Source organism: Protomyctophum bolini (assembly GCF_963924005.1).
Source record: "Protomyctophum bolini genome assembly, chromosome: 19".
Taxonomy (NCBI): Eukaryota; Metazoa; Chordata; class Actinopteri; order Myctophiformes; family Myctophidae; genus Protomyctophum; species Protomyctophum bolini.
Window position 1 is genome coordinate 6,481,878 of NC_137880.1, and position 72,089 is coordinate 6,553,966.

The following is a 72,089-nucleotide window of genomic DNA, read 5'->3' on the forward strand; positions in this document are numbered from 1 at the left end:
ATCTGTTATTTTTCAATAGATAAAGTATAGCATAATCAGGGCTGCACATAAGTGGTGCGCCAGCGCGCATGCGTCGTCAAAATTCAGAATGCGCTGTCAATCAAGCGCCGGGAAGCGCTTCTGCGTACCAACAGCCGGGGCCGCCTATAGAATGATTATTATGGCCAGAAAGTCAATTCTGTGGCGAGAGCATTTTCCACCGACTGCCACTCAAAGTGGCTACTGGCCAATCCAGCACGTCTTGCACAAGCGCACTGGCCATTGTGGCCAATCACAGCGCGTCCTTACTCAAAAGGGGTAGGATTCCATGCTGCTTTCTGCTGCGCCTGGGAGGAGGGCAGGTTGGAGGACAGGAGTTTTCTAGAGAAAACCTGACACAAATAGTTTCGTCTTCTCCGTTTCAGATAGCAAACTACCGTAGTCCCCGGTGTAAAAGGGCATGCTTTGGATGCTTTGCACTTCTTCCCATTCGCCGCTTTGCTTGTGTTTGTTTTCCGGGTGCCGGAGCAGCATGGTTGCTCGTGTGCGATGCCGTCTCTCACAGCCTAGGCACCGGCCACCGACTTTTTACGGGTACTAAGGTTTTAGTTCCGACATAGTGGAGTGGGAAGAGTTTAAAGCATTGCGGACTGGCACTGCTGCTGCCCAACATGAACACCGTGTCTCGACATATACTGTCCCTTATTATCGTAAAGTCGGGTATTGTACAGTGCACCGAGGAGCCATGTACGTGTGTCTGACTACGTCGCCTCAGCTAAAAAGTAAACAAAAGGGAAGCCTCAAGCCTGATGAATGCTTCGCTGTACGATGTGTCGCATGTTAAAAAAAATAGCTGATCTGCAAGCTCACAACGTGTCGCAACACGTTGTGAGCTAGTAGATCGGTTATTTAAATACAAAATAATTAAAAAAAATCCAAATATTGCTTTGATGCTCATATTATGGAAGTATTAAGTTGTTTTTATTAGAATATGCATTCCATAGGGCTGGACCACACATGGACCTAGATTTTAGCAATTTTTTATTTTTTTTAATAATGGGATGAATCTACAACAAGAGCCATTCTAGGGCTAAATCTAGAGTTGCAATACCCTCCATTGACTTCCCCACTCATCCAATAAATAACGTTTTGCTATAAGTTATTCATCCCTCTTTTATCCATCCGGCGAGACGGGTCACCGCATTTTAAGAAACTCCTCCAGGTGCTCCTCTGAGTACTAGACCAAAGAAGTTGTGTGCAGCCCCCTGAGCATAATGCTTGAAACACCAAAAGGGGTTAACCGTCACATTGATACCATGACATTAACCTTAGCTTTTTTGTCCGCAAAGGGCTTGAGCGGCGGCTCGGTGCAAGTCACATTTCTCGTGGAGTCGGAAGCGTTCTATTGCCTTTTTCCAGTTGGAAAATTCGTCACGTGTAAACGCTTTCAATGTCCGTTGATCGCGTGCAGAGGTGCATGGGAGTGGAGCGCGCATTTCTTCAGCTCGAAAGCAAAGGGTACAAAACACAACGTCTTTACTAGAATCGTACATCACACATGGGAAAGTCCCTTTCCAGGAAGCCTGGTAGTTTCGATTGTGTGAACGTTTCACAGCGCTGCTTGGTTTAGCCAGGGGAGGGCGGTGTAGGACAGTGTCTTGACTGTCTTCAGAGTCAATACAGGCCTGGCTGCTGATTACTGCTGCTGCAAGGAATCATTATTGGTTTTTATTTATTTTTTGGTCATTATTGGTTTTTACCCAGGGTAACTTTCTTCACATGGGGTAAATTCGGTGATAAACTTGAAATGGATGTAGATCGTCTCTGTCGGATTGAAACCTCAAAACCGCCAAAGCCGTCACTTTTCACGATTTAAATTCGAAAATAGCAAAAGTAGATCTACACGCTCAACACGCGTCGCTTCGCGCCACGTTTTCGAGCTTGCCGATCTCCTACTTTTGATGCTTTTGTGTTACGTGTAGTGTGATCAAGAAGGGCCTAAAAAAAACTAAAAGTTTGAATACAGAGTTGAGAAATGTCTGCTTGACAGCGATGAAATGTACGGTAGGTTTGGTGCTACCTCCAAATGTGTCTCCCTGAAACAGTGTTCCATTTTCAGGAAGCGTCGCAGCTCAGAGCACGGTGAGGGTCAAACTCAAAGTGATTGTTAAAGGTCAAACCTTCGACTGTCACCACACTCTGTTGCAACGCGTGAGGCAGCTGGGGGGACTTCACGTAGACGAGACCGACAGCGACCCGGAGGTCGTCATCGTCTTCTGCCCGGTGAAGGAGCACCACATAAGAGACATTAAGGCAGCAATGAAAGACGTCGTCCCAGGTAATAGCATAATACGCTTTTCAGTTTTGTTTTATTTTTAAAAAATCCGTCCAATTAGTTTTACGGAATTATTTAATTTCACTCGCCGTCTAGTTACTTAGTTTCTCATGGTTTCTCTCTCTTTCTCTCTCTTTCGTCTTCTCAGGAGGGGCGGCCGTCATGCTGGTAGTGATGCATCACACGCACGACGTCGATTACCCGGACACCGTGCGGTCGCTGGGCGCCGACGGCTGCTGGGACTTTGTCAACGTGCTCTACCACGAGGCCGCGGCCGGCCTGCTGCCGTGCGCGCTTAACGAGCAGGCGGTGGCACAGCTGCACGGCGCGTTGCTGACGCGCAGAAGTGGTGTTGTGAGCCCCGTTGCTGCTGCTGCTAGCTCTGGTAAAACCAAAGGCGGCAGTTGGTGGGGTTTTTTAAACTTTCTATTTTGTGTGTGTGTGTCTTTGGATGTATAACATTACTCTAATAGACGCCCGTGTGTGCGGTTAAAATATTATATTTCTTCCCGGAATATTTTTGGTTTCTTCCTGGAAGCTGAAAGCCTTTGAGTCAAAAGGCCCAATCGAAAATACACCACTTTAGTGACATACTAAAATCCTCGCCTCCCCTAACCCCATCTCCATTATTAAACGGTGCATTTGGTAAACGGTAAACATTTTATATAGTGCCTTTATCCAAGGCGCTTTACATAGATTGTGCATTACATTCTCACGCACACACACACACACTCACACACACACACACACACACACACACACACACACACACACACACAAATGACAGGGGAAAGAAACTATGCACATCGGGAGCAATTAGGGGTTCGGTGTCTTGCTCAAGGACACTTTGACACTAACTCTGGGGGAGTGGCCACCACCGCCAAATAGCTCTGATCTAAAAACGTCACTTAGATAGTATCAGGCCTAAAAAAAAAATTGTTTGGTTTCCGATTGGCTGTTATATTTGGGCTGAGAATTTGTTTAGTTTTTTCCCCTACGGCAATGATGGATAGGCTTATTATTTAATTACTTCAATATTTGTCTGAGTTACTATTTTTTAAATAATTATATATATATATATATATATATATATATATATATATGATACCATGTCATACAACAACGAATGTTACTGAATAACACTATGTAAATATGAGTGCATATCTGGCCACTTATATGAAGCTTAGATGTTTGTAATTAGTTTGTTTGTGCCTGAGCAAACAGGAGACCATCTTACCCTCAGTATGGAGTTCCTCTGTACTGAGGATTACTCACAATGCAACACAACATCTTCAACATAAAATGTAGGGTTAAACGTGAACAAACAAATTAACAGACAGTTGGAAATGATGAACTGTCGTCACTTTACTTTAGGGCACATAATAGCAGGATTTATAGATATTTTAGGATATCTGCTGTCTGATGAAATGTACGGTAGGTTTGGTACTACCTCCAAATGTGTCTCCCTGAAACAGTGTTCCATTTTCAGAAAGCGTCGCAGCTCAGAGCACGGTGAGGGTCAAAGTGATTGTTCAAATTCAAACCTTCGGCTGTCACCACAGTCTGTTGGACCGCGTGAGGCGGCTGGGTGGACTTTGCGTAGACGAGACCGACAGCGGCCCGGAGGTCGTCATCGTCTTCTGCACGGTGAAGGTGCGCCACATGACAGACCTTGAGGCAGCAATGAAAGACGTCGTCCCAGGTAATAGCATATATAGGCTATACACGCTTTGTTTTCAGTTTTGTTTTATTTATTTTAAATCCGTCCAATTAGTTTTACGGAATTATTGAATTTCACTCGCCATCTGTCTGTTGCATTCTCCTCCTGCACAGCGAGATTCAGAGTTAATTCAACATATCTCGTTATCACATAAGCATACATGTGTATGAATTCATGCGAGTCAAGAAACTCAACCCATTGGCTTCATGGATGCAAAATTATGGATTCCACCAAGGTTATAAGAAGATCCACCCTACCTGATTGGCTTCCTGGCAGGCAAAGTTTTACTCAGGTTAAGGTTAGGTAGTTTTACTGAGGTTATGGTTAAAGGGCAAGACCACTTTTTGAGAGCTTTGGGTTGTTTTCTTACCTTATTATGGGCAAACTATTCCATTCCATGAGTTATTTCGCTCCGTTGTGTTGTTTATTAGCAATTTAAGAAATAAAAATAGTCGCTCATTGACTTCCATTGTCACTTTTTCAGCACATAAACCAACGCAACAAAAGCTGATTCTGACAGTTTATGACAGCAGGAAAACTCATGCGGTTTTATTTTCGTCTTTTAAGATAGATTTATAAAGTTAGTCGGAGATAGACTAAAGCAGTACTACGGCGTTCCCAACTCTCGCGGGCCGTCTTGCGAGGTTTCGTTTGTAAACAGAAGTCTCCACACTGTTTGAGATGCACCCTCGCATATAAGCAATCCCAGACACAGACACTTTACACACTTCTTCTAAAGTGTCTTCTAAAGTGTCTCCCTCAAACACGTCCATTGTGTATGTTTTTAGTAGTCTCTCAAGACAGACTGTTGCCTCGCGTCAACTAGTCTGTCGGCAAGCAGTAGAAAGAAACGTATCACTGGCCTACAAGTATGGACGCTGTAGTTCAGGAAGTCAGCCGCGCAATCACCCAATCACATTTAGTGGGCGGGATTTACATGTGTGTGCAGCGAGGAAATTTCGTCCCACTGGAAGCAAACCTACACGCTTCCATTATTATTGAACATGGCTTCCTCTGGTCAACAAACAACACCAAAGAAACCTATTACGAATGTATGTAGAGTTTGTGGAGATTATTTAAAGTATGGAGTAAAAGGACAAGTATTTAATTTATTCACAAATCAGGGATTGGAGACTAGTTTGGAAGCTATAACCGAAGAACCTGTTGTTGCAGACGATCCACTGAAATCGATTTGCTTAAGCTGCAAACAATTGTTGATGAAATATTCGCGCACCAAAGAAATTTTGGAAAAGGTTGGCGATTCGGTCAAAGAACTGTATGACCGAAACAATGCTAGACATAAGCGTTGTGCAACTGCATCTCCATCTCACCTCAAAAAAACGGGGAAGTGCTATCTAATGTTGTCCTATGTTGAACAAATAAGTGTAAACTCCGTCAAACTAAATGTAATGTAAACTGTGTACAGTACAAAGTATGAATAAAAGCGTTGGTTATGATTAAGTGTAACTTCAATCAAACGCGTTAATTGTGTTGTGTGCTAATATTTACGTTTCCCAACAAATGACCCCTTTATTTAAGCAACTTCAGAACAGTCTGTGACGTACAAATATAACGGACGTAAAACAAATGTATTTTGCAGTACAAATTAAAGTTATAAAAGCTTTGGTTTAGTGTTCAATCTGAAAGTGAATTGATTTGGAAACCGCGGGGGCTCCTTTTCACACTGTTTCACAAATCACATTAGGATACAAAGCCTTTCAGACGTGGTATTATCTATATTTTTGCTTTAAACTTTGAGAAGGGGTCCATTACGTTTTACAGGTCAACAAGGACCCATTATCTAGTGTAATCAATGAATATAAATCCTCTTACATTAGCTACATTTATTGTCTAAATTTCAAATTGTGTTGCATATTTATAATAAACTTGATTTAATGGATGGTTGGGTCCATATGATCGTTTGACAGTACTAAAAGTACATTCAGTGTATTTTATTTTAGACACTAATCCCTTAAATACTCAGCACTTGATCAAAATGGGTGATCTATAAGGTCACAATACTAGCACTGAGATGCATTGTGAATCGTGAGTTTACAGCTGGCTGTTTTTCTGCATGCCATGATGCAACATGCATAAGTAGTAGTACACATGGTTAAATTGTATTTTCTAGCATTATTATGATTAAATGTTAATAAACGGCATGTTTTCAGAGTCTGTAGATGCATTCTGCCCAGCATATGCTGCAGAAATGCCTCGCTCCGTCAACATTTTCACTTGCTCTTCCATTATAGAAATGAGTGGGCATATAACTAAAACGATAGCGTCCTTTAGCCATCTCTCTGGAAAGGCTTCGGAAAGTAGGGAACACAGGTCCGTTGGCCAAGCTTGATATACGAGGCTTTTTCCAAAACCAGTAGGTAAACATAATAAAACATCTCGTCGATCGATTAAATATTTCAAACAAATGTGCTGAAGCGGTTTGATATGTTCAACATTGTGTAGAACAGCAACTCTCCTTAGCACACTAGCAAAAATGTCCTACTCCGTTACATCCATGTTTTGTTCCGCAAAGGAATGGTTGAAAGTAGGAATGAAAACAGTGCGACACAGCGGTAGTAGTGGAACTCGGCGGAAAAGCAAGGGCCTTTTCCGGTTGATAGAAATTCTAAACAGACGTTGCCCCCAGAGTCTAATTTCGAGGAACAACAGCGGAGGCGCTGTTTTCCCGAATATTTGACGATGGGATTCTCAGATTGTGTTTTTAGTGACAAGCGGACGAGATCAAGGAAGTGGTGTACAGTTTTGGTCCAATCAGATCGTTTCTTTTTAGCAGTGATTCGGTCGGCGTAGGCATACCTACCGGATCTTCTTTTTACACAAATTAGTGAAAACAAGACAAAGTTGACATGTTTTATTAAAAATAAAACCGCGTGAGTTTTCCTGACATACACTGTCAGAATCAGCTTTTGTTGCGTTCGTTTATGTGCTAAAAGAGTGACTTTGAGAGCTGTTTCCCCGCTACAATGGAAGTCAATGGACCCTATTTTTTATTTCTTAAATTGCTAATAAACAATACAACGGAGCGAAATAACTCATGGAATGTAATAGTTTGCCCATAATAAGGTAAGAAAACAAACCAAACCTCTAAAAAAAAAGCCCTTTAAGGTTAGGTGGAGGCATACAGTAGTTACTGAGGTTAGGGTTGTAAAAGAATAAGTAGGCTACTTGCATTGACTCTGTATCTGTAATTATTTGTGCATATTCCACATAACTTAAAAAATTAAAAAAAAAGATACAGAAAGGTTAGTGTTTTGTTCCATCCATACAATAAATGCATTCCTAGAGAGCGAGTGGAATATAATTACGGACATCACAGAAAAACCCGGCATAACCTAAAGCCCAAACCACACCAGTGGGTAGTTTTTCTTTGACTGCGCTGTGCTGCTCAGGGGGGCAGTCAGACAGATATTTTGTGAAGCCACTAAGGAAATCGGGACATCCTGAAAGTTCATATAATCGCCTGTTGTGACGCTGTCATTGGGCCCAAAAAAACCCATAGATGTATTTGGGCCGAACTTCACCTAGACTGTATTACCTTAATAAACATGGTCATGAATACTTTCTGCTTCCAGTCACTAGTTTAAAGTCTCATTTCTCATGTCATAATATTCTTTTTGGAAAATGATGGTCCCATTTATTTAAAAAGTCGCGTATGTTCTGAGGGGCGTGGCTACCGTTACAGTCTATGATCGGGAGCCACCCATAGAGTATTAAAAGGATAGAGACTGAACTGGCGCTAAGCTCCGCCCCCTCCGCTATTCATGTCAGAGGAAGTTGCTCAGTGGCGTTTTGAAACACCCGGAAGGCTGCCGGAAGGACCATCTATTTCCGCATTTTTTCGCCGATTCAGCATTTGGGCACCAAATGTTGGTGCCCAAATGCGGAAGTGCAGCTGGGCTTTAACGTTGAGCGCTCGGTTGCACGGGGTTTCCTCGTCATGAATCCACAGGTCCGCCTGCAGTCCTTCCTCCTACCACTAGGGCCCAGCGCTTCAACATTGGAGTGCCTAGCTGGCCCCTTGGAGCCACCCCCCGTTCGAGTCAAAATAAAAACCAACGAAGAAGAAGGGGGGAAGTCCCGCCTCGTTGTCTGGGCCAGCCAATGGCCAGCTGGGCCCAAACGGATCTAGAAAGATGGCGATTTACAATTCAAGGACTGACTGGCTTCATCTTACGTCCATATCAGACCCGGCCAACGCTTTGTTCATATTTTTTTTACAGTCTATGGTGCTGCTTCATTGTGACAGCCCTATGTACTCAAAGTTTACTATAGTTACTTAGTTTATCTGGGTCATGGTTTCTCTCTCTCTCTCTCTCTCTTTCGTCTTCTCAGGAGGGGCGGCCGTCATCCTGGTAGTGATGCATCACACGCACAATGTCAATTACCCGAACATCGTGCGGACGCTGGGCAGCGACTGCGGCTGGGACTTTGTCAACGTGCTCTACCATGAGGCCGTGCCCGGCCAGCTGCTGACGTGCGCATCTAACGAGCAGGCGGTGGCACAGCTGCACGGCGCGTTGCTGAAGCACAGCAGTAAACTGACCCTGTTGTAAACAAGTGTAATGCTTAATTGGGTCGTCCACTCACAGTTAACAGTCTCTGTATTGAGTTTGTGCTTGAAATGTACTGTAATTCTGCAAACTGTTAATAAATATTTCAATCAATCAATCAATCAAAACATAATGTTTTGCCAATGAATTTATTAACAGGTTAGGGGTGCATCGTGCACCCCTATGGGCCGGCTTACCTGTTGTTGCTCGAAACGGGGCAGTCCCGATAAAGGCTCGCTTCTCCCCCGTCCCTTTCAGGTTGAATCGGCCCATCAAGCTGTTGCTCATGAGCCTGTAGAAAAACAAAATGACATCCATTAAAAACTCATCCAGTGGTGGATACCAGTTTTGGCCCTCGTTGCCACCGACGCCCATTATAAATTAAATGAATAATTTGTAATTCTATATTGTGCATGTATGGATGAAATATTTTCAGCATGTCAAATTAGGGTAGAAGTGCAATTTTTTGTGCTTTTAGAACTCCCATTTTCTATTAACATAACATGTCAATTCATCAAGTTTACAGCAAATAGTTTTTGAGAAGTTGTTTTTGGAAAGAGCTAAAATAAACATTACATTTTCATTGAAATCATCACTGAAAAATGAATGTTTGAAAATGGAGTCTTAGCCCTTCACTGTGTTCATGTTCAACTGGCGCAGCTTGCAGCAGCTATAAGATTAGGCTGCTCACAGCAGTAATGCTCAACTGCTCAACTGTGTCGCACCGCAACGCGTTTTGAGGTTGTAGATCCGCTATTTTTTTGCTATATTTGAAATTAAATCCTCAATTTCTTTGCTATTTTTGAATATAATTTTTTGTATAATGTCAACTTTCTGAACTAAATACAAATACAGTGTAGTTGTAAAAAAGACAATAACATTTTTAATACTAGTCATTAAACTGCTAATTGCGGCCTGAAGGTCGCAGTTAACTATGGAATCGTGCATTTCCTGTCATTCAGTGTATCACTTAAAACGCCCATACATGGGAAAGCCTCTGGGGTGCCCAGGTGTTGTGACATCACGCGAGTCGTGACATCATCAGTGATGAGGATCCCTGATGTCATTGTAAATGCGACTTGCTGTCGCAATTAAGCCCATATATGGAGAGATCCCTGATGTCGTCAATATTTAAACGTTCTCAACAGGCCCGAACATTAAGGGCCGATTCATACTCCTATTTTAGAGCCGAAGAAAAGTCGGTTCGGCTCTGTGGAGCCTACGATGTGACGTCATTTGAGGTTTCGGAGGGGGGGGGGGGGGGGTACCGTCCTAAAGTCATCTCAACTCAACTCAACTCAACTTTATTTATAAAGCACATTTTAAACAACCATAGCTGCCACAAAGTGCTGTACAGTACATAGGTAAAACAGTAAGTAAACGCATAGACTAAAAACACAGAATACAAAGACAACACACAAAACAAGGGAAGGAGGGTGGGGGAGGCTAGTTCAGGAACAGAGGTCTCATGCTGTGTTAAAAGCCAAAGAATAAAAGTGCGTTTTAAGCGAGGTTTTAAAAATGGCCAGAGAGTGGGCCTGCCTAATTTGCAGGGGAAGGTCGTTCCAGAGCTTGGGGGCAGCGATTGAAAAGGCTCTGTCCCCTCTAAGCTTCCGCTTCGCCCTCGGGACCTCTAGCAGCATCAGGTCAGTGCTACTGAAAATTTCTGACAAGCCGAAATCATTTCGGCACTACAGCGCCGAAACAGCGGTAAAATAGGAGTATGAATCGGCCCTACCTGGGCGGGCCCTCATCAAACCCTGTACACTAAAGACACTGCCCCCCCCCCCCCCGCTGCCACCCGTAGATCTCCATATATGGAGCTGACCAGTTCTGACTTTCCATAATGTTGATCTGACCTCATCAAACCCTGTACACTCAAGACATGCTCCATATGTGGCCAGTACAAAATTCATTCCATACTGTTCATTCCATTCTCCTAGGAGTTTTTCGTGCTAAACTAATGCTTGGAGTGGATTCAGAATCATGAAAACCCCCTATGTCACATGCTACTTAAAGCATAATGATTTTGCCTGATATAGGATGTTAATGGTATGGTCACATATAGCTGGCGATTACTGGTATTAAGCTACTGAATTGGAAGAATCATCATAACAAAATGTAAATTATGTAGGGATACAGAAATATATTTTTTTCATGGTCACCCTTTAGACAAATTCTGTCTAAAGCGTGACTGCTGGTACTGTTGTTTTATTTGATTTATTTGATATATTCATGAATCATGATACAATTCACATATAGGAGAGCAGTACAGAATTATCAGGATTGCACAAAAAGTCTGAGGACTTATTTCCATTGTGATCCGAATAAATAAATAAATAGTTACATCATATGATAAGAAGAACATGTGTACTAACATTACAATAATGACATTTACAACCGGCCATCATAGATCAATAAACAAAAGACAATAGATATATATAAATAGATAAATACAGCACTATACTAACTTCAGCCACTTTTTCAACATAATTATTGAAATGGACACTTGGTGTCTTTGGGTGCCTTGTAGTTTCACTGAGAACTACAACTCCCATGAGTTATCATTCAAATTGAAATGTTTCGACATAGGTGTGATCAATCATCCAATCAAGTGATGAACATATATATTCTGTCATATGTCACTTTTTGATTATGCCTGAAGAAGGTCAGTAGACCGAAAGCTTGCTAAATAAATACATTGATTGTGCGCCGATCTGAGTGTGCGGAGCTTCCCTTTATTATTTCTCAAAGACTGGGCACATTTAATTTCCCTTGGGATTGTTACAATACAAGCCAACTAATTATTGCATTGTTGGCGATGATGCTGATGAGGATGATGAGGATGATGGGCATGGCAAAGCAGACAAGAACGCACCAGTAATAATCACTTCATGAGATTATTTAGGTAGCGGAGAGGAGACGTGTGACAGAATGGCGTGGTGATGGTGGGGGGTGGCAGAGTGGTTGACAGACTGTGTGTGTGTGTGTGTGTGTGTGTGTGTGTGTGTGTGTGTGTGTTGGGGGGGGGGGGGGGGGGGGGGGTTACTTAGGCATGGAGAAGTGCTTGGTGGGCCTAATCCACTGACTAGACGAGTGTGTGTGCGTGCGTGCCTGTGTGCCTGCGTGTATGTGTGTGTGTGTATATGCGGGTGCCTGCGAGCGTACATGTGAGTGTTTTCACACTGTCGTCGTCCCCGTGCCAAATGGTCGGTCGTCGGTGTGTCAAAGCCCTCAAAGACTCTACACTACAGCACGTTCCTGCCCTCCATCACCATGGCCTCCAAACTCACTATACCTCCAGCTCAGGTAGGAACCATAGAGAGAGAGAGAAGGGGGGACGGCGGACATGTTTTCTTGTAGTCCCTTGTGTGTATGCAGGAACTATGGATAACTGGACACTCTTTTTTTGTGGGTGATTATTTTATATGGTGAACTGCTGCACACGCTCAATATAGTTTTGTCACAATTATCTCACTGTAATTAGTATGTCTGTTGTATTTGTGAAGAGTAATGCAACTTAGGTAGACTACATATATATTGCGACTGAATTGAGTTCAAAATGAAATGGTTCCAACCTCCAGGGAATAATAATAATAATAATAATAATGAATTTTATTTATATTGCACTTTTCATTCACAAGGAATCCCAGAGTGCTAAGGATATAATTATTTGGCTGTAAAATGATGTATGCTGAGTTTCTGACCACTTAATGTTACTGGAGGATTCAGCAAAGACATGGAATGATGGATCTTTCTTTTGGCTTAATTCAGTCCGAGCAGTGCCCGTTACATGCACCGGGGGGCGCTAAAAGCCCATAACATGTGAAACTCACGTATCAGTTCTCACAGTCTCTCATCTGTTCAGTTGTTGATCCTCCAACATGTTTTATGACAACTTTGACAGGTAAAGGGACTCATCTTGATGAAGAGTGACTTGAGGACAGCCTAAATGTCTACTAGTCCCATCTGAACATATTTTGTGTCAGGAACGACCCCCAGAAAATGTCCGTGGTGTTATTAACAATATTGTATTAATACCGGTACTTTTCAAAATTATTCCAGCTTTGTACACATTTTTCGAATGTCCAGACGACTACAACAGAGTGTAAAATAGGGTTTAAAAAGTGGACCACTGTCACACTGTGTGTTTCTCACACAAGCGCACGCACACGCACGCACACACACACACACACACACACACACACACACACACACACACACACACACACACACACACACACACACACACACACACACACACACACACACACACACATCCAATCCCCGGGCTATTCTTTTATTCTGTCCGCGGCTCCGCCTTCTGCCTCGCCCCCCTCCGCCCCTCGTCTTCCTAAAATCCTGGGACAGTTCACAGTAGAGAGAGAGGGAAGAGAAGTCGAAAAGAAAAGGGGAGAGAGAGGGCTCCGTCTTTTTAGCAAATCTAGACCTTCCTGTGTGAGAGCTAGCAAATCTAAGACATTCGGTTGCTTTCAGAATAAAATCGAAGTTCATTAAATAATTATCACATTACATTATTAGTATTATTATTACATTACAGTTATTGTAAAGACACACATTATGTTTATTTGTAAAAATAAGTAATTGAATAACGTAAAAAAGGTTATCTAAATGGATAAATGGGGCAGAGAGGGGAGTTGCACCACTCAGTTCACACAGGTGTGATTTTTTGTACAACTCTGCTGCTTGGAGGAGGGTGTGGTGTTGTAGAGGAGGTCTCCCCGGAAATGTGCGTATGTCACACTAGTCGATACATAGCAGGGACTTTTGTCCAGCATCCACTTTATAAAGTCCATGCACTCCAGTGAATAGCATTTATCCATTTAGATAACGTTTTAATTACTTATCTTTACACAGAAACATTACTTATTACTTATTTTTACATAATGTGTGTCTTATAGCATCGTTTAAATGCTTAATTTATAGTTTAAATGTGCAAATTCATATTTTTTTCAATACTCTAGAGGTTACTCTTATTTTGAAGAGATCGTCCATCGGAAGTAAATATTTGCTAGCTTAGATTTGCCAAAAAACAGTGCCGTTCATGGCTAAGGCTATAGCGTAGCGTGGTCACAACTCACAACTGAACCGATTTGTATAATGATACATTATTTACTCTAGCATCTCGGTGGAAAAACGTCTCATAAAGGAGACAACTAAAAACGTGTCAAATGGAGTGTGTATAGCCAGGGTTGAAGATAAATGAACACATGACGTCGGTGGGAGAGGAGTGTTTTTAGGCGCTTTATTTCAAGAGTGTTTGTGTTAGCGCCTCATTTGCTGCCGCGACGTTCATCACTCTTCTATACAGAGATGGAGACTCTACACAACATCAAAGTACACACTGCAGGTAGGCCTTTGGGTGACCAGATGTCCCCCTTTGCGTGGGACAGTCCCTCATTGCCAGGACTTTTCAGGCGTCCCACAAATTGAGACCGCATGTCCCACATTGTGACTGGCAGGCCTCACTGCTGAAATGCCTTAATAGTTAGTCCCCTAATAGTTGGCTCTCTTGCCTCTTTCCTGCTAGATGTGTTATTATTATGTGACGTCTGTTAAAATATAGTGGCTCAGTGCAGGGTGGGTGACCGGTTTGAACTGCATGGCCAAATTGTGTCTCTTTATAGAGCTTGAAACAGAACCTGTAATTCCCAGTTGAGATTCTGGTTGGTACATTACTTGTCAAGTCAGTGGTCTGCAGGCTGCATTCAGGTGTTAAAATACCAACATAAGTCAGAAGTCCATGAGCCAGAGCTCCAAATGTGGGCTATGATTACCTAATCTGGTTTCCCAGGAGTTTTCGAGACGAGATTACCAAATGCAGTATAGGCAAAGAATACATGTTTTTTTAGATTAAACTGTTTCAAGTAAAGTACCGTATGATGACCCTTCCACAGGAGTTTCTTTTTAAATATGTTATTTTCACCTGAATTGGATTACACATTTTAAGAAAATTTCTGAATTTGAATAATTATTACATTACATTATTAGTATTATTATTACATTAGTTATTGTAAAGACACACATTATGTTTCTGTGTAAAAATAAGTAATTAAATCTATATCTAAATGGATAAATGCTATTCACTGAAGTGCACGGACTTTATAAAGTGGACGCTGGACAAAAAATACCTTCTATGTATCGACTAGTGTGACATATGCACAATTTGCACATGTCCGGGGAGACCTCCTCTACAACACCACAGACCCACGACTGCTGGGCGAGCACTGACGCTTTGGCATGGGTGGTCAGATCAACATTGAATTAATTCTTCACTGGCCATATAAGGAGCATGTCTTTTTTTTGAGTGACCTATACCTATGTGTCCGCCTATGTGTTGGTTAATGAGCACGTGTATGACTATTAGTACCAGTAGGGGCGCTGCTGTGCCAGAAACAAAGAGAGAGAGAGTGCTGCACTGTTGCCTGCTAATGAGAGAGAGGGGGGGGGGGGGGGGGTTGCACCACTCGGTTCACACAGTGTGATCTTTTTGTTTTTTTTCTTGGCTTTCGCCTTTATTTTATATATTTTGTTATGGAGGGACAGACAGGAAGGAGGCTGACAGGAAATGGGGAGAGAGATGGGGGAAGACATGCAGTGAAGGCCGTCGCGATCGGGAGTTGAACCCGCGGCACACTGCCAGACTGGTTTACCAGCCAAGGTGCCTGGACCACTGAGCCACTGCCCAGAAGGAGCATGTCTTAGTTAGTGTACATGGTTTGATGAGGTCAGATCAACATAATGGAATGTCAGAGCAGGTGCAGCTCCATACAGTATATGGAGATCTAAGGGTGGTAGCGGGGGACATTCTCTTGAGTGTCCTGCAGGGTTTGATGAGGGCCCAGGTATAGGGCCGGGCCTGAATTTGCGGTAAAAACAATAATCCACGGACACGATCATTTTTGCATGGCTGCATCCGACCACATCTTACGTTTATAATAAACAATAACATCCACGTAGGAATCGTTGTAGAACCACTATGTTTGTAATAATAACAACACTGTCTGACGGGCGCCGTCATCTTGCTCAGAGACGAGAGCTGAGCGGTGACATGCTTTTGATTGATTGATTGAAATATTTATTAACGGTTTGTAGAATTACTGTACATTTCAAGCACAAACTCAATACAAAGACTGTTAACTGTGAGTGGACGACCCAATTAAGCATTACACTTGTTTACAACAGGGTCCACATTGTTCAATTCATCAAAACATTTAGAGACATACAAATAGACACTTCTATGTAGTTAAGGAATAGAACAGGAATTCATCATATAGGAAGCAAAAAGGGAAAAGATACATATACAGTGAGGGGAAAAGGGGGGGGGGGGGCGGTGGGGGGGATTCAGATTTTACAGAGGCCAGTTTCGAATTGCAGCCATCCGTAGGTGCCCTTTGAGAGTGGTTTTGAAGGAGTCAAGGGATTCACATGTCTTAATGACTGTTGGTAGGGCGTTCCACATTTTGGTGGCATGGGAGCGAAAATAATTTAGTCCCTTGTTTGTGCCGAATCTGGGTTGTACATGGTTTGTTGCACTCCCTCTGGTGTTGTGGGTGTGGACTTCGTTTACATTAAGGAAGTATTTAGACCGGTACATGCAGGTATCTTGGTGACCAGACCCATTGCAAGATGCTGTACTCTGTCGTCGACCCTAAGCCATCCCAGCCTGTCAAAGTGGGCAGGGGTTCGGTGGGTTCGGGGGGTTAGGCCATGTAGGAGCCTGACCAGTTTGTTTTGGGAGGTCTGGAGCCTTGTTTTAAGGGCCTTTGAGGTGCTGTGGTACCAAGAGGTGGATGCATAGTCAAAGAAACCTTGTACGAGGGCTCGCAGTGAGCGGAGCGCAGCCTCGAGACCAGAGCCGTTTAGAGAGAGAGAGTGACGACAACATATACCGTTCAGTGACTCATGCAGCTCCATGAATAAACGGTGAACGGAGTTGTCGCAACTCTCATCTAAATGGCGCTGCCTCCGACAGAAAGATTTAGGTTTAGGGGAACATGTTGTATGTTTCTGTTGCGTGCGTTGTGGTGAATGAATGTGGTGAGTCAATGAAGTACAATACTTAGAAGAACAAGTGCTACAGAGAGTTTTTTTCTTTAATCAGTTTTTAATCCAAATCATGGATTGAACAATGGAGTCCCAAATGCACTGTCTACAGACTATTTATTTTTGACAATGAGTCACTTTAATTGAGCTGTGCTGCAGTGCATTATACATGCACCATACTTAATTTAGTGTGTAATATACCACAAAGTAATTCACTTATATTTTACTTTATTTTGGTGCTATTATATTAAATTATTATATATACAATTTCACTGTTATGTTTGCATACTTTGCACAATACCAAATCTCAGATTTGGTATTGTGGTTCTACATGAATATAACCACATTCTAACCATTTAAAAATGAAATGGGAGTTGAATGCTGCAATTTGTAAAAATGACAAAGTATGACTCTTAAGGCTCATTCATAGTCTGGATTTTCGGTGGCCCGGGACTCATTAGATTGATCTCAGGTCAGAATGGGTTAATCAGACCCATTATGTGTCCAGTGGAAACCTCGTATGAATCTGATCTCAGGTCAGAATGGGTTAACTGCGACGGCAGGTCGCATTTACTATGACATCAGGGTCTCCACATCTCCATCCCTGATGATGTCACATGATGTCACGAGACCTGGGTGGTGACGGGAAATGCTCGATTCCATAGTTAAGGGTTATCATTATTTCCGTATAGCCAGCAAGTGTTGCACTTTTGATCTTCTGTTTTAGAGTTACCTGTAGGCCAAAATGTAAAGTCGGCTGTTATAGCACCACCATGAGGCAACTTGTGTAATGCACCACCATGATAGCCTGGTTAATAAACCAGACCGAATCAGCCGTTGGCAAAAAAAAAATTGCCGGCGGATTACGGTCTGGAGAGGTTCAATTGTACGCCCATTTCCTACACCAGAGAAATGGGGCGGCCAATCGGGACACGGTATGCAATATGGGCGGGCTTTGGTACAGTGACTTTCAATGCTTGAGACCTTTGACTGACAGTAGCTCTGACCAATTGCGTCAAAGAGAAAATGTTTCAACCCGCCGCCCTGGAAATGAAATCCAAGCTGAGCCTCCCCAGACTAATATCCCGCGGTCCGTGCGATATTAGTCTGGTTTATTAACCAGGCTACCACCATGAGGCAACTTGTGTAATTATTTTGTGTTTCGCGACGTTCTCTATTCTCGTAGGCCATACGGATTACGAGAGAAAAGTAGGCCTACCTGAAATGAAGTTTTAGATTTTCCTATTCAAGTCACAATGGGACAAATGTATTCACCAATAAATGTATATAGGCCTAAATGTAACTATTTTGTCGCAATTACATGCTGTAGTACAGGGGTGCCCACACTTTTTTTCAGATCTGCTATTTTTCAATAGCTAAAGAAAAACTAATGATGCTGCACGCTATGCATGATCTATGTTAAATAATATATTTGACATTTTGCATGCATATTACTGTCACGTCTTAATAAAATGTTGCTATTGTTTTAACAAGTAAAATAAGAAAAATTAAAGGATTTAAACTATGGTTGGTTTGCGGAGTGGTGGAGTCAGTGGTGTCACACTGCTTTGTGGCACTGCTGCTCTATCTCGCATATTTCATTTCACACATTGCAATGACTAGTGAATCTGGCAGCTTACAGACACTGGTCTGTTTGGGGGGGGGAAAGAGGCGTAGACTATACTTACTTTGATGGAAATGGAGAAACCACATCCAATGTAAACTGGATTTAAGGCGAGCTGGTCAGTTAGTAGTGTGCTTTGAAGTCAGGCCAGCTAGCAGTTAATTGAGTTGACCTACTTTTGCATAGTGCACTGCAGTGGCATGATGTAATTAATCATTTGGGACCACCTGTGTAAAATTCCAATAGTAGTCTTTAAACATTTTAAATGGCTTTCATATACTTTTGTTTTTCCAAGTGAGGTTTGGCCTCATAGATCCAAATGTGCTCAGTATTGGCTATACGTTCTGTCTGTTAATTTAAATAAATACATTAATCAAGAACACTCATTAACAAGATGCAACAATTGGGTGGTTTTTTTTTGTTTTGTTTTTAGAGAGAGAGATGGGTAATCTCCATGTTAAAAATGTTCATTGAAAATAGCTGATCTGATATTGTTTCATAGATATACAGTAAAAGCACAAACCTAAACCAAATCTATTCAGATTTGACTGACTGAGTTGTGGCTTAATTAAATGAAGAGTGCTCGGCTGTTATGCATCCATGGTATTGTTTGATAGAGGCGTCGAGACTTGAGACAATAAAATCCATCCTAGGTGTGCCCTAGCCTCGGTCCCAGGCTTACTTATCTGCGAAAAGAAAAGCCTGGTCACAACGTAAGGCAGAGAAGCTATCGGCGGATGTATCCTCCGGAAGATCCGTCAGATGTATTTCGCCCGGATACGATATTTTCCCGACCAATCAATCACAACACTTGTTTCATTCGCGGAGAATGTAAACTGATTTGTAAAGCATCAAACGTCATTTCCTTGGGCAATACTTCCGCTAAAATCCTGCAACCTCCGCTGATAGTCTTTTCAGCGTAGGTCATGGGTGGGTGTGCCCTGTCATATGAGCCGGGCGGTGCTTAGACGCCCGCACGGCATGCGTTTGTAAAGCAATGAAGCGCTCCCCTTCCCCAGTTCAGCTACAAGGCTGCAGTTTGATACAAAGTGATTGAAGGAGTGGGTTATCGGTGAAATTTACACCGGTCACGTGACGGTAACCAGCCAATCAGAATGAAGTATTGGGACTACCCGTTTTAGAACCGCTATTTTCAAATGACCGAAATGCATATAGGGCTGTAGTGAATTAGCAGCTCGTACATATTTGGGTTTTTTAAAGATTTATTTTTAAGTTATTTATTTTTAAGTTAAGTTTTTTTTTTAAGTTAAGTTTTTGTAAGTTAAGGTGTGTGTGTGTGTGTGTGTGTGTGTGTGTGTGTGTGTGTGTGTGTGTGTGTGTGTGTGTGTGTGTGTGTGTGTGTGTGTGTGTGTGTGTGTGTGTGTGTGTGTGTGTGTGTGTGTGTGTGTTTTTTGTGTGTGATACAGCTGCGCCCTCTGGTGGCGGGCAGGTGGTGTAACAGCGGGACAGACACACACACAGACAGACAGACAGACAGACATGATCTGCTAGGTCTCATAGTTAGTGCTCACTGCGTTCGCAACTAGCACAGCATGTCAGAACATGCCAGCTCCATATACGGAGATCTACAGTATAGGGGTCAGCAGTGCCCATTGGGCCTGATCAATAAAGTGTCTGAGTGTTATGTCAACTGCGTTTTGTTACAGTACAGTAGACGGTAACGGACTCAGTACAGTAACAAATCAATCAATCAATAGTGATCAATATATAGCACTATAAAAATTAAAATAATCTTTAGCAGTATGATGGTAAGTATGACGTTTGCAACGATGATGCGATGCAAAGACGAGTAGATGCATAAATAATGAGACAACGCGTCATGGTCTGCCCGTCTCAATCCACACAATTGTTCTTACCCGATGGAGGAAGGAAGACGAGCACCTCGTCGAATGCATCTCCCAGAGAAAAAAGTGCTACAAACGTATGGATACGCGTCTCGCACCGGACGGTTATAGCGGTCGCTGTGTTAAGACCTTATTCATGTCACGTAACCCTTGGACTACTAATCCCATTTTTTTGTTTTGGTAACAAATTGGCATATTTTTAATTCATCATTTTAACATTAATAGAAAGATCTGATGGTTTGAACAGATCGTTTATATGCATATGGCATACATAGTGTCTTCTCTCGAATTGCCACCAGATGGCGGGAATGCACCATTATGCTGATTTTGACAAAAATAGACGAATCTATGTAAGTCACTTCCGGTTCAACGATCGACAACATCCGGTAGTATCTTGACCTTAGTCAATAGCTTGGCTCTCGGGAATGCTAAGCTAATGCTATATTTTTCATAACTAAGTCAAATTAACCTCAAATCAACCCCAAAACATCGCAAAATATCACATTTTTTACAGCAACGCACATAGAGACGGAGCACGTGCACGATAGCGCACGATCATGCAGATTTCGGCCGTTTTTTGGTCAATTACATCCAACATTAGCGATATTAACGATTGATTGACATTCCGTTAATTCCGTTAACGGGAGGTTTGTATTTTTAGCAATCCGTTTTTTCCGCAAAAGAAAAGGCCAGGGGTTAAGAGTCCTTATTCTATTCCTTCATTGCAGACCAGTGTGCAGAGTCCAGCCTGAAGGTGAAGAGGTTTTGGAGTGTTAAACAGGAACCTGAAAAACTGGACATCGGTACGTCTCTCTCTCTCTCTCTCTCTCTCTCTCTCTCTCTCTCTCTCGCGCGCTTTGTCTCTTTTTCTTTTTCTCTGCAATTGTAAGGCTATCCTCTTATATATATATATATATGCTCCGAGCATGTTTTGATAAATTAGAATGTTTGCAGAAAATTATGAATGAGAATAGACTTACAGTTTGGTAATGGAAAATGTATTTACAGCTAATGTTTTTCTCTCATTGTATTATATCCTCCCCAGACTTCCTTCCCACCCCTGTGTGTAAAGAGGAGGTTTCCCCTGAACATGAGGAGATGAGCTCCAGTCTGGTCCAGGAGGTACCACAACCTCCACACATTAAAGATGAACCAGAGGAGCTACTTCAAAGACCAGAGGAGGCGATGGCATTGCTAGCAGTGAAAAGTGAAGATGACGAAAACAGAGAGACAGAGGCTGTAGCCAGCACCTCAACTCAACACATGAAAACACAAGCTGATGTAGAGGACTGTGGAACATCACAACCAACTAGAGATGAATCTGATGTAACTGAAGACAGTGATGACTGGGAGGAGACCAGGGAAGGTCAGTCGGTTGTAAACGCACTGACTTTACGCAAGGCACAAAATGTGAAAGAACACAGCCACAAGCTCACAAAACAAACTCACTCCATGAAGAAGCACACAGGGAAGAAACTTTTTAGTTGTACAGAGTGTGGCAAAATGTTTAATCATAAGGGACATCTGAAGACGCACACAGTTGTTCATACAGGGGAAAAGTCCTTTGCTTGCAAAGTTTGTGGTAAAGGCTTTGGTTTAAAGAGCAATCTGAAAACACACATGAGGAGACATACAGGGGAAAAGCCCTTTAGTTGCAATGTTTGTGGTAAAGGCTGTGTTCACAGCGGTGATCTGAAAATACACATGAGGACTCATACAGGGGAAAAGCCATTTAGTTGCAATGTGTGTGGTAAAGGCTGTAGTCAAATGACTCATCTGAAAACGCACATGAGGACTCATACAGGGGAAAGGCCCTTTGATTGCACAGGTTGTGGTAAAGCCTTAGGTCAAATGGGTAATCTGAAATCACACATGAGGATTCATACAGGGGAGAACTGGGAGGAGACCAGGGAAGGTCAGTCGGTTGTAAACGCACTGACTTTACGCAAGGCACAACATGTGGAAGAACAAACGTTGTCTTTAAGCCACAAGCTCACAAAACAAACTCACTCCATGAAGAAGCACACAGGGAAGAAACGTTTTAGTTGTACAGAGTGTGGCAAAATGTTTAATCAAAAGGGAAATCTCAAGACACACACAGCAGTTCATACAGGGGAAAAGTCCTTTGCTTGCAAAGTTTGTGGTAAAGGCTTTGGTCTAAAGAGTACTCTGACATCACACATGAGGACTCATACAGGGGAAAAGCCCTTTAGTTGCAATGTTTGTGGTAAAGGCTGTGTTACATTGACTCATCTGAAAACGCACATGAGGACTCATACAGGGGAAAGGCCCTTTAGTTGCAATGTTTGTGGTAAAGGCTGTAGTGAAATGACTGATCTAAAAAAACACATGAGGACTCATACAGGGGAAAAGCCCTTTATTTGCAATGTGTGCGGTAAAGGCTTTGGTCGAAGTAGTTCTCTGACACCACACATGAGGACACATACAGGGGAAAAGCCCTTTATTTGCAATGTGTGCGGTAAAGGCTTTGGTGTAAGTAGTTCTCTGACACCACACATGAGGACACATACAGGGGAAAAGCCCTTTATTTGCAAAGTTTGTGGTAAAGGATGTAGTAGAATGAGTCTTCTGAAATTACACATGAGGACTCATACAGGGGAAAAGCCTTTTAGCTGTTTATATTGTGGTAAAAAATATAGTCACATGTGTAATCTGAAAGCACACATGAGGACTCATTCAGGGGAAAAGCCCTTTACTTGCAAAGTTTGTGGTAAATGCTTTAGACTCAGTGGTACTTTAAAAACACACATGGTGACTCATTCAGGGGAAAAGCCCTTTACTTGCAAAGTTTGTGGTAAATGCTTTAGTCTCAGTGGTACTTTAAAAACACACATGAGGACACACAGGGGAAAAGCCCTTTAATTGCAAAGTTTGTGATAAAGGCTTTAGTCAAAGTGCTCCCCTGAAATCACACATGAGGACACATACAGGGGAAAAGCCCTTTACGTGCAAAGTTTGTTGCAAAGGCTATGGTAAAATGAGTCATCTGACATCACACATGAGGACTCATACCGGGTGAAAGCCCTTTAGTCACTGATGTAAATACGTTTTCAATATAATTGGTCCCAGGACCCAAGGGTGGCCTTATAGATGGGTCCCAGGGACATTGTATGAGTCCAACGTCAACGACATTACAAGTTGTTGCAAAGTTTGTGGTAAAGATTTTAGTCATAGTGTTGAGCTAATATCACATGAGGACTCATACAGGAGAAATGCCCTGTTTGAGGTAAAGGCTTTAGTCGGCTTTAGCCTCAGTTCCTGCCTGCACTGAGGCACACCAACACAAACACCTTGCTAGTAAGCTTTCAGCTTCAGCCTGAAAGCCTTTGATCACCTCCAACTATGTTATTGTAACCTTGTGTTGACAAATAAGTTGTATTGTTACTGTGAAGATTATGAAACGACTAAACTAACTAAACACTACATGAGCTTCACACTACAACATCAACGCATGTGCGGGAGTGACATCATGGAGAATCGCGATATGGCTTTTGTTTTTGGTATACTGTATCGAACGTCTATCGGTACATTTTTGCTACTTATCGAGTATCGTGACAGTCTTAGTAATACTCCTTTACTTCAAGATCATATTTGGTTGACATCACTTCATTTACTTGTTTAAGTTCTACTTTTTTATTTAAGTTTTGAAGTGTTGTTTGTAAAGGCAAAGCTTTGCCGTTAGCTTTTTTTAATAAAGGCTTATGATCTGCTACAGGTATTTTTATTTATTTATATATCATTACAGAAATGTTATCAAACATGGTGTGGTTCACATCTAATTATTAATTGTAATTGTGTACTGAGGCCTACCCCATAATAACTAATGTGAACTAAGGTTGGGCGATATGCCAAAATGGTCCTATCGTCCATTGTCTGCCCCAAAATCGCCAATCGTATTATTCGTGCAATGTGAGAGCAGCTCACAGCAGGTTATGGGTCGGGGAAAAAAGGCAGATCTACAAGCTATCAACGTGCCTCGGACGTGACACGTTGAGAGCTTGTAGATCTGCCCGTTTGTGAAGCGCCAGTGTCGGACGCCTCAGAGTAAACTGGCGGAGATGACAGGCTAACGGGCTCTAAAAGGTGGTGTTGTTAGCTTAGCTTGTTGCTAACTGCTGTCACCCCTTGTCTTCTGCTTTTTCTTTTATTTATTTTTTAAAGCTTCCAGCGACTTCACGGTTCGTGCATTGAAGCACGTCAGTTGTGATGAGACATCAGTGTGCATTCTGGTGTGACTGTATATTATTAAACTGAGTCCGGAGTGACGGAAGTAATGAACATAACTATACAGTAACTTCCGCTCCCCAATGCTGCGGCGCGAGGCTGCCCTGCTGCCCGGGGCAATGGGACGTCCATTACAAGGGGAGGAGGGGTTTCCACCGGCGGCTGGTATGAGTTTTGCTGGCCCAAATTGAATCGCATTTTGCTCACACTTTATTTCGCTGTACAGGTAAGGTTAATTGGGATACATTTGAAGAGTTTGATTTTTGATAAGGTTGAGTATAGAGCACCGAAGTCCTAAACAAGCTGTCTCTGCGTTATTGTTAGGGAGGTGTCTCTGTATCGTTTGCAACAGTCAGTCACTCATATATTATACAGTCTGCTTCTAGCGAAAATGTAACTAATTCAGCAGCAGTAACATTAGCGTTTTCTCTCAGTCAGTTGATTCTTCATATCCATAATGAGTGCAACGGCCGGGGTGACATGTTTATTTTTCAAACACAGTTCTTATATGAGGCGATCTAAAAATCGCCCTATGGGCATTTCAATGCAACTAAACAAATACATGAACCTGTGTGTACTACTACTGGCGCCCTCTACCGAAAGTGACGTCAGACTTCGGTGCTCTATTATATTTCAAAATAAAAAATAATTGCCTAATAAAAATAATCGGCGATGGACTCATACAATCCACGGTTGGCAATGTCACACCGCCAAACCTTACTGTGAACAATACAACCACAATCACTGCTTCATTTTACAGCCTGTATAAACCATGTTTCCACCAGATTTGCACCATCATACTTATTTGCCTATCATACTACTGTCATTCAAACACCATTACCAATGTGCACACAGTGTTACAAAACACGACATCAAAGAGCACATTCCACACTCAAATAAACAGCATTTGAATAGTAAACACAGAACTTACATTTTGCATGAACACACACACACACACACACACAATGAAGATAAACATTAGCACTGCAACAATAACTTGATGTGAACTGGACCAAACACACTTCTCTCCTGACTGAGGCTGAGGCAAGAGAAGAAACAGAGTCTAGTTCACTAATTACCTGCAGGTTTGTTCATTGCCATTGATTACACTCAGGTGCATGCATGCATGCACCCAATGACCCACACTAACAAGCACACTGGACCTAGTTCACAGTCAGGCTTTGGTACACCAAGCATGTTTCGATAAATTAGAATGTTTGCATCAAATGACTTCTTTAATGAATGAGAATAGACTTACGGTTTGGAAATGGCATGGGAAATGTATTTACAGCTGAAGTTCTTCCAACTTCGAAAGCCATAATACAGAGGAAACACTGCATGTTAAGTTCAAACCGTTAATGGTTTTCTCTTATTTTATCCCCCCCCAGACTTACTTCCCGCCCCTGTGTGTAAAGAGGAGGTTTTCGCTGAACACGAGGAGAGGAGGAGCCCCAGTCTGATCAAGGAGGAACCACAACCTTCACACATTAAAAAGGACCAAGAGGACCTACCTCCAAGACCAGAGGAGGCGATGGCATTGCTGTCAGTGAAAAGTGAAGATGACGAAAACAGAGAGACAGAGCCTGTAGCCGGCACCTCAACTCAACACATTGAAACACAAGCTGATGTAGAGGACTGTGGAACGACACAACCGACTAGAGATGAGCAGCTCCTGTCTTCACACTGTTCTGAATCTGACGTCACTGAAGACAGCGATGACTGGGAGGAGACCAGGGAAGGTCAGTCGGTTGTAAACGCACTGACTTTACGCAAGACACAAAATGTGGAAGAACAAACGTTGTCTTTAAGCCACAAGCTCACAAAACAAACTCACTCCATGAAGAAGCACACAGGGAAACGTTTTAGTTGTACACAGTGTGGCAAAATGTTTAATCAAAAGGCACATCTGAAGACGCACACAGTTGTTCATACAGGGGAAAAGTCCTTTGCTTGCAAAGTTTGTGGTAAAGGCTTTGGTTTAAAGAGCAATCTGAAAACACACATGAGGACACATACAGGGGAAAAGCCCTTTAGTTGCAATGTTTGTGGTAAAGGCTGTGTTCACAGCGGTGATCTGAAAATACACGTGAGGACCCATACAGGGGAAAAGCCATTTAGTTGCAATGTGTGTGGTAAAAGCTGTAGTCAAATGACTCATCTGAAAACGCACATGAGGACTCATACAGGGGAAAGGCCCTTTAGTTGCAATGTTTGTGGTAAAAGCTTTAGTCAAATGACTCATCTGAAAACGCACATGAGGAGTCATACAGGGGAAAGGCCCTTTAGATGCAAAGTTTGTGCTCAAGGCTTTAGACACAGCAGTGCTCTAAAATCACACATGAGGACTCATACAGGGGAAAAGCCCTTTGATTGCACAGGTTGTGGTAAAGCCTTTAGTCGAATGGGTAATCTGAAATCACACATGAGGATTCATACAGGGGAGAAGCCCTTTACTTGCAAAGTTTGCAGTAAAGTCTTTAGTAACTGTGCAGACCTAAACAAACACATGAGGACTCATACAGGGGAAAAGCCCTTTGCTTGCACAGTTTGTGGTAAAGCCGTTCGTACAATGAATCAACTGAAAATGCACATGAGGACTCATACAGGGGAGAAGCCCTTTAATTGCAAAGTTTGTGGTAGATGCTTTAGTCTCAGTGGTGATCTGAAAAAGCACACGAGGACACATACAGGGGAAAAGCCCTTTATTTGCAAAGTGTGTGGTAAAGGCTTTAGTCAAAGTAGTCCTCTGACACCACACATGAGGACACATACAGGGGAAAAGCCCTTTATTTGCAAAGTTTGTGGTAAAGGATGTAGTATAATGAGTCTTCTGAAATTACACATGAGGACTCGTACAGGGGAAAAGCCCTTTAGCTGTTCATATTGTGGTAAGAAATGTAGTCAAATGGGTCATCTGAAATCACACATGAGGACTCATACAGGGGACAAGCCCTTTAGTTGCAAGGTTTGTGGTAAATGCTTTAGACACAGCAGTGCTTTAAAAACACACATGGTGACTCATTCAGCGGAAAAGCCCTTTAATTGCAAAGTTTGTGATAAAGGCTTTAGTCAAAGTGGTCCTCTGATATCACACATGAGGACACATACGGGGGAAAAGCCCTTTACGTGCAAAGTTTGTGGCAAGGGCTATGGTAAAATGAGTCATCTGACATCACACATGAGGACTCATACCGGGTGAAATGTTCCGGGCTGTTACCCGTTCAATTAAGCGTCCACATTGCGGTTATGTTAATTATGCACGTTAGTCCAGACGAGAGCGGTAGAGCTCCGGACACCCAGAGAAAGCTGCGTGTAGTGTAGGCTATATTGTATGCACGGCCTGTAAAATGCATATTATACTGTATGTGGCATTGTGGCATAATCATTCAGTAGGCATGGGCATAATCAACTGTAGCTGATGTTTTCTTTCTTTTCATTACAAATCATTACAATTTTAATGATTTTACATAGTATAGGCCTACTAATATTCTCATTCTTCTGCCAGAAGTAGGCTACAAAGTAATGTACATACATAAGCATGAGATTTAAAGATCTTAAAGCGGCGGCATGATGCATTGTGAACTTGAATATGACTTTGACTTTGGAATCTGAATGTCAGATAATTGCTCGTTAACCCTGTTATTAACATTAGCATAGCATCTATTGCTATCTATTGTTGAGTCCTATTGATGAATGAAATGTCTTCTTGCTCGCTGGTTTGAGGGCATAGCTGTTAACTAAGTATTTGTAGGATCAAGGCCTTCTCATCTAGAGAGGCTTTAGCTTTGTAACTCCCTCCGCGCACAAACAGACACGAGTGGTTTCCTTGAAACTGATTTATTTGTAGGCTTGTGGATCCTCCAAATTCACCGTGAAAACTAAACATAAACAATAAAACAAGGACGTTACAATCAACGCAAAGTGACATGCACAGCATGTAGATGCAAACATTTCACGTAGTAAAATACAGACAAAACAAACAACAAATACCTCGTTGGCAGTGTGCATAATAAGGAAGGGAATCTCTTCAGTCTTAGGTCCTTTTCTTTCAACAGTCTCTTGTAACTTTAAAGTCCCTTTGTGACCAGTGCAAACCGGAGCTGCTGCACCTTGCTGCTTCTGTTGCTTGTGGCTTGATTTGCACATACAAAAGTTCTGTGTACCAATTGACATGAGATGATGAGAGCAGACCAAACAAGACACAGAATGTGGCTTTGACCCTTCAAAATTAAAGCATTACAACTTGACAAGAAAAATACATGAAATAAGGTTTTAACATGAATATGACTTAAACTATGAGCTTCTTGGCTATGCACTACTTTTATAAATATAATAAACAATCATGAAGTTATTTTAGACTTCTTATGAACTTTGTCTTTAGAGAATTGAACTAATTATATTACTCATAGTGGCAACAGTTACACGCTTAATTAAAGTGTCTGCTTTGCATGCAGGAGATGCGGGGTAGAGTCCTGCAAGTCTTATCAGGGGCTTGGAGATTTTCACCCCATTTAGGGCTTTGAGGGCCTGTGGCCTAGTGCTAGCCTAAGTCCCTAGCTGGCGAGGAGAGCTAACGCAGCTGGGGTGAGGGGCAGGAGAAGAAGGGTATAGCACAAGTTGAGGCGGATAGGAAAAGTGTGGGTGTTAAATGTGAGGAACGCAGAGGAGGTCATGATGCTATAGGCAAACAAGGCCATAATTGTAAGAGAGGGGTTGAATTGTAGGACAAGAATTATTCAACCCCAGATGGGCAATTGATGAATAGGCCAGGATTTTGCGCAGTTGGGTTTCAGTGTTTGTTTACTTTATATTTGGAATATATTTCTTATTACTTATTACCTTAATGTATCAAGTAATATATTGTATTACATATTACTGTCTGAGCAAGAGTAATATATTAATATTACTATTACATATTACTTTCTTTTTTTTTATGCTCAAATCGAACTGTCACGGGGCAACCCGTGCCCTATACACATACATTGAGGGAGAACAATGCACACACCTAAACTACACAGTTGCATCCAATTAACTAACGTTGCCGGCTGGCTTGGAAGACTGTGTTAATGGACATGAGTGCTTATTTTTTTTATTATTGTAGCTCACAGTGAATTGTGAAAGAGAACAAGTACTTTGCAAATATTGTCACAGCATATATATGTTTGGTGTCATTTGGGTTTAATTATGATTGTTTGGCACCTGGCTCTCCTGCAGTATACTGGTGATCCTCTTGACTGAGTGGAGGAAGGTACCAAGTGCTATAGAGCAGGAGGGGTGTCTGTCTGTCTGTGTTACAAGAGCTCTTGTGTTATGTCTTCTAGTTATCTTGATGTTGGGTAATGTATCTGAAAGGTATTTTAATAGGTTTAGTAAAACCGTATATAATTGTGTAAATCAACTCATATGGGCCATGGTTTGCCTTATTTGAGTTAAGTGGTTACCAATTCAGTTCTGTGTCTTGGTATGGTCTCACCCAGTATAAAAGGGAGGCTGCAGGATGCCGAGGATCAGTAGTGGCTTGGGCAACAAGCAGGTAACACCCAGGGAGAGCTGCTACAGGGGTCCCTTTTTTTGGAAGGGTTTATACTAGCCTAATACAGTTTCTTACGTTCTGGGTTTTTGTTTCCTAATTTGCTTTCAAGCTAAGTTTCATCTGTCTTTTTGTGAGTTTAGTCTTCAGTGTTTTGTTGTTTTTTTAGGCCTTCCACTGTAATTACTGCTGCATCGTGGAGAAATAAAACCCTCTAAATGGTATTGCTCGATGCTGTCACTTTTTGGAGCCTTGGCCACTCGGCAACAATTCAATATTTAGTATAATTATAAATTATACATTGCATAGACCAGTGGCGTATCTACAATAAGGCGAGGCCAAACGGCCGCCTATAGCCAAATCCATTTGAAAACACGACTGAGAAAAAAAAGAGAACAAACACCAGACCTGAGAACTATTAGTGGGGAGCGGAAATACGTAATTCTTTAACTTCTGCATAATGTCACAAGACAGAGCCACAGGCAACGAGACAGACAGACAGACAGACAGAAAGTAATACGGAAAGTAATGCAGTATAAATACAGAAAGACTTTTAGAATATATTACATATTACTTAATTTTTGTATTATATTACAAGTTACCATATTCCGGCACCCGAAAAATCTGGAGGACTGGGGTGGTTGAGTTAAGTTGGGTAATTAAAGCAAAGCGGGCGAGTTTTTGTCAGGTCGAGAGGATTAGTCCTGTTGTGATGTCTGGGCCTTGAAGTACTTCGGGGGGGTTAGAAGTGGGTTAGAAGTGAGCCCTACTTTGAGTGCTACGGCTATTGTTATAGCTGTGGCGGGCAGGGGGTGGGATAGTTGTAGAATGTTTAATTCTCCTGTAATTCAGGCATTAGTGGTGCTGGCAAACAAGATTATGGCGGCAGCTGTTGCTTGTGTGAGGAGGTGGTGTTGGGCCATTAGCAGGATGATGGCGAGAGTATTCATTTCGAGGCCTATTCAAGCTAGGAGTCAGTGTGAGCTGGCAAATGTAATTGGATCAATACGATGAAGGATCGCAATGCTAGGATCACAAGATGGTACCTGGATTTGCAACCCTTCAATTTCAGGATCCGACACAGAGCTGGCAAGACGAATCTGTTGGCAGACTACCTGTCCAGATTAACCCCCACGGCTGCGCCTGGAGAGGGGGGGGGTAATGTGGCAGTTCACCCTGCCACTAACAGCACATCACAATGATCACACTTATAACACTATACAATACACCATGACACAATAGCCAGGGCCCTGTTCATTAGTTTGGTGAGTGCACACACGCAAACTGGTTTAACATTGTTCCTGTGCTGTTTGCCACATGTATTGTTTATTTTCTTTATTATTCACTATTGTGTGTATCAAGGGTATGACTTTTGTTTCTTTGTTTTACCACAGTATTCCCTGACTTCTGGGCAGAGGCAAAGCACCAAGGAGTGACTCAGGCGGCCTTATATGGAGGGGGCCTTATATGATTGGTCCATGAGTGGACCATACCAACTGTGGGGTTTTGTTAAAGAGAAGATTATTGTTATTATCTAAATACTTGTTTGAGTAATATGGTCAATATTGTTATTGTTAGACTACATGGCATTTGTACCATTTTGGGAGTTATAGATTGTCTTTGGACATGGGCTAGACTGGGATGTAACTTAAGTTTCAGACAGGGATGGATTGGTCTAGTAGTGGGAGGGGCCTGGCCTTTATAAGCAGGAAACCTGCCACTGCCCAGGAGTCATTGAAGGGCTGATCCTGGAGAGAGAAGACCTGTAGCCCACCTGGCTAGTTTAGGTGTATTTTGTTTTTCGGAAACTACCGCCATTCTTTCTCACTGGACACTATTGAGGTGAATAAAAGCAATTTGATTGCACCACTGACTTTGTCAAATACTTTTGAATATATTCCAACTAAGTGGAAAACGTTTTCAGTATTTTTGGAGGTTTTTTTAGTATTTTTGAGTATTTTTGAGTATTTTTTAGTATTTTGAGTATTTCTTTGGAGTATTTTTGAGTACCTGGGGATTTTTTCTGTGACTTTTTGAGGACTAATTCCAGTACCTATGGCATATTCTACCCGCACTCAGTACAGAGTGTGACAGGTACCAAGCCCTAAGCTTAATGAAAGAATAGATAAGATGTAGGGGTTCATTAGGGTCATTAGTAATGGCAGGGTTTTCACCTGCATGGTTGGGGTATGGGCCCCAAAAGCTTGTTTAGCTGACTTTACTAGGAAGTAGTGTATAGCGGAGGCACGGAGAGTTTTGATCTCTCAAGGAGGGGTTCGAGCCCCCTCTTTCGAAGGATTCGGGGGGGATTTTTAACCTCCATGATTCGCTCTATCAAAGTGACCCTATAGTGTTCAGGCACAAATCCTTTTAAATCTGAGGTGGGATGTCGGACCCCCCTCCACCTAGACGTGTCAGACCCCCCATCCACCTAGACGTGCTACGGGTGTTCAGTATTATTCTTAGTAAAATATCTCCTGGGGTGCAATTCCCCAGGTGGCGTAGTTGGCTACCTTAATCGATACCACCCCACACTGGGATAAAGCCATGAGTTTCACTCACCAGTTAGAAACAAACCCATTTTAGGCAGGTGTAAAACTGTATTGTATGTTTGCAGTCCTGCTGAAACTCTAATAGAGTCACTACAACAATCTGAATTTTCAACTTTATTGTCACATCACAGTTTTACAAGTAAGGAGATCAAGGAAGGAAAGAAGAAAGTTTGAGCGCTTTTACCACAAAAGGTAAAGGGTTTCAGATCATTTAGAAGCTTGTTTCACAAACTTCTGAGAGTGAGGGAGACGATAGGTTGCAACATAGGCTATATTGTACAATTCTGTATGTGGTGTTTTATTACATTTTTTGTCATTGCTCCTATTATTGCAGTGGTTTGGCCACTTGCAAATAGTAATTTAGTACAGTCAGCATCAGCCATTTCTGTTACAGAACCACAGTAAAACTTTGTATCCATCCATGCTGGCAGTGTCACAGCAATATGTTAATCATGCTCCCTCATAATATGTATGTCAACATAATGTTTTGCCAATGAATGTATTAACGGGTTAGGGGTGCATCGTGCACCCCTATGGGCCGGCTTACCTGTTGTTGCTCGAAACGGGGCAGTCCCGATAAAGGCTCGCTTCTCCCCCGTCCCTTTCAGGTTGAATCGGCCCATCAAGCTGTTGCTCATGAGCCTGTAGAAAAACAAAATTACATCCATTAAAAACTCATCCAGACCAGTGGTGGATACCAGTTTTGGCCCTCGTTGCCACCGAAACCCATTATAAATGAAATGAATAATTTGTAATTCTATTGTGCATGTGATGTGCATATCATCATATCACCAGATTGTAGGGATTTTCGAAATCTGGATGAAATATTTTCAGCATGTCAAATTAGGGTAGAAGTGCAATTTTCGGGGGTGCTTTTAGAACTCCCATTTTCTATTAACATAACATGTCAATTCATCAAGTTTACAGCAAATAGTTTTTGAGAAGTTGTTTTTGGAAAGAGCTAAAATAAAACATTACATTTTCATTGAAATCATCACTGAAAAATGAATGTTTGAAAATGGAGTCTTATAGTCCTTCACTGTGTTCATGTTCAACTGGCGCAGCTTGCAGCAGCTATAAGATTAGGCTGCTCACAGCAGTAATGCTCAACTGCTCAACTGTGTCGCACCGCAACGCGTTTTGAGGTTGTAGATCAGCTATTTTTTGCTATATTTGAAATTAAATCCTCAATTTCTTTGCTATTTTTGATCTGGAATCCAGAAAAGTAAACTGTTTCATTTAAATTGCATTTAGTTGTATAATGTCAACTTTCTGAACTAAATACAAATACAGTGTAGTTGTAAAAAAGACAATAACATTTTTAATACTAGTCATTAAACTGCTAATTGCGGCCTGAAGGTCGCAGTTAACTATGGAATCGTGCATTTCCGGTCATTCAGTGTATCACTTAAAACGCCCATACATGGGAAAGCCTCTGGGGTGCCCAGGTGTTGTGACATCACGCGAGTCGTGACATCATCAGTGATGAGGATCCCTGATGTCATTGTAAATGCGACTTGCTGTCGCAATTAAAAGCCCATATATGGAGAGATCCCTGATGTCGTCAATATTTAAACGTTCTCAACAGGCCCGAACATTAAGGGCCGATTCATACTCCTATTTTAGAGCCGAAGAAAAGTCGGTTTGGCTCTGTGGAGCCTACAATGTGACGTCATTTGAGGTTTCGGAGGGGGGGGTACTAACCTGACGCTGCCAGATGAGGGCGGTATTGGGGAAACATATTCCCCAACACAACACTCATCTGGGATCTCTGACGGAGTTGAGCCCTGAGTCAGATCTGCTTCGTACCGAACCAATCAGCGTGAGCTAAAGGCGGGATATGTGCAAAAGCAGATGTGACGGTATATAGACACGTCGATATGATTGGTTGTGTTTGCACGCCCACACGGTGGTAGACAGACGGTCCCATCCAATCATCTACCAAGTATCTTGAAAAAAAGGAACAGCCCCGTCATCGAATTTGCTTCCGCGATCCCAGATCCCAATAAGCTGTGAAACAAATTTGTGTAGCAAGCTTTTTGGATCTGGCAGCATCAGGTTAGGGGGGTACCGTCCTAAAGTCATCTCTTCGGTGCTACTGAAAATTTCTGACAAGCCGAAATCATTTCGGCACTACAGCGCCGAAACAGCGGTAAAATAGGAGTATGAATCGGCCCTACCTGGGCGGGCCCTCATCAAACCCTGTACACTAAAGACACTGCCCCCCCCCCCTGCTGTCACCCGTAGATCTCCATATATGGAGCTGACCAGTTCTGACTTCCCATAATGTTGATCTGACCTCATCAAACCCTGTACACTCAAGACATGCAGCTCCATATGTGGCCAGTACAAAATTCATTCCATACTGTTCATTCCATTCTCCTAGGAGGCCAAAGAGTGTTTTTCGTGCTAAACTAATGCTTGGAGTGGATTCAGAATCATGAAAACCCCCTAGTTTGACATGTCACATGCTACTTAAAGCATAATGATTTTGCCTGATATAAAGTAGGATGTTAATGGTATGGTCACATATAGCTGGCGATTACTGGCATTAAGCTACTGAATTGGAAGAATCATCATAACAAAATGTAAATTATGTAGGGATACAGAAATTTTTCATGGTCACCCTTTAGACAAATTCTGTCTAAAGCGTGACTGCTGGTACTGTTGTTTTATTTGATTTATTTGATATATTCATGAATCATGATACAATTCATATATAGGAGAGCAGTACAGAATTATCAGGATTGCACAAAAAGTCTGAGGACTTATTTCCATTGTGATCCGAATAAATAAATAAATAGTTACATCATATGATAAGAAGAACATGTGTACTAACATTACAATAATGACATTTACAACCGGCCATCATAGATCAATAAACATATATAAATAGATAAATACAGCACTATACTAACTTCAGCCACTTTTTCAACATAATTATTGAAATGGACACTTGGTGTCTTTGGGTGCCTTGTAGTTTCACTGAGAACTACAACTCCCATGAGTTATCATTCAAATTGAAATGTTTCGACATAGGTGTGATCAATCATCCAATCAAGTGATGAACATATATATTCTGTCATATGTCACTTTTTGATTATGCCTGAAGAAGGTCAGTAGACCGAAAGCTTGCTAAATAAATGCATTGATTGTGCGCCGATCTGAGTGTGCGGAGCTTCCCTTTATTATTTCTCAAAGACTGGGCACATTTAATTTCCCTTGGGATTGTTACAATACAAGCCAACTAATTATTGCATTGTTGGCGATGATGCTGATGAGGATGATGAGGATGATGGGCATGGCAAAGCAGACAAGAACGCACCAGTAATAATCACTTCATGAGATTATTTAGGTAGCGGAGAGGAGACGTGTGACAGAATGGCGTGGTGATGGTGGGGGGTGGCAGAGTGGTTGACAGACTGTGTGTGTGTGTGTGTGTGTGTGTGTGTGTGTGTGTGTGTGTGTGTGTGTGTGTGTGTGTGTGTGTGTGTGTTGGGGGGGGGGGGGTTACTTAGGCATGGAGAAGTGCTTGGTGGGCCTAATCCACTGACTAGACGAGTGTGTGTGCGTGCGTGCCTGTGTGCCTGCGTGTATGTGTGTGTGTGTATATGCGTGTGCCTGCGAGCGTACATGTGAGTGTTTTCACACTGTCGTCGTCCCCGTGCCAAATGGTCGGTCGTCGGTGTGTCAAAGCCCTCAAAGACTCTACACTACAGCACGTTCCTGCCCTCCATCACCATGGCCTCCAAACTCACTATACCTACAGCTCAGGTAGGAACCATAGAGAGAGAGAGAAGGGGGGACGGCGGACATGTTTTCTTGTAGTCCCTTGTGTGTATGCAGGAACTATGGATAACTGGACACTCTTTTTTTGTGGGTGATTATTTTATATGGTGAACTGCTGCACACGCTCAATATAGTTTTGTCACAATTATCTCACTGTAATTAGTATGTCTGTTGTATTTGTGAAAAGTAATGCAACTTAGGTAGACTACATATATATTGCGACTGAATTGAGTTCAAAATGAAATGGTTCCAACCTACAGGGAATAATAATAATAATAATAATGAATTTTATTTAAATTGCACTTTTCATTCACAAGGAATCCCAGAGTGCTAAGGATATAATTATTTGGCTGTAAAATGATGTATTCTGAGTTTCTGACCACTTAATGTTACTGGAGGATTCAGCAAAGACATGGAATGATGGATCTTTCTTTTGGCTTAATTCAGTCCGAGCAGTGCCCGTTACATGCACCGGGGGGCGCTAAAAGCCCAGAACATGTGAAACTCACGTATCATCACAACTCAGTCTCTCATCTGTTCAGTTGTTGATCCTCCAACATGTTTTATGACAACTTTGACAGGTAAAGGGACTCATCTTGATGAAGAGTGACTTGAGGACAGCCTAAATGTCTACTAGTCCCATCTGAACATATTTTGTGTCAGGAACGACCCCCAGAACATGTCCGTGGTGTTATTAACAATATTGTATTAATACCGGTACTTTTCAAAATTATTCCAGCTTTGTACACATTTTTCGAATGTCCAGACGACTACAACAGAGTGTAAAATAGGGTTTAAAAAGTGGACCACTGTCACACTGTGTGTTTCTCACACAAGCGCACGCACACACACGCACACACACACACACACACACACACACACACACACACACACACACACACACACACACACACACACACACACACACACTCATCCAATCCCCGGGCTATTCTTTTATTCTGTCCGCGGCTCCGCCTTCTGCCTCGCCCGAGTCGCCCCCCTCCGCCCCTCGTCTTCCTAAAATCCTGGGACAGTTCACAGTAGAGAGAGAGGGAAGAGAAGTCGAAAAGAAAAGGGGAGAGAGAGGGCTCCGTCTTTTTAGCAAATCTAGAGCTTCCTGTGTGAGAGCTAGAAAATCTAAGACATTCGGTTGCTTTCAGAATAAAATCTAGGTTCATTAAATAATTATCACATTACAGTATTAGTATTATTATTACATTACAGTTATTGTAAAGACACACATTATGTTTCTGTGTAAAAATAAGTAATTAAATAACGTAAAAAAGTTATCTAAATGGATAAATGGGGCAGAGAGGGGAGTTGCACCACTCAGTTCACACAGGTGTGATTTTTTGTACACCTCTGCTGCTTGGAAGAGGGTGTGGTGTTGTAGAGGAGGTCTCCCCGGAAATGTGCGTATGTCACACTAGTCGATACATAGCAGGGACTTTTGTCCAGCATCCACTTTATAAAGTCCATGCACTCCAGTGAATAGCATTTATCCATTTAGATAACGTTTTAATTACTTATCTTTACACAGAAACATTACTTATTACTTATTTTTACATTTTTACATAATGTGTGTCTTATAGCATCGTTTAAATGCTTAATTTATAGTTTTAATGTGCAAATTAATATTTTTTTCAATACTCTAGAGGTTACTCTTATTTTGAAGAGATCGTCCATCGGAAGTCTTATATTTGCTAGCTTAGATTTGCCAAAAAACAGTGCCGTTCATGGCTACAGCGTGGTCACAGCTTACAACTGAACCGATTTGTATAATGATACATTATTTACTCTAGCATCTCGGTGGAAAAACGTCTCATAAAGGAGACAACTAAAAACGTGTCAAATGGAGTGTGTATAGCCAGGGTTGAAGATAAATGAACACATGACGTCGGTGGGAGAGGAGTGTTTTTAGGCGCTTTATTTCAAGAGTGTTTGTGTTAGCGCCTCATTTGCTGCCGCGACGTTCATCACTCTTCTATACAGAGATGGAGACTCTACACAACATCAAAGTACACACTGCAGGTAGGCCTTTGGGTGACCAGATGTCCCCCTTTGCGTGGGACAGTCCCTCATTGCCAGGACTTTTCAGGCGTCCCACAAATTGAGACCGCATGTCCCACATTGTGACTGGCAGGCCTCACTGCTGAAATGCCTTAATAGTTAGTCCCCTAATAGTTGGCTCTCTTGCCTCTTTCCTGCTAGATGTGTTATTATTATGTGACGTCTGTTAAAATATAGTGGCTCAGTGCAGGGTGGGTGACCGGTTTGAACTGCATGGCCAAATTGTGTCTCTTTATAGAGCTTGAAACAGAACCTGTAATTCCCAGTTGAGATTCTGGTTGGTACATTACTTGTCAAGTCAGTGGTCTGCAGGCTGCATTCAGGTGTTAAAATACCAACATAAATCAGAAGTCCATGAGCCAGAGCTCCAAATGTGGGCTATGATTACCTAATCTGGTTTCCCAGGAGTTTTCGAGACGAGATTACCAAATGCAGTATAGGCAAAGAATACATGTTTTTTTAGATTAAACTGTTTCAAGTAAAGTACCGTATGATGACCCTTCCACAGGAGTTTCTTTTTAAATATGTTATTTTCACCTGAATTGGATTACACATTTTAAGATAATTTCTGAATTTGAATAATTATTACATTACATTATTAGTATTATTATTACATTAGTTATTGTAAAGACACACATTATGTTTCTGTGTAAAAATAAGTAATTAAATCTATATCTAAATGGATAAATGCTATTCACTGAAGTGCACGGACTTTATAAAGTGGACGCTGGACAAAAAATACCTTCTATGTATCGACTAGTGTGACATATGCACAATTTGCACATGTCCGGGGAGACCTCCTCTACAACACCACAGACCCACGACTGCTGGGCGAGCACTGACGCTTTGGCATGGGTGGTCAGATCAACATTGAATGAATTCTTCACTGGCCATATAAGGAGCATGTCTTTTTTTTGAGTGACCTATACCTATGTGTCCGCCTATGTGTTGGTTAATGAGCACGTGTATGACTATTAGTACCAGTAGGGGCGCTGCTGTGCCAGAAACAAAGAGAGAGAGAGTGCTGCACTGTTGCCTGCTAATGAGAGAGAGGGGGGGGGGGGGGGGGTTGCACCACTCAGTTCACACAGTGTGATCTTTTTGGTTTTTTTCTTGGCTTTCGCCTTTATTTTATATATTTTGTTATGGAGGGACAGACAGGAAGGAGGCTGACAGGAAATGGGGAGAGAGATGGGGGAAGACATGCAGTGAAGGCCGTCGCGATCGGGAGTTGAACCCGCGGCACACTGCCAGACTGGTTTACCAGCCAAGGTGCCTGGACCACTGAGCCACTGCCCAGAAGGAGCATGTCTTAGTTAGTGTACATGGTTTGATGAGGTCAGATCAACATAATGGAATGTCAGAGCAGGTGCAGCTCCATACAGTATATGGAGATCTAAGAGTGGTAGCGGGGGACATTCTCTTGAGTGTCCTGCAGGGTTTGATGAGGGCCCAGGTATAGGGCCGGGCCTGAATTTGCGGTAAAAACAATAATCCACGGACACGATCATTTTTGCATGGCTGCATCCGACCACATCTTACGTTTATAATAAACAATAACATCCACGTAGGAATCGTTGTAGAACCACTATGTTTGTAATAATAACAACACTGTCTGACGGGCGCCGTCATCTTGCTCAGAGACGAGAGCTGAGCGGTGACATGCTTTTGATTGATTGATTGAAATATTTATTAACGGTTTGTAGAATTACTGTACATTTCAAGCACAAACTCAATACAAAGACTGTTAACTGTGAGTGGACGACCCAATTAAGCATTACACTTGTTTACAACAGGGTCCACATTGTTCAATTCATCAAAACATTTAGAGACATACAAATAGACACTTCTATGTAGTTAAGGAATAGAACAGGAATTCATCATATAGGAAGCAAAAAGGGAAAAGATACATATACAGTGAGGGGAAAAGGGGGGGGGGGCGGTGGGGGGGATTCAGATTTTACAGAGGCCAGTTTCGAATTGCAGCCATCCGTAGGTGCCCTTTGAGAGCGGTTTTGAAGGAGTCAAGGGATTCACATGTCTTAATGACTGTTGGTAGGGCGTTCCACATTTTGGTGGCATAGGAGCGAAAATAATTTAGTCCCTTGTTTGTGCCGAATCTGGGTTGTACATGGTTTGTTGCACTCCCTCTGGTGTTGTGGGTGTGGACTTCGTTTACATTAAGGAAGTATTTAGACCGGTACATGCAGGTATCTTGGTGACCAGACCCATTGCAAGATGCTGTACTCTGTCGTCGACCCTAAGCCATCCCAGCCTGTCAAAGTGGGCAGGGGTTCGGTGGGTTCGGGGGGTGAGGCCATGTAGGAGCCTGACCAGTTTGTTTTGGGAGGTCTGGAGCCTTGTTTTAAGGGCCTTTGAGGTGCTGTGGTACCAAGAGGTGGATGCATAGTCAAAGAAACCTTGTACGAGGGCTCGCAGTGAGCGGAGCGCAGCCTCGAGACCAGAGCCGTTTAGAGAGAGAGAGAGTGACGACAACATATACCGTTCAGTGACTCATGCAGCTCCATGAATAAACGGTGAACGGAGTTGTCGCAACTCTCATCTAAATGGCGCTGCCTCCGACAGAAAGATTTAGGTTTAGGGGAACATGTTGTATGTTTCTGTTGCGTGCGTTGTGGTGAATGAATCTGGTGAGTCAATGAAGTACAATACTTAGAAGAACAAGTGCTACAGAGAGTTTTTTTCTTTAATCAGTTTTTAATCCAAATCATGGATTGAACAATGGAGTCCCAAATGCACTGTCTACAGACTATTTATTTTTGACAATGAGTCACTTTAATTGAGCTGTGCTGCAGTGCATTATACATGCACCATACTTAATTTAGTGTGTAATATACCACAAAGTAATTCACTTATATTTTACTTTATTTTGGTGCTATTATATTAAATTATTATATATACAATTTCACTGTTATGTTTGCATACTTTGCACAATACCAAATCTCAGATTTGGTATTGTGGTTCTACATGAATATAACCACATTCTAACCATTTAAAAATGAAATGAGAGTTGAATGCTGCAATTTGTAAAAATGACAAAGTATGACTCTTAAGGCTCATTCATAGTCTGGATTTTCGGTGGCCCGGGACTCATTAGATTGATCTCAGGTCAGAATGGGTTAATCAGACCCAGTATGTGTCCAGTGGAAACCTCGTATGAATCTGATCTCAGGTCAGAATGGGTTAACTGCGACGGCAGGTCGCATTTACTATGACATCAGGGTCTCCACATCTCCATCCCTGATGATGTCACATGATGTCACGAGACCTGGGTGGTGACGGGAAATGCTCGATTCCATAGTTAAGGGTTATCATTATTTCCGTATAGCCAGCAAGTGTTGCACTTTTGATCTTCTGTTTTAGAGTTACCTGTAGGCCAAAATGTAAAGTCCCATTTCCTACACCAGAGAAATGGGGCGGCCAATCGGGACACGGTATGCAATATGGGCGGGCTTTGGTACAGTGACTTTCAATGCTTGAGACCTTTGACTGACAGTAGCTCTGACCAATTGCGTCAAAGAGAAAATGTTTCAACCCGCCGCCCTGGAAATTAAATCCAAGCTGAGCCTCCCCAGACTAATATCCCGCGGTCCGTGCGATATTAGTCTGGTTTATTAACCAGGCTACCACCATGAGGCAACTTGTGTAATTATTTTGTGTTTCGCGACGTTCTCTATTCTCGTAGGCCATACGGATTACGAGAGAAAAGTAGGCCTACCTGAAATGAAGTTTTAGATTTTCCTATTCAAGTCACAATGGGACAAATGTATTCACCAATAAATGTATATAGGCCTAAATGTAACTATTTTGTCGCAATTACATGCTGTAGTACAGGGGTGCCCACACTTTTTCAGATCTGCTATTTTTCAATAGCTAAAGAAAAACGAATGATGCTGCACGCTATGCATGATCTATGTTAAATAATATATTTGACATTTTGCATGCATATTACTGTCACGTCTTAATAAAATGTTGCTATTGTTTTAACAAGTAAAATAAGAAAAATTAAAGGATTTAAACTATGGTTGGTTTGCGGAGTGGTGGAGTCAGTGGTGTCACACTGCTTTGTGGCACTGCTGCTCTATCTCGCATATTTCATTTCACACATTGCAATGACTAGTGAATCTGGCAGCTTACAGACACTGGTCTGTTTGGGGGGGAAAAAGAGGCGTAGACTATACTTACTAGGGCTGTCAGTTCACCTCTATAATCCAATTCGAATTTCATTGCTTAATTATTTGTAATTTTCGAAAATATTCGAATATTTACATTGTTTATTTTAGCTCATATTTAGCCTATAATAATACACGTGGCTGGCATGTCTTGTGAGTTTTGGGAAGTGCATAGTTTTGACAGGTCTGCCTGCTGTTAGCCTCGGAAACCCAGACGTTTTTATTTCCAGGGAGGAGAAAAAAAAGTCTGGGTCCGAGTCCACTTCAATTCGGCATAGAGTAGCGCAAACGTCGATCACTCTCTGCTGATAGCCTGCTGTGGACAGTGAAATCCTGACCATTAAACACGGGCAGAGGCAACGATAAAATCTATCATTCATTGTGAAGCCAGCAACATGTTGATGCAAACAGACGTGTACAGTAGCTGCTCGGCCTGCTCCAAATGATATTAGCATTCGTCTGTGTCTGCCCGTGTAAACGCAGCATCGAGTGTGTTATTAAGGAGGACTCCTTGGCTTCTAACGATATGGACCAGAGTTAAACTAATGTTAGCTCCCATGCTAACTAGTTGCTACCCTCGTCAGAAACAACACCACAGATCGGGTGGAAGATGCTGATATCACTTTGCTTGTGCCCGTGGATGGGAAATGAGATTTAAAAGGCTATAGAAGCGTGGATGAAAGGCAAGCACAGATGTGCAATAAAGTTGCGTCGTGACTCGTGAGACTGTATTATGATTTTCGTTCTACCGGCGATTTCTGTCTGCGTAGTATACTAGTATCTATGTATGTGTTACAAGGGTTTGTGTGTCTGTGATTAAATGTGCTACTGTTTACAACAGCCAGTAAGCCCGCCCACCCTGTAGACTGTCTCTGATTGGCTTACCCTGAAATCTGGCCCTACGTTAGCCAATCAATGACCTCTTCTGCGACGTGACCGGCGTGCACCTTTTCACACGCAGTGGAAGCGGCCGGGGAGATTTCACAGCGGTAGATCCGTTACTCAATACATTTAGTGAGCGGATAAAATAACATAAAACTAAATAATAATATTAAATAGAATTAATAAATTATAAAAGCTCCATTCGAATGGCAATTTTAGCTTTCGAATATATATATATTTTTTAATATTCAAATTTCTTTCATATTATGAAATTCGTTCTGACAGCCCTAATACTTACTTTGATGGAAATGGAGAAACCACATCCAATGTAAACTGGATTTAAGGCGAGCTGGTCAAGTTAGTAGTGTGCTTTGAAGTCAGGCCAGCTAGCAGTTAATTGAGTTGACCTACTTTTGCATAGTGCAGTGGCATGATGCAATTAATCATTTGGGACCACCTGTGTAAAATTCCAATAGTAGTCTTTAAACATTTTAAATGGCTTTCATATACTTTTGTTTTTCCAAGTGAGGTTTGGCCTCATAGATCCAAACGTGCTCAGCATTGGCTATACGTTCTGTCTGTTAATTTAAATAAATACATTAATCAAGAACACTCATTAGCTACAGATACAATAATTGGGTGTTTTTTTTGTTTTGTTTTTAGAGAGAGAGATGGGTAATCTCCATGTTAAAAATGTTCGTTGAAAATAGCTGATCTGATATTGTTTCATAGATATACAGTAAAAGCACAAACCTAAACCAAATCTATTCAGATTTGACTGACTGAGTTGTGGCTTAATTAAATGAAGAGTGCTCGGCTGTTATGCATCCATGGTATTGTTTGATAGAGGCGTCGAGACCTGAGACAATAAAATCCATCCTAGGTGTGCCCTAGCCTCGGTCCCAGGCTTACTTATCTGCGAAAAGAAAAGCCTGGTCACAACGTAAGGCAGAGAAGCTATCGGCGGATGTATCCTCCGGAAGATCCGTCAGATGTATTTCGCCCGGATACGATATTTTCCCGACCAATCAATCACAACACTTGTTTCATTCGCGGAGAATGTAAACTGATTTGTAAAGCATCAATGTCATTTCCTTGGGCAATACTTCCGCTATAAAATCCTGCAACTTCCGCTGATGGTCTTTTCAGCGTAGGTCATGCCCAGGGTGGGTGTGCCCTGTCATATGAGCCGGGCGGTGCTTAGACGCCCACACGGCATGTGTTTGTAAAGCAATGAAGCGCTCCCCTTCCCCAGTTCAGCTACAAGGCTGCAGTTTGATACAAAGTGATTGAAGGAGTGGGTTATCGGTGAAATTTACACCGGTCACGTGACGGTAACCAGCCAATCAGAATGAAGTATTGGGACTACCCGTTTTAGAACCGCTATTTTCAAATGTCCGAAATGCATATAGGGCTGTAGTGAATTAGTGCAGTGTTTCTCAACCTTTTTTGTCCCAGGGCACACTTTTCATAGCCTAAAAATCTCGGGGCACACCTAGATATACAGTGTGTGTATATACTGTATATATACACCGGTGTATATATCACCCATTCTTGAGATAAGGGACAAAACTTTTTTCAAACTGGATTTTTTTTTTTTTTAAGATACATTCAAATCAAATAGATGTATTTGTAGACACAGGTCTCAACTACCAATCTTGAGAAGGAACAGGTTTTTCGCATAACATTTCTTTCAAAAATGGGACATTTATGCACTTAATACCTGATTCATGTCAACTCCGTCAGACACACTAAAATCCCTTTTAATTGAATTGTATCATTTCAACAATAATATAAAGTCCTCAGTTATCTTATAATGGCTTTCAGTAATCAAGTTAAGTAATACAAATATTTTAATATTATTTTGTTCCAATATCACACTATTATGAAATATCCAATTTCTCAAAACCGTCATTTCAACCTTTATTTTCAATATTATAACATGAAAACCATGTAAAAAAAAAAAAAAATCATCATTACGTATCATTTCAGTTGGTGTTTCAATACATAAGCACAAAAGATTTGACAGCGAATTTTCTATTTCTTTGGAAATTAACAAAAACATCACGGGACGAACGTCTGACGGAGTTGACGAACATCTGACGGAGTTGACAAGTTTAACTGATTTAGGTTCTAGACCACCTAGGATCTTGATTCTGGTGACTAATCCCACATTTTCAAGGATGAGGAATACAGTGGTACTATTTAGATTTGCCCTGTGAACATGGCAGCCATTTTTCAAAATGGCCGCCAACTTTCTGTTATTTCCCAATAACTCAAGTTCTACACCACCTAGGATCTTGATTCTGGTGACTAATCATACATTTTCAAGGATGTGGGATACATTGGTACTATTTAGATTTGTCCTGTGACCATGGTAGACATTTTTCAAAATGGCCGCCAACTTTCTGTTATTTCCCAATAACTCAAGTTCTACACCACCTAGGATCTTGATTCTGGTGACTAATCATACATTTTCAAGGGTGAGGAATACAGTTGTACTATTTAGATTTATCCTGTGACCATGGATGGTAGACATTTTCAAAAATGGTGGACCTGCTATTATTTTACCAATTTACTCAGGGAATATTATCAGAATAATATAAAATCTGTGAATACATTTCTTACCAAGAATTTTCTTCACCAATGTTTGGAAAGGTGTCTACTAACATATCCCACATTGGTTTCTATTTGACCACCCCAGGGGCATGTTTGACAGCTGCTGAAAGTTGGGTACCATCAACAACCAATATAAGGCTAAATGTTCTAAATTTCATTATGCTTTAAGTAGCATGTGGCATGTCAAACTAGGGGCTTTTCATGATTCTGGATCCATTCCAAGCATTAGTTTTGCACAAAAAACACTACGTTGGCTAAAAACGGCCATAGCCATCATCACAGATGTGATGAGGTCAGCACATGTCGGCACATTTGGGCAAGTGGCTATGGCCAAACTAGGGGGTCTATGGCCAAACTAGGGGTCAAACTCCTTGGGCTAAATTCGGTGAGGTGAACAGTGAGCAGTGAACAGTGAGCGAAAGACTGAAGACAGAAGATTTGGCTTCAGGACCATCAGGCAGGATGTGCAGACACTGAAGGCATCAGTGTCTTTCTCTGTGTCCCCAGCATGTCAACCAAAGCAATGTTACCAAATCAAAGGAGCCTTCACCTCATGTCACCTGGGGCTGGGTGAGCAATCGTATCCTGTATCTAAACTCACAACTAAATACAGACACTTGGCCAGACTGCCGTTTGAAAGGGTCAAACTCCTCATCCTGATTGGGGAAGACCACCCCACCTAATCACACCAACCGAACAAGTGAGGTTGGGGCCTCCAGGTGGGCCAGCAGCCATCTGCACAAGACTGGGCTGGACCCTGCAGGAAAGCAATCTCCAGCCAAGACAATGTAAGTTGACTATAACAGAGCCCCAGAACACAGAGCTCAGGAGAAGGATGGAGAAACACTGGCAGGAGGCCACCAAGATACAATGCCCCAGAGACCCAGAGTGTGCCACCACTGGCAGTAAGGAGATCAACTGCTGCAGCAAAGATGTCATGAAAGGCAAGTCTCCACCAAAAAAAACCCTGAACCTAATCGGGGTGTCAAGAGACCAAAGTTTCTCCCCCACAGTTCCCTGCAGTGGCCAGTGAAGTCAAACTGTGCATCTGTACCTGAAAGGGGCAAGTCAAAGGCCAGAAAGCCCACCTCCTTTTAATGTCCTGTCAGTAGAAACTCAACCTGCACCTGAAATAAGCCCTTACCTCTCCCAGAGAAAGTTCATCCTTAAAAATGTAATGATTAGTCGCCAGAATCAAGATCCTTGGTGGTCTAAAACTTGAGTTATTGGTAAAATAACAGCAGTTTGGTGGTCATTTTGAAAAACAATGGCTGCCATGGTCACAGGACAATTCTAAATAGTACCACTGTATTTCTCATCTTTTAAAATGTATGATTAGTCGCCAAAATCAAGATCCTAGGTGGTCTAAAACTTGAGTTATTGTAAAATAACAGCAGGTGGCGGCCATTTTGAAAAAAAAATGGCTGCTATGGTCACAGGACAAATCTAAATATTACCAATGTACCCCACATCCTTGAAAATGTATGATTAGTCACCAGAATCAAGATCCTAGGTGGTGTAGAACTTGAGTTATTGTAAAATAACAGCAGGTGGCGGCCATTTTGAAAAATGGCTGCCATGGTCACAGGGAAAGTCTAAATTGTACCACTGTATCCCTCATCCTTGAAAATGAGGTCTTAGTCACCAGAATCAAGATCCTAGGTGGAGTAGAACTTGAGTTATTGTAAAATAACATCAGGTGGCGGCTCTTTTGTAATATGGCTGCCATGGTCACCACGAGACAAATCTGTGATGGCCCCATAGCCAAAAATGTTCCTTAAGGCATGCTCTAACTGTGTGCCAAATTAGAATACTGCCCATTATTCAAAAACAATAATTTTATTGTTTTAGGAACACTTTTGTCAACTCCGTCAGATACACGTCAACTCCGTCAGACACAAAATCTGACGGAGTTGACGTCTGACGGAGTTGACAAAATGGCATTTGTTTTCATCTTAACCCTCTTTAGTACAATGTAGCCATTTTGTTTTTGCTTAATTTTGTTAGCTAAACCTAACCCCTAAACTAAAATAATAAACATTATTTTGGAATTCTTAACAAAGATCATAAAAATGTGCAGACGGAGTTGACATGTAAAAGCTGTGACCACATTGTTATCAACATTGTTTGTTTAAAATATCAAACAATTGAATTCTTGTCAGACCAGGTACTCCACTGTTGCAACAAATATAAATGGGACTTGGAAAAGGAGTCTTCAGGCTAAATCTGTCGACAATATTTTCTGATTAATTTAAGACTTTTAAAAAAACCTGACGGAGTTGACGGAGACGTGGGACGAACATTTGATATGAGATATTTAATAGAAAATATAAATTAAAATTAACTGTGTATATTATTTGCTATGTTGTTGACAATCTACTTTAATTTAGTATGTATATTTATGTGATTGTGACAGTATTAGACACTTTTTTGGCAGTTTGAAATTGTGGCCACTTGCTGGGGACAGGCTAAATACAGGCCTTTTTGGGTACAGGGCCTGCTTTTAACTAATTCAGATGGAATATGAAAACAATTATAATGAAATTAAGGGCATAATAATACACAACTGTATTACACTTAACTTTGCAAGTGCTTTTATTTTTATGAATTAATTTATTTTTTACATAAAATAAGGCTCTTATGTGTGGGACATGTTTTTTCTACTTTTGTCCCTCATCTCAAGAATGAGTGATATATATATATATATATATATATGAACCCAATATACTATTAAAAACACACATGACAGCACTCGTCAAATTTAAATTTTAAAGAGAAAGAAATGGACAGAGACAGTGCCTCAGTTTCACCAATTTATTTTAGAAAACTCATACAAAATATAGCACACACATGTTAAATTTGTCAATGCAAAGTAATACTTCTAAATAAAAAATGGAGTTGTAAAAAAAAAAAAAGAGAAAAAAATCTTTTGCCACAATACAATGGTCTTAAACTTGAGCACTTTTGTACAAAGAAAATCGTAAAAAATAATTGATAAAAAGAAAAGTAAATATGTTTGACAAGTTCTGTCTTAGTGTGAACCTTGAGCTTGTTTTCCTGAACAAATAGTTTTTATCCTGGCTGGGATGCTGGACAAACAGACACGGATCAACTGCTCTCAGTCTCTCTCTGTGTTTGTTTTTTATGCAAGTCAGGCTTGAAAAGCTAAGCTCACACAGGTAGGTTGTGGAAAAGGGGATCAGCACTGCCATTGTGATGGCTGGATATTCTTTGCCAACAGCCAACCAAAACCTGTCCAGACTTAGTTCCTTGAATTTCTTTTTGTATTGATAGTCCCCCTGTATGTCCAATAACTGCTCTTGCTCCTGCATTGGGCTGTCATTTGAGAGCGGCACATTTGCTAATTCCTTTACAATATCTGGTGGCAAAAAGTGACGCCCCATGAGTTTCATAGTTTTGGCTACTACTGTTTCTGCCAATGTATGTGGCATTTTTAACTGTGCCAACATCTCTGCGATTTCGTAGCTTAATTCCAGACCTTTTTCAGAACTCTTAGTGGTACTGCGTATCAAGAGACTTGCCTGCTTCGTTGTGTCTTTCTCCTTTTTTTCTTTCAAACTCACGAAAAAGTATTTGTCCTTTGTAGCGAGTTCATCATGATTGGTATCAAGGTGACGCTTCAGTTTACTCGGAACCATGCCGCTGTTTGCAAGCTTGAATCCACAAACTATACACAGCGGAATCGGGTACGTTGTATCCCCAGTAAACGTGAAGCCAAACTTAATGTAATCATCACGGTACAGTCTGGCAGTGGCTTTCTTTGTAGGCGTTGCGTTGGTAGTAGTCGCGGTTGTTGTTCCCCCCGGCGGCGAGGGGCCGCTTGCTGTGCCGTCATCAGATGCAGGTGACACGGCGGCGCTGTCTGTGCTGTCGGGTTCTGGTGGTGTCTTTCTGGAGGGAGCGAAATGTAGCGTCTTCTGGATGCATCTCTTTTTTGCTGCTGGTTCCATCTTGTAGTAGGTGTAGAATGTGAATGCCATGTCTGTGCCCCATTTATACAGTAAAGTTGCCAGGCGCGATTAACATTTCTATGGCCGATGGTCGTTAGAGTCTATTGTTCCGTCGGCATGTCGTTATCGCACGTGTGACAACAACACAACAATAGGACGCCTAGCTATCGCTTTCGGGGGTGGGCTAGTGTTACTTTCGGTCAAAATCTCGAGGCACACCTGACAGATCAAAAGGCACAGTAAACTACCGCGGGACACAGGTTAAGAAACACTGAATTAGTGTATGACGTTTTGTAATGCTAATTCAAATCCCAAAGTAACTAAAGCTATATATATATATATATATATATATATATATATATATATATATATATATATATAATTGCTATATACTGTCTACAAGTAAGACGCGCAAACGCGGGAAGCGAACGCAGCTCGTACATATTTGGGTTTTTTTAAGAATTTTTTTAAGTTATTTTTTTTTAAGTTAAGTTTTTGTAAGTTAAGGTGTGTGTGTGTGTGTGTGTGTGTGTGTGTGTGTGTGTTTTTTGTGTGTGATACAGATGCGCCCTCTGGTGGCGGGCAGGTGGTGTAACAGCGGGACAGACACACAGACAGACAGACAGACATGATCTGCTAGGTCTCATAGTTAGTGCTCACTGCGTTCGCAACTAGCACAGCATGTCAGAACATGCCAGCTCCATATACGGAGATCTACAGTATAGGGGTCAGCAGTGCCCATTGGGCCTGATCAATAAAGAGTCTGAGTGTTATGTCAACTGCGTTTTGTTACAGTACAGTAGACGGTAACGGACTCAGTACAGTAACAAATCAATCAATCAATAGTGATCAATATATAGCACTATAAAAATTAAAATAATCTTTAGCAGTATGATGGTAAGTATGACGTTTGCAACGATGATGCGATGCAAAGACGAGTAGATGCATAAATAATGACACAACGCGTCATGGTCTGCCCGTCTCAATCCACACAATTGTTCTTACCCGCGATGGAGGAAGGAAGACGAGCGCCTCGTCGAATGCATCTCCCAGAGAAAAAAGTGCTGGAAACGTATGGATACGTGTCTCGCACCGGACGGTTATAGCGGTCGCTGTGTTAAGACCTTATTCATGTCACGTAACCCTTGGACTACTAATCCCATTTTTTTGTTTTGGTAACAAATTGGCATATTTTTAATTCATCATTTTAACATTAATAGAAAGATCTGATGGTTTGAACAGATCGTTTATATGCATATGGCATACATAGTGTCTTCTCTCGAATTGCCACCAGATGGCGGGAATGCACCATTATGCTGATTTTGACAAAAATAGACGAATCTATGTAAGTCACTTCCGGTTCAACGATCGACAACATCCGGTAGTATCTTGACCTTAGTCAATAGCTTGGCTCTCGGGAATGCTAAGCTAATGCTATATTTTTCATAACCAAGTCAAATTAACCTCAAATCAACCCCAAAACATCGCAAAATATCAAATTTTTTACAGCAACGCACATAAAGACGGCGCACGTGCACGATAGCGCACGATCACGCGGATTTCGGCCGTTTTTTGGTCAATTACATCCAACATTAGCGATATTAACGATTGATTGACATTCCGTTAATTCCGTTAACGGGAGGTTTGTATTTTTAGCAATCCGTTTTTTCCGCAAAAGAAAAGGCCAGGGGTTAAGAGTCCTTATTCTATTCCTTCATTGCAGACCAGTGTGCAGAGTCCAGCCTGAAGGTGAAGAGGTTTTGGAGTGTTAAACAGGAACCTGAAAAACTGGACATCGGTACGTCTCTCTCTCTCTCTCTCTCTCTCTCTCTCTCTCTCTCTCTCTCTCTCTCTCTCTCTCTCGCGCGCTTTGTCTCTTTTTATTTTTCTCTGCAATTGTAAGGCTATCCTCTTATATATATATATATATATGCTCCGAGCATGTTTTGATAAATTAGAATGTTTGCAGAAAATTATGAATGAGAATAGACTTACAGTTTGGAAATGGAAAATGTATTTACAGCTAATGTTTTTCTCTCATTGTATTATATCCTCCCCAGACTTCCTTCCCACCCCTGTGTGTAAAGAGGAGGTTTCCCCTGAACATGAGGAGATGAGCTCCAGTCTGGTCCAGGAGGTACCACAACCTCCACACATTAAAGATGAACCAGAGGAGCTACTTCAAAGACCAGAGGAGGCGATGGCATTGCTAGCAGTGAAAAGTGAAGATGACGAAAACAGAGAGACAGAGGCTGTAGCCAGCACCTCAACTCAACACATGAAAACACAAGCTGATGTAGAGGACTGTGGAACATCACAACCAACTAGAGATGAATCTGACGTAACTGAAGACAGTGATGACTGGGAGGAGACCAGGGAAGGTCAGTCGGTTGTAAACGCACTGACTTTACGCAAGGCACAAAATGTGGAAGAACACAGCCACAAGCTCACAAAACAAACTCACTCCATGAAGAAGCACACAGGGAAGAAACTTTTTAGTTGTACAGAGTGTGGCAAAATGTTTAATCAAAAGGGACATCTGAAGACGCACACAGTTGTTCATACAGGGGAAAAGTCCTTTGCTTGCAAAGTTTGTGGTAAAGGCTTTGGTTTAAAGAGCAATCTGAAATCACACATGAGGAGACATACAGGGAAAAAGCCCTTTAGTTGCAATGTTTGTGGTAAAGGCTGTGTTCACAGCGGTGATCTGAAAATACACATGAGGACTCATACAGGGGAAAAGCCATTTAGTTGCAATGTGTGTGGTAAAGGCTGTAGTCAAATGACTCATCTGAAAACGCACATGAGGACTCATACAGGGGAAAAGCCCTTTAGTTGCAAAGTTTGTGGTAAATGCTTTAGACTCAGTGGTACTTTAAAAACACACATGGTGACTCATTCAGGGGAAAAGCCCTTTACTTGCAAAGTTTGTGGTAAATGCTTTAGTCTCAGTGGTACTTTAAAAACACACATGAGGACACATACAGGGGAAAAGCCCTTTATTTGCAAAGTTTGTGGTAAAGGATGTAGTAGAATGAGTCTTCTGAAATTACACATGAGGACTCATACAGGGGAAAAGCCTTTTAGCTGTTTATATTGTGGTAAAAAATATAGTCACATGTGTAATCTGAAAGCACACATGAGGACTCATTCAGGGGAAAAGCCCTTTACTTGCAAAGTTTGTGGTAAATGCTTTAGACTCAGTGGTACTTTAAAAACACACATGGTGACTCATTCAGGGGAAAAGCCCTTTACTTGCAAAGTTTGTGGTAAATGCTTTAGTCTCAGTGGTACTTTAAAAACACACATGAGGACACATACAGGGGAAAAAGCCCTTTAATTGCAAAGTTTGTGATAAAGGCTTTAGTCAAAGTGCTCCCCTGAAATCACACATGAGGACACATACAGGGGAAAAGCCCTTTACTTGCAAAGTTTGTTGCAAAGGCTATGGTAAAATGAGTCATCTGACATCACACATGAGGACTCATACCGGGTGAAAGCCCTTTAGTCACTGATGTAAATAGGTTTTCAATATAGTTGGTCCCAGGACCCAAGAATGGCCTTATAGATGGGTCCCAGGGACATTTTATGAGTCCAACGTCAACAACATTACAAGTTGTTGCAAAGTTTGTGGTAAAGATTTTAGTCATAGTGGTGAGCTAATGTCACATGAGGACTCATACAGGAGAAATGCCCTGTTTGAGGTAAAGGCTTTAGTCGGCTTTAGCCTCAGTTCCTGCCTGCACTGAGGCACACCAACACAAACACCTTGCTAGTAAGCTTTCAGCTTCAGCCTGAAAGCCTTTGATCACCTCCAACTATGTTATTGTAACCTTGTGTTGACAAATAAGTTGTATTGTTACTGTGAAGATGATGAAACAACTAAACTAACTAAACACTACAATGAGCTTCACACTACAACATCAGCGCATGTGCGGGAGTGACATCATGGAGAATCGCGATATGGCTTTTGTTTTTGGTATACTGTATCGAACGTCTATCGGTACATGTTTGCTACTTATCGAGTATCGTGACAGTCTTAGTAATACTCTTTTACTTCAAGATCATATTTGGTTGACATCACTTCATTTACTTGTTTAAGTTCTACTTTTTTATTTAAGTTTTGAAGTGTTGTTTGTAAAGGCAAAGCTTTGCCGTTAGCTTTTTTTAATAAAGGCTTATGATCTGCTACAGGTATTGTATTTGTTTTATATATAATTACAGAAATGTTATCAAACATGGTGTGGTTCACATCTAATTAATAATTGTAATTGTGTACTGAGGCCTACCCCATAATAACTAATGTGAACTAAGGTTGGGCGATATGCCAAAATGGTCCTATCGTCCATCGTCTGCCCCAAAATCGCCAATCGTATTATTCGTGCAATGTGAGAGCAGCTCACAGCAGGTTATGGGTCGGGGGAAAAAAGGCAGATCTACAAGCTATCAACGTGCCTCGGACGTGACACGTTGAGAGCTTGTAGATCTGCCCGTTTGTGAAGCGCCAGTGTCGGACGCCTCAGAGTAAACTGGCGGAGATGACAGGCTAACGGGCTCTAAAAGGTGGTGTTGTTAGCTTAGCTTGTTGCTAACTGCTGTCACCCCTTGTCTTCTGCTTTTTCTTTTATTTATTTTTTAAAGCTTGTGCATTGAAGCACGTCAGTTGTGATGAGTCGGGAGACATCAGTGTGCATTCTGGTGTGACTGTATATTATTAAACTGAGTCCGGAGTGACGGAAGTAATGGACATAACTATACAGTAACTTCCGCTCCCCAATGCTGCGGCGCGATGCTGCCCTGCTGCCCGGGGCAATGGGACGTCCATTACAAGGGGAGGAAGGGGTTTCCACCGGCGGCTGGTATGAGTTTTGCTGGCCCAAATTGAATGGCATTTTGCTCACACTTTATTTCGCTGTACAGCCAGGTAAGGTTAATTGGGATACATTTGAAGAGTTTGATTTTTGATAAGGTTGAGTATAGAGCACCGAAGTCCTAAACAAGCTGTCTCTGCGTTATTGTTAGGGAGGTGTCTCTGTATCGTTTGCAACAGTCAGTCACTCATGTATGATACAGTCTGCTTCTATTGAAAATTTAACTAATTCAGCAGCAGTAACATTAGCGTTTTCTCTCAGTCAGTTGATTCTTCATATCCATAATGAGTGCAACGGCCGGGTGACATGTTTATTTTTCAAACACAGTTCTTATATGAGGCGATCTAAAAATCGCCCTATGGGCATTTCAATGCAACTAAACAAATACATGAACCTGTGTGTACTACTACTGGCGCCCTCTACTGAAAGTGACGTCAGACTTCGGTGCTCTATTATATTTCAAAATAAAAAATAATTGCCTAATAAAAATAATCGGCGATGGACTCATACAATCCACGGTTGGCAATGTCACACCGCCAAACCTTACTGTGAACAATACAACCACAATCACTGCTTCATTTTACAGCCTGTATAAACCATGTTTACACCAGATTTGCACCATCATACTTATTTTGCCTATCATACTACTGTCATTCAAACACCATTACCAATGTGCACACAGTGTTACAAAACACGAACATCAAGAGCACATTCCACACTCAAATAAACAGCATTTGAATAGTAAACAAACACAGAACTTACATTTTGCATGAACACACACACACACACACACACACACACACACAATGAAGATAAACATTAGCACTGCAACAATAACTTGATGTGAACTGGACCAAACACACTTCTCTCCTGACTGAGGCTGAGGCGAGAGAAGAAACAGAGTCTAGTTCACTAATTACCTGCAGGTTTGTTCATTGCCATTGATTACACTCAGGTGCATGCATGCATGCACCCAATGACCCACACTAACAAGCACACTGGACCTAGTTCACAGTCAGGCTTTTGTACACCAAGCATGTTTCGATAAATTAGAATGTTTGCATCAAATGACTTCTTTAATGAATGAGAATAGACTTACGGTTTGGAAATGGCATGGGAAATGTATTTACAGCTGAAGTTCTTCCAACTTCGAAAGCCATAATACAGAGGAAACACTGCATGTTAAGTTCAAACCGTTAATGGTTTTCTCTCATTTTATCCCCCCCAGACTTACTTCCCGCCCCTGTGTGTAAAGAGGAGGTTTTCGCTGAACACGAGGAGAGGAGGAGCCCCAGTCTGATCAAGGAGGAACCACAACCTTCACACATTAAAAAGGACCAAGAGGACCTACCTCCAAGACCAGAGGAGGCGATGGCATTGCTGTCAGTGAAAAGTGAAGATGACGAAAACGGAGAGACAGAGCCTGTAGCCGGCACCTCAACTCAACACATTGAAACACAAGCTGATGTAGAGGACTGTGGAACGACACAACCGACTAGAGATGAGCAGCTCCTGTCTTCGCACTGTTCTGAATCTGACGTCACTGAAGACAGCGATGACTGGGAGGAGACCAGGGAAGGTCAGTCGGTTGTAAACGCACTGACTTTACGCAAGACACAAAATGTGGAAGAACAAACGTTGTCTTTAAGCCACAAGCTCACAAAACAAACTCACTCCATGAAGAAGCACACAGGGAAACGTTTTAGTTGTACAGAGTGTGGCAAAATGTTTAATCAAAAGGCACATCTGAAGACGCACACAGTTGTTCATACAGGGGAAAAGTCCTTTGCTTGCAAAGTTTGTGGTAAAGGCTTTGGTTTAAAGAGCAATCTGAAAACACACATGAGGACACATACAGGGGAAAAGCCCTTTAGTTGCAATGTTTGTGGTAAAGGCTGTGTTCACAGCGGTGATCTGAAAATACACGTGAGGACCCATACAGGGGAAAAGCCATTTAGTTGCAATGTTTGTGGTAAAAGCTGTAGTCAAATGACTCATCTGAAAACGCACATGAGGACTCATACAGGGGAAAGGCCCTTTAGTTGCAATGTTTGTGGTAAAAGCTTTAGTCAAATGACTCATCTGAAAACGCACATGAGGAGTCATACAGGGGAAAGGCCCTTTAGATGCAAAGTTTGTGGTCAAGGCTTTAGACACAGCAGTGCTCTAAAATCACACATGAGGACTCATACAGGGGAAAAGCCCTTTGACTGCACAGGTTGTGGTAAAGCCTTTAGTCGAATGGGTAATCTGAAATCACACATGAGGATTCATACAGGGGAGAAGCCCTTTACTTGCAAAGTTTGCAGTAAAGTCTTTAGTAACTGTGCAGACCTAAACAAACACATGAGGACTCATACAGGGGAAAAGCCCTTTGCTTGCACAGTTTGTGGTAAAGCCGTTCGTACAATGAATCAACTGAAAATGCACATGAGGACTCATACAGGGGAGAAGCCCTTTAATTGCAAAGTTTGTGGTAGATGCTTTAGTCTCAGTGGTGATCTAAAAAAGCACACGAGGACACATACAGGGGAAAAGCCCTTTATTTGCAAAGTGTGTGGTAAAGGCTTTAGTCAAAGTAGTCCTCTGACACCACACATGAGGACACATACAGGGGAAAAGCCCTTTATTTGCAAAGTTTGTGGTAAAGGATGTAGTATAATGAGTCTTCTGAAATTACACATGAGGACTCATACAGGGGAAAAGCCCTTTAGCTGTTCATATTGTGGTAAGAAATGTAGTCAAATGGGTCATCTGAAATCACACATGAGGACTCATACAGGGGACAAGCCCTTTAGTTGCAAGGTTTGTGGTAAATGCTTTAGACACAGCAGTGCTTTAAAAACACACATGGTGACTCATTCAGCGGAAAAGCCATTTAATTGCAAAGTTTGTGATAAAGGCTTTAGTCAAAGTGGTCCTCTGATTTCACACATGAGGACACACACGGGGGAAAAGCCCTTTACGTGCAAAGTTTGTGGCAAGGCCTATGGTAAAATGAGTCATCTGACATCACACATGAGGACTCATACCGGGTGAAACGTTCCGGGCTGTTACCCGTTCAATTAAGCGTCCACATTGCGGTTATGTTAATTATGCACGTTAGTCCAGACGAGAGCGGTAGAGCTCCGGACACCCAGAGAAAGCTGCGTGTAGGCTATATTGTATGCACGGCCTGTAAAATGCATATTATACTGTATGTGGCATTGTGGCATAATCATTCAGTAGGCATGGGCATAATCAACTGTAGCTGATGTTTTCTTTCTTTTCATTACAAATCATTACAATTTTAATGATTTTACATAGTATAGGCCTACTAATATTCTCATTCTCCTGCCAGAAGTAGGCTACAAAGTAATGTACATACATAAGCATGAGATTTAAAGATCTTAAAGCGGCGGCATGATGCATTGTGAACTTTAATATGACTTTGACTTTGGAATCTGAATGTCAGATAATTGCTCGTTAACCCTGTTATTAACATTAGCATAGCATTCTATTGCTATCTATTGTTGAGTCCTATTGATGAATGAAATGTCTTCTTGCTCGCTGGTTTGAGGGCATAGCTGTTAACTAAGTATTTGTAGGATCAAGGCCTTCTCATCTAGAGAGGCTTTAGCTTTGTAACTCCCTCCGCGCACAAACAGACACAAGTGGTTTCCTTGAAACTGATTTATTTGTAGGCTTGTGGATCCTCCAAATTCACCGTGAAAACGAAACATAAACAATAAAACAAGGACGTTACAATCAACACAAAGTGACATGCACAGCATGTAGATGCAAACATTTAACGTAGTAAAATACAGACAAAACGAACAACAAATACCTCGTTGGCAGCGTGCATAACAAGGAAGGGAATCTCTTCAGTCTTAGGTCCTTATAATCTTTCTTTCAACAGTCTCTTGTAACTTTAAAGTCCCTTTGTGACCAGTGCAAACCGGAGCTGCTGCACCTTGCTGCTTCTGTTGCTTGTGGCTTGATTTGCACATACAAAAGTTCTGTGTACCAATTGACATGAGATGATGAGAGCAGACCAAACAAGACACAGAATGTGGCTTTGACGTTTTTTTGTGTGAAATAAAAGCATTACAACTTGACAAGAAAAATACATGAAATAAGGTTTTAACATGAATATGACTTAAACTATGAGCTTCTTGGCTATGCACTACTTTTATAAATATAATAAACAAGCATGAACTTATTTTAGACTTCTTATGAACTTTGTCTTTAGAGAATTGAATTAATTCTATTACTCATAGTGGCAACAGTTACAAGCTTAATTAAAGTGTCTGTTTTGCATGCAGGAGATGCAGGGTAGAGTCCCGCAAGTCTTATCAGGGGCTTGGAGATTTTCACCCCATTTAGGGCTTTGAGGGCCTGTGGCCTAGTGCTAGCCTAAGTCCCTAGCTGGCGAGGAGAGCTAACGCAGCTGGGGTGAGGGGCAGGAGAAGAAGGGTATAGCACAAGTTGAGGCGGATAGGAAAAGTGTGGGTGTTAAATGTGAGGAACGCAGAGGAGGTCATGATGCTATAGGCAAACAAGGCCAGAGTTGTAAGAGAGGGGTTGAATTGTAGGACAAGAATTATTCACCCCAGATGGGCAATACTTGATGAATTAGCCAGGATTTTGTGCAGTTGGGTTTCAGTGTTGGGTATATTACTTTATATTTGGAATATATTTCTTATTACTTATTACCTTAATGTATCAAGTAATATATTGTATTACATATTACTGTCTGAGCAAGAGTAATATATTAATATTACTATTACATATTATTATTATTTTTTTAATGCTCAAATCGAACTGTCACGGGGCAACCCGTGCCCTATCTTATATATATGGGAGAAGTCGTACCCATACTCAGAAGAAACACCCCAAGGCAGAAAACCAAAGCCACGAACAGCTACGTCGCTACTGCAACGCCCACAACACCATCTTACACACCAGACTCACGCACACTCACTTCTCACACACACTCACACGGGCAGTGACGTCACACACTTACCCTTCGCAGTCTCTTCGCAGTGTGTGTAAGCGATCTCTTCATTACACGGCCCACGCCAACCCCAACGCAGACCACCAGCCAAATAGACTTTTCATTGGCACTAACACTGGCTCCCTTCCACACTCACGCCGCCAATGCATTTGTTTAATACAAACATTTTCTTCCCAAAGTACCCACACCCCCCAGGCAACAGTCTACGCTGTTGCCCAAACACGTCCAGAAACAAGGACTTTAACCACGCTACTTACATACACTGCAACTCGCTTACAATTCGCAAACCTGGCAACACTGCCCTCTCTTTTACCAGGCCCGCCCCCACACTAGCTTGACAATGTCATCTCGCGCAGCACAGAATCTGATCTCGCGCAGGACATTGATGAGAGAAAGAAGGAACAGGAGAGATTATACGATCGCTATTTCGCTTATTCCATCTAAATCTCTTTATTTACACAATAAATGACTCGACGATTCCCTTAGTTACATCAACATTGTTCTTTGTCATTAATCGGATTGTGCCAAAATATCACCCTTACACCGATCACTTTGCCTATTTTCACCACACTGCCAATAAAACACTCAGCGCATCCCTTAGTTAAATCACCATTGTTCATTGTCACTACTTGGATTGTGCCGAAATATTTACATTACACTTATAGCTTTTGCTATTTTCGCCTGCCAGCCAAATGCCGACTACACACGCCTGCGCGCGCGCGCACACACACACACACACACACACACACACACACACACACAGGAATGGCTATACGGCGGCGAGACAGCAGTGCAGCACGTTATAATTTTCAGTTTCATTAAATAACTGTCTTTCTCAGCGCGCGCACGTGCGCACACAACATTATTCAAGTGAAATGCGTAACGCCAATATTGGGCTCATATAGGCTACCAATACACGACAAAATAACTGACAGGAGTGACGGTGCTGTGCCGTGAGTAAACTGACAACGCTTTCTGAGAGAGAGAGAGAGAGAGAGAGAGAGAGAGAGAGAGAGAGAGAGAGAGAGAGAGAGAGAGAAAGACAGAAAGAGAGACAGGGGGGGGGGGGTCCCGTTAGCAAAAGGCTAACAGCATACCGGTACGTTCGTTCTATGATCCATAAAACGACAGATCTGCCGTTTAAGGAACCAACGTTGCATGAAGGGCAGATCTGCGGGCGCGCAATGCTGTGTGTGTTTTCGTCTTTTTTTCTTTTTCCCTCCTGCTTCCACAATCCACTATACTACATGCAGTTGCTTTGGTGTTTTTGTTTTGGGGGAAGTAAGTCACGGCACAAGCGTGGTTGCACTGACAGTAAAGGTGGAAAGAGGGGGGGTGTGTGTGTGTGTGAATTACATTCCGATTTTAGGTGTTGTGCTTTGGATGACATTTTGGCCAGTAGTAGGCTTATATCTATCTCAGCTTTGGCCTGATAGCACACATGCTAACAGTGGTGAACACAACGTTAGCAGCATTTCATGACAGGTTTGGTCACAGTCGCGATACTTTTCAGTTGTGTGGTACTTTTATATTGATTTAACTGTAACAGAAAGTTCTATCCAGACTAGACAGTCCCATCTCTCACGGAGCTGGGACTGACAGTACAGAGACGAGTCGAGGAGCAGAGCAGGCGCAGCAGCACATATCCAGCTAGCCACAGGTGTTGCCACTATAACTCTATGGTAGAAACAAGCCACCTAGGTCTATACAAAATAAGACAAAAAGAAGCAACACTGGTCGTTTCTGGCCAGTGTTGCCAAATTAGCGATTAGTAAGTAATTTCATTTCATTTCATTTATAAGCGATTTTGGGATTATTTTTGTAGATTGAAAAAATATTGGGGGTCCTTTGCTCTTGGCATGAAAATGTTTGAGAACCACTGCTCTAAAACAATATTGGACAAAGTTTGAGCCACAAACACATTGCTCTCTCTCTCTCTTCTCCTTTTCTATAAATTAAATAGGCCTATTCATGATTCTGCTTATAGAGAAGTAGCCTATGTTAGTTTGTTTTATGGACTTGAGAGCTACTTTCAAATCCCTTTCTCACAATCTACAACACAACGTTATCATTGTCATTGTGCTATAATAATAACTAATAACCCATCCGATGTGGAGTCAACTCCCGCGATTTCCTTCTTCCCATAGTGCGTGGCGAAGTAACTCTGGGATTGAGTGGCCGCGTAGCGGCCACGAAATTCTAGTACACATACATTGAGGGAGTACAATGCACACACCTAAACTACACAGTTGCATCCAATTAACTAACGTTGCCGGCTGGCTTGGAAGACTGTGTTAATGGACATGAGTGCTTATTTTTTAATTATTGTAGCTCACAGTGAATTGTGAAAGAGAACAAGTACTATGTCACAGCATATATATGTTTGGTGTCATTTGGGTTTAATTATGATTGTTGGGCACCTGGCTCTCCTGCAGTACTGGTGATCCTCTTGACTGAGTGGAGGAAGGTACCAAGTGCTATAGAGCAGGAGGGGTGTCTGTCTGTCTGTGTTACAAGAGCTCTTGTGTTATGTCTTCTAGTTATCTTGATGTTGGGTAATGTATCTGAAAGGTATTTTAATAGGTTTAGTAAAACCGTATATAATTGTGTAAATCAACTCATATGGGCCATGGTTTGCCTTATTTGAGTTAAGTGGTTACCAATTCAGTTCTGTGTCTTGGTATGGTCTCACCCAGTATAAAAGGGAGGCTGCAGGATGCCGAGGTTCAGTAGTGGCTTGGGCAACAAGCAGGTAACACCCAGGGAGAGCTGCTACAGGGGTCCCTTTTTTTGGAAGGGTTTATACTAGCCTAATACAGTTTCTTACGTTCTGGGTTTTTGTTTCCTAATTTGCTTTCAAGCTAAGTTTCATCTGTCTTTTTGTGAGTTTAGTCTTCAGTGTTTTGTTGTTTTTTTAGGCCTTCCACTGTAATTACTGCTGCATCGTGGAGAAATAAAACCCTCTAAATGGTATTGCTCGATTCTGTCACTTTTTGGAGCCTTGGCCACTCGGCAACAATTCAATATTTAGTATAATTATAAATTATACATTGCATAGACCAGTGGCGTATCTACAATAAGGCGAGGCCAAACGGCCGCCTATAGCCAAATCCATTTGAAAACACGACTGAGAAAAAAAAGAGAACAAACACCAGACCTGAGAACTATTAGTGGGGAGCGGAAATGCGTAATTCTTTAACTTCTGCATAATGTCACAAGACAGAGCCACAGGCAACGAGACAGACAGACAGACAGAAAGTAATACGGAAAGTAATGCAGTATAAATACAGAAAGATTTTTAGAATATATTACATATTACTTAATTTTTGTATTATATTACAAGTTACCATATTCCGGTAATATATTACGTAATATATTAAGTTACGTAGTGTTAGTTACCCAACACTGTTGGGTTTGGTTGAGACCCCCTCATCCCCCGACAAGGGTAGAAGCCAGGCCTAGAAAAACGGGAACTGCCCATAGATCCGAAGTCCCGTTAGTCCGAACATGCACTGCTCCCGTGCTTGCGGTTAGGTTTAGGTTTGCTCCCGTGCTTGCGGTTAGGTTTAGGTTATAGGGTTAGAGATAGGGATAGTAATTTCGGAACAATGAACCTTCTGACTAATGACACGGCACCCGAAAAATCTGGAGGACTGGGGTGGTTGAGTTAAGTTGGGTAATTAAAGCAAAGCGGGCGAGTTTTTGTCAGGTCGAGAGGATTAGTCCTGTTGTGATGTCTGGGCCTTGAAGTACTTCGGGGGGGTTAGAAGTGGGTTAGAAGTGAGCCCTACTTTGAGTGCTACGGCTATTGTTATAGCTGTGGCGGGCAGGGGGTGGGATAGTTGTAGAATGTTTAATTCTCCTGTAATTCAGGCATTAGTGGTGCTGGCAAACAAGATTATGGCGGCAGCTGTTGCTTGTGTGAGGAGGTGGTGTTGGGCCATTAGCAGGATGATGGCGAGAGTATTCATTTCGAGGCCTATTCAAGCTAGGAGTCAGTGTGAGCTGGCAAATGTAATTGTGTTAGGCCTACCAAGCCCTAAGTTTAATGAAAGAATAGATAAGATGTAGGGGTTCATTAGGGTCATTAGTAATGGCAGGGTTTTCACCTGCATGGTTGGGGTATGGGCCCCAAAAGCTTGTTTAGCTGACTTTACTAGGAAGTAGTGTATAGCGGAGGCACGGAGAGTTTTGATCTCTCAAGGAGGGGTTCGAGCCCCCTCTTTCTAAGGATTCGGGGGGGATTTTTAACCTCCATGATTCGCTCTATCAAAGTGACCCTATATTGTTCAGGCACAAATCCTTTTAAATCTGAGGTGGGATGTCGGACCCCCCTCCACCTAGACGTGTCAGACCCCCATCCACCTAGACGTGCTACGGGTGTTCAGTATTATTCTTAGTAAAATATCTCCTGGGGTGCAATTCCCCAGGTGGCGTAGTTGGCTACCTTAATCGATACCACCCCACACTGGGATAAAGCCATGAGTTTCACTCACCAGTTAGAAACAAACCCATTTTTGGCAGGTGTAAAACTGTATTGTATGTTTGCAGTCCTGCTGAAACTCTAATAGAGTCACTACAACAATCAGAATTTTCAACTTTATTGTCACATCACAGTTTTACAAGTAAGGAGATCAAGGAAGGAAAGAAGAAAGTTTGAGCGCTTTTACCACAAAAGGTAAAGGGTTTCAGATCATTTAGAAGCTTGTTTCACAAACTTCTGAGAGTGAGGGAGACGATAGGTTGCAACATAGGCTATATTGTACAATTCTGTATGTGGTGTTTTATTACATTTTTTGTCATTGCTCCTATTATTGCAGTGGTTTGGCCACTTGCAAATAGTAATTTAGTACAGTCAGCATCAGCCATTTCTGTTACAGAACCACAGTAAAACTTTGTATCCATCCATGCTGGCAGTGTCACAGCAATATGTTAATCATGCTCCCTCATATATGCAGGTGAGAGCCGCCGCGAGCATTGACAGGTTGTGCAGCAATTTGTATTGTAGACAGCTTGCACGCATTGGCCGTTATTGACCACCGACAAACAGTAGTGGGATGAAAACCTGTCCATGCACTCATCTGAAATAAAACAGAAAATAAATCAGAATAATTAAAGTATTACAAAATAAAGTAACATATTCAAACCACCAAAAACTGAGAAAGCACCCGTTATTTTAGATTTTAGCCATAGCAACATACATTTTTTCAGAAAACTGAGGATTTTAGAACAGTGGTTCTCAAAAATAACAGACTGACATTAAGCACACTGGAGGCTTCCAAACTTTTGTATATCATTCCAGTCGGCCTACAAGTCCACATGCAAAGTGTGTTGTTGTAGCCTTTATCATACTTATAAGCATATAAGTATATATTAAGCAGAACCAGTTGTGACAGAGTAAGTGATTTAATTGCAGCGCCTAACACAGTGGGTCATCGGGAGTTTTTGTCTCCTGATCTTTGAGCCACACCGCCCTCTTGTGAACCATAAGGCACAGTGCAGTCTGTGCAGCCGTCCCTGACGGGCATACCTCATACACTATGACGCTCATGTCAACCTGTCAATGAGGAAGTTGGAACACGCTGGAATTGTTTGTTTACACTCTCTGCCGTGTGGTTCGCTCGGCGTCTCACCGCGCTTCTGCAGCCAGGGAACCAAGGCTCCACCAACGTGGTCGGCTTCACGCTTGGACCCTATATGGCCACACCGAACGCCGACCCAAGGTTTCCCCCGACGATGCAGGTTTCACCAAAGTTCGGACGCACGGACCGAACGCCGTCTCCAAGGTTTCCCCCGACGATGCAGGTTTCACCAAGGAGCGGTCGCACGGCTTCCTCCGCGGAGCAGATTCGGCACTCAGTCTTGTTGCTGTTGTTGTTTTTTTGTGGAGCTACGCGGCGCCCCGAGAGGAGTCGTCGAGACGACCGGCTCTCTTCTTACCTAGGTAAGTGGACTGTGTGCCACGCAGCTTCATGTTCTAAATATATATATTTATAATGTTTAATAGTGTCAAAACTGCTGAGATACACGAAACGTCTGCTCTCGTGGAAATCAAAAAATCGAAGTGGCACTGCTGTTGGAATATGATCTTTATTATGTATATATATTTTATTATTGAGTTCTCTTATTGTGAAGCCAGACCGGAAGTGATTGTTGACTAATCTGTATATAACCAGGTGTAAATAAATCTGTCAGATACTTGTCGTACTGATCCAGCAACAGCTGATGCCTCCTGGTGTGATATTTATTTACTCTAGTGTTATTCCTCCGTCTACTATTTCTTCACTTTATATTTCTGGTACAACACGCAGTATTACAGCTGTGAAACTCAACAGGTTATGGGCCCAGAGAGACCGGATTTATTTACGAGGTGAAAAGTTTGTTGTCGGCGTGCTTTGCCAAACTAGTCTCGAGTTAGGCTAACAACAGAAGAACGGAACCATGCGGGCTGATTCGAGTGGTCAGACTCATTGGTCAAGATTGTGTTTCGACGGAGATGCTGAGAGATATATACTGTGAGAGACGAGGATGTTGGGACATTTAAGACTACAGGGGTTGAAGGATATCGTCCTAAAAGATCTCGAGCCACCCGTTCAGGGTGAAGAAGTTGATGTGCCCTACGAAGACAAGAACGCTATGGCATATGGAGAGCTGGTCCAGTTTTTGGACAGCAAGAGCCTGTCGCTGATTACACGAGCAGCGACGGATGATGGACGCAAGGCACTAAAGATCTTGAGAGCCTTTTATACAGTCAAAGAGCCGGCTGCAGCAGCATCAGGAAATGACGGTGTCATGAGCGCCCAGATCCGAGTGCCGCAGCCGTCTATGTCTATGCTACATGAAAGTCCTGATGATGACCAGCGAGGGACGGTGAGCGTTGGTGACGGTAGGATGTGCTACAGATGCGGCGTGAGAGGCCACATCGCCAAAATGTGCGAACGCCTGGAGTGGTGTGAATACTGTCAACGTTCTACACACCGGTACGCGGTCTGCAGAAGGAGGAGACAACAGCGGCGAGATGAGGCACGGAGAGTGTCGGAGAAGAAGAACAGCGAGCACGAGTACTCATTCGGGGTGAGAGACTGTGATGCCGAAGTTCAACAAGTGAGAGCCGAGCGAGGACATCGTGATCGTGAGAGACAGACGGGTCTGATGGTCGACACAAGAGCGACTTCCCATGTCATCACGGACATCACAAAGTTCACAAGTTTCGACGGCAGTTTCCAGCCTAAAGAACACTTTATGGAGTTGGCTGACGGTACGAGATGTCGGGGAGTGGCGGAGCGCAGAGGAGATGCAAAGGTGATCCTGATCGACAGCAGGGGGCAGCGCCACACAACTACCCTGAGACGGGCATTATACATTCCTACATATCCACAGGACATGTTTTCGGTGCAAGCAGCAACCACCAGAGGTGCCACTGTTATTTTCCAGAAAGGTAACAATGTTCTGAAGTGCAGAGATACCGGGTTCAAAATATATTTGTACAACAGAATGTACTATTTGAACACAGTGAACGACCAGAAATGTATGGCTAATGCTAATGGTAAAGTGCAGACGCACAGGTTGAAGTGTGTGATCCCACCCATTGTAGAGCGCCAGACTGTTAATGATGATGATGATGATGATTTATATGTGCCGAGATGGAGGGGTAGGTCTGAGATAAATACTCCACTCCTACTACGAAGGCAGGTTCAGCAGCAAGTGCACGAGGCTATAGTATAGTAGCTACACCTCAGGCAAACCAGACTGTGCAGGTTCAGCAGCAAGTGCACGAGACTGTAGTAGCTACACCTCAGGCAAACCAGACTGTGCAGTCAGATGAGGGCGAGGCTAAAGATGAGGCTAAACAGCAGACACGTTACCCTTCCAGAGTGAGGATGAAGCCAGCCTATTTGAGTGACTATGTAACTGTCAGTGCAGAAAAGGTCCCGAAGAACATGGACTATTCCTACAGCTACAGGTTACAAGTCAGACAGCCAGAGGGCAAGAAAACAGTGGGGGACAGAAACGGGATGGTGCATGATTATTGGACTAAAAATCACACTAGTACTCAAAACCCAGCTATGCAGAAGAAAATGAGAACACAAAAGAAACCAAAGAGAAAGAAATGTTCATTTGTGTTTGAGTGATCTGATTTTGTGATTTATTTAATCTGCTATTTATTATTAAGTATTTGAAGAAGAGTAATATGTGTATCTAACTTTATTATTGAAACCAGTAATGACAACATGATGATGGATGTCAAAGGTTTAACTTGTGTGTGTTACAGAAGTGTTTTGATTTGTTTGAAGAGATTATGCATTTTGTATTATATGGTGAAAAGAAGAGAGGGGAGAAAATAATGTATATAAGAGATATTTATGAAGAAGAAAATATATCCAATGTGCGATCAAGTGGGGGTGTTGGAATATGATCTTTATTATGTATATATATTTTATTATTGAATTATCTTATTGTGAAGCCAGACCGGAAGTGATTGTTGACTAATCTGTATATAACCAGGTGTAAATAAATCTGTCAGAGACTTGTCGTACTGATCCAGCAACAGCTGATGCCTCCTGGTGTGATATTTATTTACTCTAGTGTTATTCCTCCGTCTACTATTTCTTCACTTTATATTTCTGGTACAACACGCAGTATTACAGCTGTGAAACTCAACAGGTTCCAACCTCCAGGGAATAATAATTATAATAATTGCTAAGGATATAATTATTTGGATGTAAAATTATGTATTCTGAGTTTCTGACCACTTACTGTTACTGGAGGATTCAGCAAAGACATGGAATGATGGATCTTTCTTTTGGCTTAATTCAGTCCGAGCAGTGCCCGTTACATGCACCGGGGGGCGCTAAAAGCCCATAACATGTGAAACTCACGTATCACAACTCAGTCTCTCAGCTGTTCAGTTGTTGATCCTCCAAAATGTTTTATGACAACTTTGACAGGTAAAGGGACTCATCTTGATGAAGAGTGACTTGAGGACAGCCAAATGTCTACTAGTCCCATCTGAACATATGTTGTGTCAGGAACGACCCCCAGAAAATGTCCGTGGTGTTATTAACAATATTGTATTAATGGTAATACCGGTACTTTTCAAAATGATTCCAGCTTTGTACACATTTTTCGAATGTCCAGACGACTACAACAGAGTGTAAAATAGGGTTTAAAAAGTGGACCACTGTGTGTTTCTCACACAAGCCACACACACCTATTTTTTACAGTATGACACACACGCACGCACACGCACGCACACACACACACACACACACACACACACACACACACACACACACACACACACACACACACACACACACACACACACGCCCCGCCCTCCTCATTTTCATCCAATCCCCGGGCTATTATTTTATTCTGTCCGCGGCTCCGCGTTCTGCCTCGCCCCCCTCCGCCCCTCGTCTTCCTAAATTCCTGGGACAGTTCACAGTAGAGAGAGAGGGAAGAGAAGTCGAAAAGAAAAGGAGAGAGAGAGGGCTCCGTCTTTTTAGCAAATCCAGAACTTCCTGTGTGAGAGCTAGCAAATCTAAGACATCCGGTTGCTTTCAGAATAAAAGCGATGTTCATTAAATAATTATCACATTACATTATTAGTATTATTATTACATTACAGTTATTGTAAAGACACACATTATGTTTCTGTGTAAAAATAAGTAATTAAATAACGTAAAAAAGTTATCTAAATGGATAAATGCTATTCACTGAAGTGCATGGACTTTATAAAGTGGACACTGGACAAAAATACCTTCTATGTATCGACTAGTGTGACATATGCACATGTCCGGGGTAGGCTGTAGGCTATGTGTTGGTTCATGAGCACCAGTATGATTATGACTAAAGGTCATTACACACTGGCGAATTAGCGACGCGATGCGAATAAGCGATCTGAAAATGCGAAATATTGCATGTTGCAGTTCGCCTGCGAATCTCTGCAAAATACGACACCAGAGTGAACAAATAAAGAGCGAAAACGGTCGCATTTTCGCACATTCGCCACTGATGTGGAAGCTTGCATGTACTTCAATAGTTTTTTTTTTAATGCGAATTATTCGCACGAATATATCGCGTCGCCAATTCGCCAGGGTGTAATAATGACCTTAACAGTAGGGGCGCTGCTGTGCCAGAAACAGAGAGAGTATTAGTGCTGCACTGTTGCCTGCTAATGAGAGAGAGAGAGAGGAGAGGAGGGGGGGGGGGGAGGGGGGGGCAGAGAGGAGAGTTGCACCACTCAGTTCACACAGGTGTGATTCTTTTGTAAACCTCTGCTGCTTGGAGGAGGGTGTGGTGTTGTAGAGGAGGTCTCCCCGGAAATGTGCGTATGTCACACTAGTCGATACATAGCAGGGACTTTTGTCCAGCATCCACTTTATAAAGTCCATGCACTCCAGTGAATAGCATTTATCCATTTAGATAACGTTTTAATTATTCATCTTTACACAGAAACATTACTTATTTTTACATTTTTACATAATGTGTGTCTTATAGCATCGTTTAAATGCTTAATTTATAGTTTAAATGTGCAAATTCATATTTTTTTCAATACTCTAGAGGTTACTCTTATTTTGAAGAGATCGTCCATCGGAAGTAAATATTTGCTACCTTAGATTTGCCAAAAAACAGTGCCGTTCATGGCTAAGGCTATAGCGTAGCGTGGTCACAACTCACAACTGAACCGATTTGTATAATGATACATTATTTACTCTAGCATCTCGGTGGAAAAACGTCTCATAAAGGAGACAACTAAAAACGTGTCAAATGGAGTGTGTATAGCCAGGGTTGAAGATAAATGAACACATGACGTCGGTGGGAGAGGAGTGTTTTTAGGCGCTTTATTTCAAGAGTGTGTTAGCGCCTCATTTGCTACCGCGACGTTCATCACTCTTCTATACAGAGATGGAGACTCTACACAACATCAAACTACACACTGCAGGTAGGCCTAATTTATTAGGGTGACCAGATGTCCCCCTTTGCGTGGGACAGTCCCCTCATTGCCAGGACTTTTCAGGCGTCCCACAAATTGAGACCGCATGTCCCACATTGTGACTGGCAGGCCTCACTGCTGAAATGCCTTAATAGTTAGTCCCCCAATAGTTGGCTCTCTTGCCTCTTTCCTGCTAGATGTGTTATTATTATTATGTGACGTCTGTTAAAATAACATGAGAAATATCCCCTAGGCTATGGTACCAAGTCGGCCATACCACCCATGACCAAAATTTGCATTTAAAACAAAATGTGAGACATCAGAGGGCTTTCCTGTTGTTCTGTAGCTGCTGTCTATGAGGTCTATAGTGGCTCAGTGCAGGGTGGGTGACAGGTTTGAACTGCATGGCCAAATTGTGTCTCTTTATAGACGGAGCTTGAAACAGAACCTGTAATTCTCAGTTGAGATTCTAGTTGGTAGGCTACATTACTTGTCAAGTCAGTGGTCAGGCTGCATTCAGGTGTTAAAATACCAACATAAGTCAGAAGTCCATGAGCCAGAGCTCCAAATGTGGGCTATGATGACCTAATCTGGTTTCCCAGGAGTTTTCGAGACGATATTACCAAATGCAGTATAGGCAAAGAAGACATGTTTTTTTAGATTAAACTGTTTCAAGTAAAGTACCGTATGATGACCCTTCCACAGGAGTTTCTTTTTAAATATGTTATTTTCACCTGAATTGGATTACACATTTTAAGAAAATTTCTGAATTTGAATAATTATTACATTACATTATTAGTATTATTATTACATTACAGTTATTGTAAAGACACACATTATGTTTCTGTGTAAAAATAAGTAATTCAATCTAAATCTAAATGGATAAATGCTATTCACTGAAGTGCATGGACTTTATAAAGTGGACGCTGGACAAAAATACCTTCTATGTATCGACTAGTGTGACATATTATGCACATGTCCGGGGAGACCTCCTCTACAACACCACAGACCCACGACTGCTGGGCGAGCACTGACGCTTTGGCATGGGTGGTCAGATCAACATTGAATGAATTCTTCACTGGCCATATAAGGAGCATGTCTTTTTTTTTTGAGTGACCTATACCTATGTGTCCGCCTATGTGTTGGTTAATGAGCACGTGTATGACTATTAGTACCAGTAGGGGCGCTGCTGTGCCAGAAACAAAGAGAGAGAGAGTGCTGCACTGTTGCCTGCTAATGAGAGAGAGGGGGGGGGGGGAGGTTGCACCACT

At 42.0% G+C, this 72,089-nt stretch overlaps 1 protein-coding gene across 1 annotated transcript; it reads left to right on the top strand.

The window, feature by feature from the left end:
- Nucleotides 1–13,710: 13,710 nt before the first annotated feature.
- LOC308334524 (uncharacterized protein) lies at nt 13,711–33,136 on the top strand (the record flags this gene model as incomplete). The annotated part of the gene is made up of 5 exons (XM_080791322.1): nt 13,711–13,976; nt 20,890–20,964; nt 21,207–21,527; nt 25,795–25,948; nt 33,097–33,136. Exons 1-5 carry the CDS (start codon nt 13,940–13,942, stop codon nt 33,134–33,136), a joined length of 627 nt encoding a protein of 208 aa, XP_080647448.1. The 5' UTR covers nt 13,711–13,939.
- Between the last annotated feature and the right edge of the window lie 38,953 nt (nt 33,137–72,089).